This window comes from Zeus faber, assembly GCF_960531495.2.
Source record: "Zeus faber genome assembly, chromosome: 13".
NCBI lineage: Eukaryota > Metazoa > Chordata > Actinopteri > Zeiformes > Zeidae > Zeus > Zeus faber.
In genome coordinates this window covers 15,402,025-15,471,093 of record NC_137198.1, presented here as the reverse complement: position 1 = coordinate 15,471,093, position 69,069 = coordinate 15,402,025, and the positions used below count along the sequence as shown (strand labels likewise).

The 69,069-nt window shown below is 47.0% G+C and overlaps 3 protein-coding genes across 4 annotated transcripts; 2 read left to right on the top strand and 1 right to left on the bottom strand.

The window, feature by feature from the left end:
* Positions 1-19,085: 19,085 nt before the first annotated feature.
* slc35f4 (solute carrier family 35 member F4) lies at positions 19,086-40,781 on the top strand (the record flags this gene model as incomplete). 2 transcript variants are annotated; one of them, XM_080012277.1, is made up of 7 exons in its annotated part: positions 19,086-19,311; positions 36,815-37,115; positions 37,405-37,624; positions 37,730-37,855; positions 37,956-38,148; positions 38,341-38,430; positions 40,540-40,781. In XM_080012277.1, 7 exons carry the CDS (start codon positions 19,086-19,088, stop codon positions 40,779-40,781), a joined length of 1,398 nt encoding a protein of 465 aa, XP_079868403.1. The 2 variants fall into 2 exon arrangements, with proteins under 2 accessions (XP_079868403.1, XP_079868404.1); XM_080012278.1 differs by lacking the exon at positions 19,086-19,311 and adding an exon at positions 31,871-31,946.
* Positions 40,782-50,229: 9,448 nt separating this feature from the next.
* Positions 50,230-53,802, bottom strand: ap5m1 (adaptor related protein complex 5 subunit mu 1). The gene is made up of 8 exons (XM_080012848.1): positions 53,640-53,802; positions 52,603-53,263; positions 52,280-52,507; positions 52,036-52,175; positions 51,844-51,929; positions 51,593-51,705; positions 50,671-50,767; positions 50,230-50,577 (listed from the first exon to the last, which is right to left on the bottom strand). Exons 1-8 carry the CDS (start codon positions 53,705-53,707, stop codon positions 50,495-50,497), a joined length of 1,476 nt encoding a protein of 491 aa, XP_079868974.1. The 5' UTR covers positions 53,708-53,802; the 3' UTR covers positions 50,230-50,494.
* Positions 53,803-53,959: 157 nt separating this feature from the next.
* Positions 53,960-64,844, top strand: exoc5 (exocyst complex component 5). Its single transcript, XM_080011808.1, has 18 exons — positions 53,960-54,130; positions 54,638-54,732; positions 56,610-56,757; positions 56,859-57,053; positions 58,541-58,605; positions 58,803-58,831; positions 58,946-59,055; positions 59,226-59,270; positions 59,443-59,583; positions 59,771-59,853; positions 59,962-60,171; positions 60,503-60,650; positions 61,102-61,210; positions 61,333-61,453; positions 61,555-61,641; positions 61,753-61,861; positions 61,962-62,177; positions 63,567-64,844. Exons 1-18 carry the CDS (start codon positions 54,104-54,106, stop codon positions 63,753-63,755), a joined length of 2,127 nt encoding a protein of 708 aa, XP_079867934.1. The 5' UTR covers positions 53,960-54,103; the 3' UTR covers positions 63,756-64,844.
* The last annotated feature ends 4,225 nt before the right edge of the window (positions 64,845-69,069 follow it).

Sequence of the window (69,069 nt, the reverse complement as noted above, 5' to 3'; positions counted from 1 at the left end):
AATAAAAGAAACACGAGTCTTAGGCCCCCTGCTCAGCGGCTACCGGGCAGTGGCTCGCCGGGACGGTGGGTTTCATTACTCCGGACAATGTGTGTTTGTTATTCCATCCCCGCTGCCGAGCGTCTGCTCACGGAGCGTGGCAGCCAGCGAGATGGCAGGGACAAACCACTCCCAGATGGAGCCGTGCCCGGAGGGGACAGCGGGACCGGGACCACCGGGGGTGGAGCGAGCGGTGGGACGGCGACGCCGCGGCCACGGGACCGCGGCCGGGCACCGCCGCTGGGTGAGGCTGCTGAGGGAGGGGGGAAAGGAAAGGCCCCCCCGTGGAGGTCAGAGGCGCTCTGTGAAGGCAGCACGACTTTCCGTTTGTCTGGAACTTTTTCGATGACATTGGCTGATGTTTGATTTTCCATTCCATCTCAATAATAACAGAAAACAGCAAAACAAATAGATGTTCGGGGGTCCTAGACGGCGAGGCCGGGGGTTGTGAGAAAGGAGGAGCCAGGCCGCCCTGCAGCTCCGTCCCTGCCTCGGTGCGCGAGAGGAAACAGAATTAATCAGTGTTGGTATAAATAACCACGAATAACAATAAAGTCTCATGATAAATAACGGCATAAATGACGGGATCAATACTGATTTAGACAGCGGGTCCCTCTGATTTAAGCGTGAAAAGGAGATGCCAAGTCTAAATAGGAGCTGATCGCCCGCCTTATGTGGAATTACCGATTCTCCGCAGCTATTGTGTTACACCCTAAAACCTCCAAAACTCCCTTGTTACGTTTGCGGAGATTTCGGTAATCTCCCGTGCTGAGCTGAGGGCTCTATATCTCATCCAGGGAGACGGAGAACCAACTGTGAGGTCTCTCCAATATCAGCCCCATTACATTCCAATTTACAATCAACAGGTTGGCCCCTCACCCTAGAAATAGTATGGGATATTTTAAATGCCGATTCTCTTACCATAACCTCATACTATAGGGGGCCGGGCTTTTCTTCATTTTCTTTTTTTTTTTTTTTTACCAAAAAGTTAAGTTTTTAAGCATGACTTTCATTATATTATGACTATTTTCATTAACTGTTTTAGGTACACGGACCCACCTGACCAACCGTTGGGCAACAGGCTATACTGTACATTCAATCTAATGACCGCTCAAGCACCGTCTCCATGTAAGGGCCCGCAGGGCTTCTTTTTTTTTTCTCCTCTCAATGAGGTTCAAAGCTCATGAAAAATTAGGAAACATTCTGCAGCAAAGTGTTTGTTTGACAGTCTGAGCCGTTAGAGAAACAAGGCAGAACCCGGGTCTTATGGGCGTGTTGGGGAGCAGACATGGCACAGGGAGGGTCAGGGGTTAGGGGTGCCTCGATAAGTTCTACACCACAGGGGAAGGGGACAGTGTTGAATGAACCCAGACCACCTACACCCCCACACCCTGGAGTACACACACACACACACACACACACACACACACCCACGCACGCACGCACGCACACGCACGCACGCACACACACACAATTATGATCAGTGTGAGCATAAATGAAAATAACCAGTACCAATCAGGGACAAATAAACATGCGGCACCCCCGCGGGTAAGAAAAATAATTTGGGTAGAGGGAGAAAAAATTCATTGTGATCCATAGAGATCTGGAATACTACGTTGAGGTTGTAATCATATTGCAAATGTCACTATTAGTCAAGCAAACTGAACTGCATAACGAAAATAGAAACAGAGCAGAAAATAAGGCCAACTATTTGTTTGATTTAAAAATCACTGGTGGCTTATTATTGCGTTTCTTGCCTCGTGTCATGCGTGACCGCGGTCCAGACAGGTTCACCCACCCCGGGCTGAAAGGGGATCACTCTGAATTAGGGCTGATAAGGCCGCAGAGAGCCTGCGTAGGAGACGAGTGGTCAGCCTGGAAGGAGCCAGACTATTCCTTCGGAGGGACTCCGGTCTAATCTCCAGGATCGGGGGGAATTTTCCCATCGAGATGAGAAGCAGATGTCTCTCTTTCTCTGTCTCACTGTCCCACTGTTCCTGTCTCTCTCTCTCGCTCTCTCTCTCTCTCTCTCTCTCTCTCTCTCTCTCACTCTCTCTCTCTCCCTGTCCCTGCTCTATTGAGTCAAACCTGGCCCTCCGTCCTCCTGGGAGAGGGCAGGAACATGAGCACCATGGGAAGGGGAGCTGCAGTCCCCAGGCCCGGCCCTGTGACGGAGGAGTTTTCTGTGGGCGGCGCTGCCTCTAGGTGGCTGCGAGCACATGGGCCCGGTTCAAGGGCCTCCGACTTTCTCATGGAAGCTCAAATAAGACACTTTGTCGAAATAACGTCATGTTTCGCAGATTCCCACTCCGAACGGGTGCACTGTGCTTGTCTTGAGGTAGAGTTGAGCGCGCTCTGTCTGACATCAGCGTGGCCCGTTCTATTACTGTGTGACCCCCCCAGACCTCTGGCACGATGAGGACAGTGATTCTATACTCCGGTGTCCTGTGACTCACGGGGGTCTCTGACTCTGCCCACTGCACCTGCTGCTCCCGCAGGCTGTGTTCCCCGGGCTCCCTGGGGCCTGGTCCCGTGGCCCCCGGGCACTCCCCGGGGCCCCTGGTCCCGTGGTCCCCGTCATCCTGTGACACAGTGCTGACGCGCGATCTCTGGCCCGCAGCGTAAACAGACGGAGCAGGATTGTAAAGTCCTGTCTGGGCCGGTCACGGTTTGTAAACAGAGCAGCGAGGAAGGAGGAGGAGCGCTTCCCCGCGGAATACACACAAACTGGCCCCTGGGCCTCAGAGACGACTGGATGTGAGATTTATGTTAATTTCATCATGATCATCCACGATAATGATTTCAATGCTAGTTTCCACAGATTAATGGTCAGTGCAGTAAAATTATTGAAGTTACAAGTTATTCCTTTCTAATCATGTTATCATATATATATATTTTCAGGGTTTGCAACAAGGTTAAATTCTTTAGCAAGCGGTACACCAAACAGATAAGAAGGGGATTTGAGACAATAGCACCTCTTCAATATTTTCAAGAGAGCATCTGGGAACATCTTACAGTATATATCTGAATTAATCTATGGTAGCAATTACACTTTAGTGCATACAACACAAACAACTATTACATTTATTTTTTCTTGAGCATTAATTCAGTGATTAAATCCAGAGAACAAAACAGAGAATCAAACACATGCATCACCTGGTTGTTATTCCAGTATGCAATGTGAAATAGCTCAAGCAGTTTCAAAATTAGAATAAAAAAGGCAAGCCTCAAACCTGCAGAACGATATTGTCTGGGTGACTAAGCATCACATGCCTTGCCTTTATTGCAAGCAAAAGAAAAGTGAATCAAGGATTGCTATGAAGAAGAGTTGTGTTAATAGGACCGTGTTTACATTCTTCAGCCCTGTGTTTAACAAGAGTTGAAAGGCTGGGATTAAAGGAGCACGCACGCACGCACGCACACACACACACACACACACACACACACACACACACACACACACACACACACACACACACACAGGCACGCACGCACGCATGCACGCACACATGCACACACACACACACACACACACACACACACACACACACACACACACACACACACACACACACACACACACACACACACACACAGACACACACACGGATGTGTCATTGGTTTGCCAGAACAGAATGCCAGAACATCTTGCAAGAGGTTCTGCATGTTTTACTCATTATAATGTATAATTTACCCCCCCCCCGCCCCAAAAAAGAACCCCGACATACGCGTATAGCTCTAAAATAATCTGGGCAGTTTGTGTAGAAACAGAAAAAAAAATCTGATCAGCCAAAAAAATATCTCACTACCACAGCCGAATCTATGAAAAAAGCCAGAGCCTCAGATCTAGGAATACCAGTGTGAAGAGGCAAGAAATGAACTTCCCATGGTAATGTTAAAGCTCCTCCGGCAAGGATTCCCACTGTGCCAAATTGAAAAGCATTTACTAGATAAATTAGCTTTGAGAGAGAGCTTAAATGTATTATTTTAATTTTATTTCATAGCTCATGCAGACAGAGGAACAGAACGACACTGGATGCTTCCATTTTCAGGTCGGGACAGAACAGTCAGCGTTATGGGGAACGACCCATAGTTTGCCTGCGATGGCGATGATTCACCAGAGAAAAACTGTCGAATTAGTAACGTAAACAGAACTCCCAAACATGTGTTTGGATGTTGCGTGAAGGGTGGAATTGGAGAAAATCGAATAAAAAAAATGTTCAACTCGTTCCTGTATCCCTTTCAGACAAACGCAAACACTTGTTGCGGGAATAATCTATCATCCTGACATATTTTTGGGAGAGAACAATCGCCACACTTCTCTAGTTCTACACCGTCGGGCCTCGGGGATCCCGCAGCTACACCTGGCAGCAGAGCAACGCGGGCCCACGGGCACCTGTGTGGCCGGCGCGCCGCAGATGGGTGGAGAGATTAATCACGGAAGCAGATGAAAGGACGGTGATTTATGGGAAACAATGTCAGCGTGGTCATAACATTCTGACACATGTATGTGGGATGGCCCTGACACTAAATGGAGCAGAAGGAGGCTAAATAGGCCATTATTTAGTCGCTCTTCAGAAGTCTAAAGCTAAAGAAAATGGAGGGGAGGGCGTGAGTGTGTGTGTGTGTGTGTGTGTGTGTGTGTGTGTGGGTGTGTGGTGTGTGTGTGTGTGTGTGTGTGTGTGTGTGTGTGTGTGTGTGTGTGTGTGTGTGTGTGTGTGTGTGTGTGTGTGTGTGTGTTTGTGTCTGTTTGTTTTACTATACTTGTGAGGACCGGTTTTGACCATTTTTTGGTTCAGAAATGCACCAGGAACATGGGTCCTCACTTACAAGGTGTAATAACTCTGACCTCACTTTGATACCAGTACAAGAAAGTGTGTGTATGCATGCGTGCGTGCGTGTGTGTGTGTGTGTGTGCGTTCGTGCATGCGTGCGTGCGTGTTTGTTTTACTAGACTTGTGAGGACCGGTCTCCGAATTGACAATTTTTTGGTTCAGAGTGCACCAGGAACATGGGTCCTCACTTACCAGGTGTAATAACTCTGACCTCACTTTGATACCAGTACAAGAAATTGTGTGTATGCATGCGTGCGTGCGTGTGTGTGTGTGTGTGCCTGCGTTCGTGCATGCATGCGTGCGTGCGTGCGTGTTTGTTTTACTAGACTTGTGAGGACCGGTCTCTGAATTGACAATTTTTTGGTTCAGAGTGCACCAGGAACATGGGTCCTCACTTACCAGGTGTAATAACTCTGACCTCACTTTGATACCAGTACAAGAAAGTGTGTGTATGCATGCGTGCGTGCGTGTGTGTGTGTGTGTGTGTGCGTTCGTGCATGCGTGCGTGCGTGCGTGCGTGTGTGCGTGTGTGTGTGTGTGTGTGTGTGTGCGTGTGTTTGTGTTTGTTTTACTATACTTTTGAGGACCGGTCTCCTAATTGACTATTTTTGGCTCAGAAGTGCACCAGGAACATGAGTCCTCACTTACCAGGTGTATTTACTCCAGCCTCGCTTTGACACCAGTAGAAGAATGTGTGTGTGTGTGTGTGTGTGCGTGCGTGCGCGAGTATGCGTGCGCGCATGCGTCTGTGTGCGTGCATGTGTGAGCGTGTGTGGACTTGTAGACGTCCAGTTTCCTCATTCCGTATTTCTCCCTCTGTATCCCCCCCCCCCCCCCATGGCCCGAGGGTTCTGGGTCCCGTTCTCTCGTGACTGCGTCCACTTTCTCGACGGAGAGATATGCCGAAACTTCATGCTTCTGTCGGAGGCTAATGTGCCTGTGTGTGTGTGTGTGTGGGGGGGGGGGGGGGGGGGGGGAAGGGGGTAGCCAGCCCCAGGGACCTGCTGTCCCCGTTCCCATCTCTCATCTCTCATCGGTAGCTTTCCATCTATTAGATAAGCCGTGATAAATCGTGCGTCCGTTCGCCCACGTGACTTACTGTAATTCGCCAGTTGGGCCGGTGCTCCCCCCCCCTATCCGCCCCGACGCTCCCTGCGTCTCCCGGGACGACGCTTATCGATGCGGAGAAGTCGCAAGAGGAAATGCCATCTTAACCGGAGCAGCAGGCACAAGGCCGCTTGCCCGTCTCGTGTGCGCGGTGATTTCGTTTTTAGCGATGGAAGCGCCGCTGCGAGCGCCGTGCTGCGAGACCCGCGTCGCCCCGCGTTGTTTATTCGGGTCCGAGATCAGATGGCGGGCGCTGGGGGGGGGGGGGGGGGGGGGGGGGAGGGGAGAGCGGAGGACCCGGCTCAGCACGCAACCATGGGAAATGTGCGCAGGAATCGGCGGACCTTCTTTACCCGGCAGGAAACACACATCTGCAGATGTCGAACAGCTGTGAGACATCAAAAACTGCATCATGGGAAATAAGCGTGCATGCGGTCTGAGCTGCGGGGTGTTCCAACATTATTTTGTCGTTCAGCAAATTGGATGATATGGATTTCTCTGCGCCCATGTGTAAGATGTAAATTGAGAGATCTTTTACGTTCTCCTGTGAGTCAAATTGATAAACCGCTTTTTTACAATTGCCGCGGTGCGTTCTGCCATTAACGTTAGAAGGGATTTTTTTTTTTTTTTTAAAGCTTGGGAAAATGGAGGCAACAAGCGCGCTCCGCAGCAGTAACGATGGAAGGCGATAGCGTCGAGCATATTGCATTCATTGTCATGTCCCGAGCAGATGGTATCTGAAACTCTGCAATGCACGCCCGCCAAAACCGGCTCTCCTGAGAAATGGGAAGCAAGTGAAAAAAGTCAAATTAGGAAAGAGCGGTCATTCCCATGGACGGGCTGGAGGCGGGGGTGGGGCGGGGGGGGGGTGAGTGGGTTATGCAATTGAGTTCTGGTTTTGGTTTTGGTCATCTTTCTGACTGCAGCAAAACTCTTTATCCGAATGTTGATGACCACATATTAAAGTAAATTACAAACTTTGGAAAGGGAATTTGCATCTCAACTTGTGCGTTTGCTATTAAATTAAATTTTTATTCAGAGTGCAGCTCCGTAGGCGTAATTCCCCAGTAGATACACGTCTCAAAACCCCCACCCCTGGGATTAGGAGAGATGATTTTAAGGATTTAATTTGAATCATATTTGTTATAGTGTCCCTTTGTCGTCAAAAGCAGAAATGCAAATGGGCGACTGTCGTAATGATTTGTAGGATACAACGGCTTTTGGTGGATAAAAACTCAAATGTGCAGTGTTCTGATTGTGAGTGTGTGTGTTTGCCCGTGTGTGTGTGTGTGTGCGTGTGTGTGTGTGTGTACAAGTGCTTAAATGTATGTTTAACGAGTTTGAGCAAAAACGTTAATACCTCCTGAGAAATTAATTTGACAGGTTTGATTTGCTGTGTAAACAAATCTTCGAGCCCCCCGCGTCCGCAGTTTAGCAATCGGCGGAAAACGTCCCGAAGTGACGACATCGTCGTCTTTATTTACTAACTTTTATGACGAACTGAACATTAATGGAGAAATAGTAAAAAAAAAAAAAAAACAACAACTGTTGGTTTAAGTTTGAGGAAGCCAGGAAATTCTCCGTCTGACATACTTGAGAAATGACTTGGCACAAGGTCAGCGCTAAAACTGCAGCGTGACGGAGCGCGATATTCAACTTTGAATAACGACAGCTGTGCCCGCACAGCGAGCGTCGTGTCAGCAGATGTACGGAAGACTTTTGGGGAAAGGGCAAAATCATTTTAATTCAATTAACAATCAACAGGATTGTGAACCGCGTAAAGAACGCCATAATATACAGTGGGGTCTGTAATAACATTTTTTTTATATTGAAATATACATATTAATTTAAAATCCTGACACAAAAAAAAGAATAAAACAGAAGACACGTTCGTATGGCGTGCCCACGACAGCATTATTTTATTTTTACTTTTATATGAATTTACTGAATGCCAGAAATGAAAGAGCGAGTACAAAGTTTTAACGCGTGACTTTCCTCGTTCCTTTCTGTTGGGTTTCGGCATCCAAAGGTTGAAAGGCGTGTTGGACACCAGAGCATACGTCTTTGAGATAGATACATGAAATAATACATTTACAAGTTATGATGTCTGGCAGACACAGCTCATCTAAGTAGAAATACATCGCGGTGGAAGAGGGAACAGAATTTATGGACGGCCGGACCTTTTCCCGGGTAGACGGTGCATGTCTAACATCTTTATGAGGCTTCCTCCTTCCACGACGCTCCGTATGGATCATGAGCCACGGGACAAACTTCGGCGCTGTTTGGTGTAATCAGCCTGAGCCCTCCTTAGAGGGAGAAACGCTGAACATGATGGTGTGAAAAAGAGACGACGCGGTCATTTTACGATCCCAACATTTTACGTTCCCAACCTTTTTTTGTTCGGAGACCCTCTGAAATCAAACCGGATTCAAACTGAGACCCCCCCTTTATTTAAAATACACAACATGTTTATTTGGTTGATGGAAGTCAAGTCAAGTCAAGTCAAGTCAAGTCACACTTTATTTATAGAGTGCATTTCATACCAGGGCAACACAATGTGCTTTACAAAGAAATACAAAAAAGAAAGAGAGAACATAGTTGTCAGCTGGTCATCACAAAAGAATGCCCCTGAAACAACAGCAACAACAACAAAAACAGCAAAAAAAAGCAACTCCAACCACAAAAGCAACAACAGCAGCAGCAGCAGCAGCAGCAACAACAGCAGCAGCAACAGAAAACAACAACAACAACAGCAGCAACAGCAGCAGCAACGACAGCAGCAACAACAGCAGCCACAGGAACAACAACAGCAGCAACAACAGCAACAACAGCAGCCACAGGAACAACAACAGCAGCAACAACAGCAACAGCAGCAGCCACATAATTTCAGCATAGTATTTACAGTATTAGCGGTCCTTTTTTGTCTGAACCGATTCAATTTTCGTGGTGGAGAGAGAGCAAGCTTTTTAGGGCGTACACTACATTCTAACGTACACTCATGGATTGTGTTACAAATCATTTTTGAACCCATATTTGACATGTAGGACACGTAGTGCCTCAAATCGTCAAAGGCCTCGGGGGCTCGGGGGCCTAGGGACCGCCCCACCCCCCCCTCCTCGGGGTCTGGCACCCCACTTCCTCTGTACAATAATATAAAGAAATGTATCCCAAGGTTTCCCAATGCTTTGACAAACTGTTATTGGGTTACGTACGTGCGGCGGTGTTCACTGCGTGCACTGTTCCACTCTGTCACGACCAATAGAGATCACCGCGCAACTGTCACGTCGTGTGTGTGTGTGTGTGTGTGTGTGTGTGTGTGTGCACGCGCCCGCGCGCGTGTGTGTGTGAATTCATTTCAACGGTCGGCTCCACTCTCAGGGGCTCGCGCGCCGAGAGACCTGGCGCCGGTTGCGAGCTCTGAAATTGTCTTCTAATCTCAATTCCCGGGGAAGCGGTCGAGCAACGCTGTCCTATACCGCCGTTATAACGCGACGAGAAACACCCGGCTCATTCGGGCAGGAGGAGAAAAAAAAAGAGGTTGATTTTCTCACGGCGTCGTTTGTGTCGGAAAGTGCGAAGGAATGTGCATTAGTTGAAAGGGAACAAAGTCAACAATTCGAGTCACAGAAATCAAGTTTGCGGTTTCACCAACCTGTGGAAAAAGCAAAAATCCCCGCGTCTTCCCTCCGTGACACCAGTCGTTCGCCTCCTTCCGTCGGCGTCGAGGGCAGGGAGGCCCGAGGCAAACACACCTTCTCTAACTTTAAACATCATGATTTATGCATCAACTCTGCTTCTTTTTTTTTTCTCTCTCCTTTTCAAACTAGGGGTCCCGAATCGCATTTTTGGGGGTATCTCATTATCCTTATCAACGGATTTTTCTTTACTCGGTTAGAGTTGGATGGAACCGGTCCCTCGTGTCCCGGGAATCTTGTTACAGAAAGTAGGTGAGTTGTTTTGTTTCCTCTAAAGCTCAAAAAATAAAACAATCCCCTCCAATTTGTAAATATATGACTTATTTTGTTGCGCGGGAACAAGAGCGGGAACAATGATTGTTTATCTTGGCAGTTTCTGAAAAGGAATTAGTAGCATCCTTTTTTTTTTTTCCCTGCACAGCTCTTTGGCGACCCTGTAGAAATCAGCTGTGGCCCAGAAAACCGGAGCCACCTGGCTCAGTGACATAACGTTCTTAGGAACTCCAAGTGTTTGGTTTAGGTTTTTTGGTTCCGCCACACACTACTTGAGAATAAAGGCGCCTGGGCCCGCGTGAAACAGGCTCTTTGATACGACTGAGCGAAACATTGGATTGCGTCTCTTTAACCTTCCCGCGGAAAGTATCGAAAAAGGAAAACTGCATTTCATATTGTTTCCCGAAATGACACTAGAATAAATGCAAAATGTACATCCGGCCCCGTCCTTGATACCTAAGAACCTGGAGCACGGAGCAATGCGTAATTGATTAATAGAAGCACACATTTATCATGGATATTAAAGTGTAAATCCATAAGGTCGTCTGTGTTGCGTGGATTACTCTCCCATTTTCATTTTCATCCTATCAATCTGATTGATTGATTCGATTTCGGTGCGTTCTTGGAAATCTAATGTAAGCAGCACATAGAGAGAGGAGCACATGCACAAGGCAAATATATTGAATGGCCAAATAAAGTGTCGTATATGTGACATTCTAACAAAATAATTGTATGTATTATTTTACAATAAACATTGCCATCCCATTGATGTCTGTGTGCAGTTTATATATTAGTTGTGTCTGGTTGCATTTGGTCTTTTTACAAACGGCAATGTAAGTGAAAAGGTCAAAAGCTGCACATGCAAATGTCAGGGTTTCTGCCGCTCTGGAAAAATAACACTGTAAAACATCGAATATCTCCATAAACACAAACAGACACATTCTCCGAATTAACTATTTTTGGTTCAGAAGTGCATCAGGAACATGAGTCCTCACTTACCAGGTGTATTTACTCCAGCCTCGCTTTGACACCAGTAGAAGAATGTGTGTGTGTGTTTGTGCGTGTGTGTGTGTGTGCATGTGTGTGTGTGTGTGTGTGTGTGTGTGTGTGTGTGCATGTGTGTGTGTGTGCATGTCCTCCTCCACTGCAAGATAGAGAACTGTATCTTTAAACAGGAAACATGGTTATAGCTTGCACGCACACGCACACGCGCGCACACGCACGCACACGCACACACGCACACACGCACACGCACACACACACACACACACACACACACACACACACACACACACACACACACACACACACACACAAAGTAAAACATTCTGATGTGTATTGAAATATTATATTAGTTTCATTTTGGAAATGGACAGCTTGATTAAATACCTTCAAGCTTCTCCGTTTATTAATGTGTTAGGGGATAAAATCCAAAAGAACAGCAAGGAACAACTTCCACGGACAAGAATAATTATTATCATTATTATATAATTATTTCCTAGATTTTTAACTTCCTTGTTAAATTACACAGCAGAAGGGAAATTTGAATAAACTTGCACTGCAAAAAGTGTAGTATAGCAAATCCCAGAAGTCCCTCTAATATTCACAATTTGTGCTTGTTGTCTGTTTGTGAAATGTGTTTTTTTGCAGTTGTTTTTAATATCTCCTGTGACAGGGGGGACAGTTCAGGGAAGGGCTTTGGTTCTTCTCCTGCAATACGCATCTAGTCCGCAAGGTGACGCTCTAGTAACAACTGAGAAATGGAAGTAGAGCAACGTTGCAAAAATGCACCAGGGAGAACTACAGCACAGTGAGTCTTAGAATAAACCCCTGTAAGTATATGCAGAAGCTTCTTGGTTTAAAACACTAGAATACAAACCTATTTAATGTGAATAACGTTTTTTTATTCACACCAGCTCAACTCCAGGAACTTCCAGGATTCCGTCGCTATTCTATGGCCAGAAATGGTGATAATGTGCATGTTATACCATGTGTTTATGTGTATGTACAGAATGTATACATAGGTAGGTAAATCTGCCGCCATGGTCAACAAATTACACATACTGTATAAAAACAAAACAACAAAACACGAAAATAAAACAAAACATGAAGCACGTTGCCTGCATTTAACGATTCGGGCAGTTTGGGGGGGTTTTGGTCGCAGTGGATTTTGCATTTACTGCCACACAGCCAATGTTGGAGAAAGGCTTCTCAGAGCGCGCACGCGGGCAAAATAAAAGATCCATCAATAAGCTTATCAATAGCTCACATCGACGGCTGGGGCGGGGTTGTTTGCACGGCCACCAGGGTTATCTATCAGACGGAATGACTTCCAGCTCAGTTGTCCCTGGTGAGACGGTGGAGTCGGGAGAGCGCACGGCATGTCTGCGCTTTCACTGTCGCTCTGGACAAATTGGTTTAATTAAGCCAAACTTCTAAGGAGGACGGGGGCTGGATTTCGGATGACCCATTGAGACATTCATGTATAGTGCCTCCTATTATGAAGCATATAAAAACTGGTGGAGTAGTGGGTGGCGAGGGATTTCTGCTGAGAAATGAAAGCGGCATTGGCCGAAAGACCTCGAGGTATTCGGCAACGGAGCGATTCACGAGCCGTGACACGATTCCCTCGTCGAAAACCTTTCCTCGCGCATTTGGGTCGGGGCCCTCAATTCACCTGGACGGCTGAGTCGGCGTTTTTTTAACGGACAAGGAGAGCATAGTTTATGGGAGGGTCCCCGGAAAGTCCCTGTCCCAGCGAGACCCCTTGATCCAGCACTAGGTGAAAGACTCCCTGGCTTCATTTAGGTCACGCTGACTATTATACTAAACTATCAGATAAAAAGCACTTCAGCTTCCCCTTTAATGAGTGCAAATGTCATCCGCCGTCCGACGTGAATTGCTCTTCCCTCGTAATTGCACGGCAGCAAAATACCTGCAGCGTTAAGGAGACTGTTCATTAGGTGTTGGTTGTGACAGCGGTTGTTTATTTATTCGAGGGCTTTGCGGGAAACCATTACGGCGCCGGCGCCTAATTGGAGCACGGACACGGTCGAGCGGCCAGCAGCTGCGCGTTCAAAGGGGCTCTTTAAAGAGGCCGCGGTCCTGACCCGTCCCGGTCCTGCCTGTGATCCCGACCCCCTGGCCCCAGCCGCCGGCTGCGGGAGACGAAGTCTTCCTTTTTCAGCCGTGACAAATCCCCAAACTATTTCCTCATTAAATGACAAAAGAGAGGCCGGTGCGGAGACATTGTTATACATCACTCAATGGATCCCCCAGTCAATTGTTATCTCGACCCTGAAACGTGTCGGCGGTGTCTACGGCAGTGTGCTCCCTGGCCATCAGGGGGTTGAATGAGTTGGATTGACCCTCCAGAGTAATTTCCCTCCGCGCTGGATTGTTCCTAATGAGCTGTGGGAATAGGGGCTCCGGGCTCCAGCGTTCACAATTATTCCTCCACCAAAGATGGAGGAGAATAGCACCTGGAACCGGAAATAAAACTGAGGTAACGCTGCTGTTGCAGTATGTTAAAATACCAGTTGAGCATTTTTAAAAATTCTAATTGAGCCGAGGCCTCGGCACTCGTCGATTGTCAGCAGATTTCACTTTTCCTGGCTTCCAGCACAGAAATTATTAAACGATTGCACCCAAAACGACCTCAAATCTGAAACTTATAGCTTTCACCCCCAAATCAATAAATTATGGATGCTGGTTTTTTTCTTTTTTTTTTTTTTTTTACTTTTTACTTTACTTGGGAATATATACAATGGGTATTCTTTTTAATTCTTCTTCTGAGTAGCCTTTTAATAAATCTATATTCATTAAATATAATTTATTCTGTAGGTCAGTTCATATTATGATGAAAGGCCGTGCCCATACGTGATCAATAGATTCATTAGCGGTAGTGAAAAGTAATTTCTGAAGTGAAAAAAAAAGTCTGAGGGGAAGAGCATCCTGAAGAATTTTGGAATTCATTGTGGGAGAGGAGGTAGAGAAGACCTATAAGGCCACATCGTCCAGGGCATTACTCAGAATCCAGCCTACAAGTTGTCAGTGTCCCATTCCCACACACACAAACACACACACACACACACAGACACTGACACGCAAACACGCAAACACACACACACACGCACACACACACACACCCACACCCTGACTAGCAGCCTCATCCATCACGCTGACAGCGGGGAAGAGTGCCGGAACGTGCGGAGCAGCTTTACTGAGGGATTTTACTTTGTTACCTCCAGAGGCGGTAAATCTGCTGCCACTGCCACCGGAGTTGCCCAGGTTAGATCGAGTCAAACTCCACCTGCTGCAGCGGCTTGTGTCCAATCCCTTCAAATTAAAATCAAAGGCCCTGTAAAACCTTTAAAACACTGAGAGCGATAGAAATATCTTCACCTGTATAGGAATAGTGTCTCCTTCATCTTAATCATTTCTAAACTGGTGTATTTGTATCGGTAATATGCTTTAACCTCCAAATGCGCAATGCAAAGTGCGATTTTTGTCAAAAAAAACTTTAAAATACTTTTCCATTGCTTTCATGACAGTACTAATGTAACATCCTCTAATAATTGTATTAAATGTTGGTAGAATGGCTTGTTAACTGATGCAGAAGACTGGTATTATTATGGTATTTAATGTGTCCTATGTATCCTATGTGTGTGTCCTATCCTATGTTTTTTTATATACAGTATATATAATATGTTATATGATAGAAAACAAATAATATCTTATACAGCACTAGGAATATACACCTCATTATTATTCTCTATTTATAAAATAGCGAGCCTTGACTTAATGTCTATTATAAGCGGATGCTCTATAATCAGTCATTTAAGTTAAATCAGCAGGTGAGTGCATTCCCGTGTACACGTCAGATGAATGGGACACGGCGTCGTCTCCGTTTTACCCAACGGTGTCGGGCATACGCTGCCACCATCACTTTCCATCCCTGCCGAGAACCGTGTTTACACGATTTCTCAGCCTTCGGCTGCACACCGAGAGCTTGACCGTCACAGGAAATAGTTGGAGGAATATCAACCGATGAAATATGCATGAGCAACAAAACTCTCCTGGCTATGGCTTTGTTCTATGAATAAGTCGGTGGGACGGCGGGAGGAAGCAGCTCTGCGCGGCGCGCTGGAGCGAGGAAGCGACCCCAACACCGCACCACGGCAGATTTTGACATCCGCGTACATCTCTGTGGAGTGTGGGCGCCGTACGGGCTCAACCGTCCTCTCCTCGGAAAGGGCTTCCCAGGGCGGGGAAGCTAATGGGCTACCCCGACTCGCAGGCTGGGGGGAACCGAGCGCCGTCGGACCGTCTATTTCTAAAAAAAGACAGCCCGGTCACTATATATTTTATGTATACGCTCGGACTGGCATACTTACTAGCACACCCGTCCGCCAAATTCCTCCCAGAGACGAATGAAACAAGTTTGCCATTCAAAAGAAGAGATCCCACTCGATGATATCGATGTTGTCTTTACAGACTTTTTCAAATGCAGGATGATATAACGTCTGATTTACATTCTGTGTGGAGACAGGGCCGTATGAAGTAAACTGCTGAGATTTGTGAGGGATCTGGCTACTGTAAATGTAGAGATATTCTATTTCACAGATGATTTATACCACCGCTTGAACATTTCCTCAAGTACAAACTCACTATTTAGCAGCTGCATTTCCCCCTTGTTACATTTATTATTTATTTATTTTTTATCAACAATGTGTGATTACCCACACCGTGATTGTGCTGCTTTGCTCTGTTGGGCGGGGGGGAAGGGTCCCTATCGCTTTCCTTCTCTAATTAAAGGCGTACGTTGCCGCAGCGATCCGGCGATCAAAGCCATTAAATATTTACCATCTTTTCAAATCTGACCTTTGCGGGGCCTACGAGAGCCGCGCCGCTCAATCCCTTCGTTTTCGCAACAACCTCTTCCCTGTCTCTCCGCAGCGGGGGCCAGGTTATCTTTAGTGCACATTGAATATTTATACAGGGTGGGGGCTGGGGAGCGAGTCACTGATCTCTAAGGTGACTCGCCAAGCCTCCTCGGCAGGGGGGAGGGGGGTGGTGCCGGAGAGCAGGGATTGGCTTGGGATGAAGTCACGCGGGGCGGATCGTCTCCTCGACGTGTCCTTCTGTGCCGTTTAGACACAAGGGATTGAGTTTTTTTGGCGGTACCCGCAGCAATCTCCTCCGCCGCCGAGCCGAGAGAATGAGTCTGGAGCAATTCTGCGAAAGTGGACGTGGTCAATCTATCATTTGATAACCCGCGGGCATATCTGATTGCCGGCGAGATCCATCATCTTTGTAATTGTGGCGTCTGTAATGACTAATGTAATGGGCCGGAAGAATAAATCCCTCTGCTTATATTATTTTTAATGTGTATCCAACCTCCGATTGCACAGCATGGTAGTGCTTGGAATAATCACTTCTTGGGCGGGGCGGCTGTGAAATCATGACGCTCAGGGGAGTCACAGAGGTACAGCAGCGTTCTAATGACTTCAAACCGAGGGGGGGTTTCGTCGGGAAAACTTTACATCTTCGCGAAGTAGAAGGGCGCCGTACCGGGTGACGGCGCTGCGCGCGCCAGAGAAACCCCTCATTAAGTGACACTCCTTGCGGTGAGCGAAAGATTTCTTCCATTTCTGAAGTTGTCCTCCGCGATCCCTCACTAATCATAATGTGACGTGAGACCAAAACCAGGCTCAAGCTCATTATACCCTCGTCCTTTTTGTCTGTGTAGCCGCCAGGCATGATAAAGTGTCGGGTAGTCCGTCTCTAAAAGCTTCACGGGTGCAGTATATTGCTCAATTTCAATGATTTCTGATGGGTACATTGAGAAGGAGATTAAAAAAGCTATGATTGAGGGTAAGTTTTAAAGCCAGGACACACACTGTCACAACCTGCACGTAAAGTGATTTTTCACTGCAGCGGGTTTCATCTGCAGGGACGGTTAATCAGCCCAGCGCTATTAAAGGACAATCAACTCTCCCCTTGAGCTAAATTCTCTTTTCGTGCCTGCACATTTGAATCTTGGAACACGAGCTGCATGGGAAATAAAATGCCACAACATACTGTATATGTGATTGTTTACATTTTTTCCTATGGCATGAAACACATTTTAATGCATTTTTTCAATGCCTATATAGCGGAACACAGCAGTAAAGTGGGTGATAAAAAAAAAAAAAAAAAAGAACTTTTGAATAAAGTGGTAAAAGCGTGTCTCCCGGGAGTACAATGCAGCCAACAAGAAAATAGCGAGTCAAAAAGGCTTGGGCAAACTTTCTGGGCATTGGAGTTTCATTGTTGCAGCCACAAAAGCCGTTCCCCCCGAATTGAATGCAAGAGAAGATAACTCCTCTGGAGCAAAAACAAACCGCAACAAAAGAACACGAGGTGGAGATTGGTTTAGCGAGTACGGGCGGGGGGAGGAAACACTTCTGGCGTCCAAGGGCATCATAAAAGCCGGCATGTGTCTGCACAACAATGCCAACAGGGGTGCAAATTCGCCACACACTGGAAATCAATTTCACACAGTGTGCCGAGGACTTGGACAGAGGCGTATCGGGGAGACACCAAAATACTGCATCTTGTGTTATTGGATTTGGAGCCCAGCAGTTAGCATTTTTTTTGGGCAGCATCTGCAAGCTGGGGGATCTAGTTAAATGAACTTCCTCAAGCCAGCCCTAGAACCTCTGGCCAGCTGTGGAAAAGAGATTGTTCTGGGGGTTTACTTTAGATCTACTGCATTTGATGTCACAACATTTCTTTTGACAAACACAACAGAAAAAACAGTATTTGGTTTGGTGTCTTGCAACAATACTGGTTGCCAAAGGGTAAAATAGCATTGCATATAAATAGGGGCCAACGTTTACCGGAAAGTAAAGTCAAAAACTGTGAATAAGCTTTGAATACCCCTAAGTTTGCGTGAGGCTTGTGCCAAAGTTCCATGGTCCATGCAATTAGGGACAGAAGTAGACAGGCGTCGCCTACAACACAGGTTTACCAAACTTTTGCATGGCAAGGCCCCTTTGGCAGTCTAATCTCCCCAGCAAAATAATAACAAAAAAAACTCCCTTCCATGTGCTTTGAAATTTAACTGAGGCACTGTGAACAAAAACTGTAAATCTCAATACAATCAAACAATTCCCCACCAGAATTGGTGAGGTCGAGTATAACAAAAAACAAACAAACAAAAAAAAAGGACAAAAAAATGCGTGACAAAAAGAAAATATAAAAACGAAATAAACATTTCCTGCGGACCCCTGCAATCCGTTCAAGGACCCCTTGTGGGCCGCGGACCGCTGTTTGGGGAACCCCTGACCTACAACTATTCTCGGTTTTAATGGTTATAAAGCAGGTCCAAACTGGTCTCCGACGCAGTAAAACGCAGTGTCGGATTGAATAATTGCTGGTGCTGGTCGACCAAACGAAATAAACGAAATAAACGAAGCGGGCTGAACGGCGTCGGTGGATTTTGGCGCACCGAGTTTGCCGAATGCAGCTTTTATTTTGAAACCCAGGGACTGAATCGCAAATCAGCGTTTACATCAGATCGTATGAGGTTCAAAAGGAAACATTAATGAAGGCTCATAAGTGCATTGCATTTAAAGCATTTATAGGTTTAAAAATAAGTTTACCATTTGCATATTTAATTACTAAATAATACAATAGTAGTACAAAACAGTCATCAATTAACAATTTCATGAAATAATTGAATTGTATTGTGTAATTTCACAATTATGAAAATCATTAAAACAATAACTACAATATAATATCAAATAATGATTTAATTCCAAGATTATACAATACGCACCCTTTGTTGATCCCCACATTTACTTACGCATTTTCCTTTTAGTATTCTTACAGTGTTGTGGTTTAAGTGTGACGGAATTAATGGTTTGAAAAAACACACACAAACACACAAAGTTAACCATCCCCATCCAACATAATTACGTCGTTCCCCCCCTCCATTACAATAGTAACGAAACGCCCCCAAGTGTCCGATCCGGGAACCGCACCCGGAGGTTCAGTCATTCCCCCCGCGTCCGCAAGCACCAGCACCGATGATGGGATGTGGATGCAAGTGTTGATGCTGCTCGCATGTCACTGACCGTCCGCGCCCACGATGATCAGCACGGAGAGTGTCGCGGAGATCGGGGAGCAGCCGTGCATTCGGCTGGAGCCCCTGAAGAGCGGCCAGCCACCGGACAAGGCAGCGTCCGGCAGCACCCAGTCCCTGTTCGGGGACAGCAGCCCCAAAGTGACAGCCAACGGCGTGCATGACATTGAGGACCGGATCCTGAGGATCACCGGCTACTACGGCTATTACCCTGGATACTCCAGCCACAGAAGTAAGTTGAACACACCCCCCCCCCCCCAAAAAAAAGGTAGCCTGGGGGAAAAAAAAAACATTTTTTGCTAGATGGTCATCAGCATCCTCTGTCCACAGTTGTGCTCAACCTCTGGCCCGGGGACCCCGCCAGGGGTCTTTCTAGAGGTCCAAGGGGGTCCCCAGCAAAATGATTGATAGTTAAACGTACGACTTTCTCTCTCAAGATCATCTCTCTCACTATACTATAAACAGGTATGTGATTTTGTACTAAATCACATCCGTCAATACAAATCCTCTCAAATCAGGGTCCCATGGAGTCCCCCGTGGGTCTGATGTGTATCAAATTGAGGATCCTTCGATTGGAAAAGGCTTGAGAATCACTGCTCCGAGCTCCAGTGTGTTATAACGCTGTGTATTGATCTTGCATCTGCATTCGTCTCAGTCTGTTTTATATAACAGTCAGTCACAACCTTCTAGCGCTGTAAACAGATACTATTATATATTTAAGCACATTCATGCAGCTTTTCATTGTCTTGTCAATCCATCCATCCATCGCTGACTCAGTTGTTATGCCGTAGGTGTGAATTATTGATAGTCACTACATTGTCAACCTTGCTGCCTCGTTTAGGATGGATGGCATGTTTCCACATCCATTTGTCAGGTGTGCTAAGAGAGAGAGGGAGAGGGAGAGAGAGAGGGAGGGAGAGAGAGAGAGAGCGGATGAGGGAGAGAGAGAGAGAGAGAGAGAGAGAGAGAGAGAGGGAGCGGATGAGGGAGAGGGAGGCGAGAGAGAGGGGAGCGCAAAATAGGAGAGAGGAGAGGGGGAGAGAGAGAGTGAGAGAGAGGGGGGGGGTGAGAGTGTGAGGGGGGGAGAGGGGAGAGAGAGAGAGAGGGACAGAGGGGGGGTGAGAGTGTGGGGGGGTGGGAGAGGGAGGAGAGAGAGGGGAGGGAGAGATGGGGTGGGGGAGAGGGAGTGAGAGTGAGAGAGAGGGGGACGGGGGGGAGAACGAGAGAGAGAGGGAAGAGCAACGGGGGAATAAAGAGGGGAGAGCGAGGGGGGAGGGAGAAAGAGGGGGAGAGAGAGAGCAAGAGGGGGGGCAGAGAGGGGGGGAGGGGGAGAGAGAGAGAGAGGGGAGAGCAAGGGGGGAGAGAGAGGGGAGAGAGAGGGGGAGAGGGAGAGCGATGGGGGAGAGAGAGCGATCGAGGGGGGAGGGCGGAGGGAGGGGGGAGAGGGGGAGGGAGAGAGAGAGAGAGAGAGAGAAGGGAGAGCAAGGGGGGAGAGAGATAGGGGAGAGTGAGAGAGAGAGAGAGAGAGAGAGAGAGAGAGATGGGGGAGAGAGGGGGGGTGAGAGAGGGAGAGCAGTAGAAAGAAAAAGAACGAGTGAGGACGAGAGAGAGACCAGGCGCAACGTCCAAACCGAGGCAGCGTGTGTGGCATCGTCTGCAAGGTGTGAAACCAGTTGATTCCACGTGTTTGAGCTGCCGTCTCATGTTGTTGACATCACACACTCTGCGCTGGTTCAGACGTCACGCCCACCGCACCTCCGCCCGGCATCCCTTCATAGTGCACGTTTGCGCCCGGTTCCCACGACCGATTTCCCCCAATGCCAAACGCGGCCGCCCTCCCTGTGACGGATGCACAGCCAGTGTTTCAAGGGGTTTATTCGTCGCATACATATACATACTTTCATGCATATATGCGGTGAAATGTCAAGCATCTCCCAGCGGCCACGCACGCATCTTTCCCCGTTGTCATGTGGCTGTGACGAGCGGAGCCAGGGTTCTGCTGACACCGGGGATCGCAACTGGGATCCAGTACCAGAGTGCTGACCCAACACTCTGCCCGGGGGGCCTTCTCCACATCCTACCTCCTTTTCTGTCCAGACACGGAGCACAAAAGCACCAATCTAATAATAATATTCACAATATTATTAATAATAATAATAATAATAATAATAATAATAATAATGATAATAATATTCACAATATTCATAATATTCAGAATAATAATAATATTCACAATAATATTCATACTAATATTCATAATAATAATAATAACATTCATACTAATATTCATCATTATAATAATTATAGTAGTAGCACTTTGTTGTAGTGATGCTCCGAGGCCCTCACCTGGTGTCTCGTGTGTGTGTGTGTGTGTGTGTGTGTGTGTGTGTGCGTGTGTTATGTAATCTCATCTTCGTCGCAGCGTGTCCTCATAAGGCACGCGCAGCGCTGAAATAAAATAAACCTCCCTGACCCCTCTCCTCGCTCAAACCCCAAATGAAAGCGACTCGTTGTCACGCAGTCCCGCAGGTACCTCGTTTCGGCTGTTACGTAAACCCCTCCCCCCCGCCCCCGCCCCCTGCCCGCCGCCCGCCCGCACTACGACAGAGATGCACAAAGAATTTTTACAACCGCATCATGCGGCTGCAATAACCTCTTCTGGAGCGTCTCAGATAACAGGCGCTTGGGAAGGCAGGGTCCCTGTGTAGATAGATTTTCCAGGATCGGGAATTTGAAAGGAAATGATCTGGTCTCTCATGGAGGCGCTGCTGCTACAGTCATCAATAGTGTCGATGCGATCATCCCTGCTGGGCTTGACAATTAACCCCTTGCCAAATCAAAATCGACCCAAATGGATCTTTGGGGGTTAAAGCCGAAGATTTGGCAACAGGATGAATAGTTTCTACCCGTGAATCCCGAGCAAAAGGGAAACGCTGTTTGGTTTGCGCTTGGGGGTTCGGTCTCCGACGCAGAGATCAACAGTTGGGGAGAGAAAAAAAACAAAAAACGTCCAATTTGCGGCCAAGCAAACACATTTCACGACGACGCCTCGCACTTGAGAAAGGGACGGCGCGCCGAGCAGCCAGACCATTACGAAATTGATGTTCCTAAAAGCCATGGACATGCAATTTAATGAAATGTCTCATCAAATGTGAAACGTGTGTTGGAGCTGTTTATCGGGGGCGGTGAGGGTTTTTCGTTCTTAAAAAAGCCTAAATAGCGTGAGAAAAAGAAACCACAAATAACCACCCCTTTTTTTAAGAAGCAGTAAATCCGTCCAAGTTTGCTTGAAATGTGACATTTTTTTTGCCTGAAGCTACAGAATGATGAATCCGAATGTTGTTTTTTTTTAAATATTTTTCTCAGCTTCCACCGTTCACCACGACAGACGCCGTCGTGCTTCGCGAAAAAAAAGGCTCCCGACAATCACGGGCGTGCTTTTGTCTTTTTTTTTTTTCTTTCTGACATCCCGCCGTCGTCCTGAACCAAAAGACTTGCTAATTTGGTCCCACACGACTCCCCGCCGCCGGTTTGTCTGTTCGTGCTTTGCGGCCTTTCCTCGCGCCGAAGCCTCTTGCGCTCTTCATATCCGCAGCAGGATCTATGAGAGCAGGTTTTGCCAGATGCTGAGCCGGTGTTTTCCCTTTTGACCCCGAAGGGAGTGACCTTTAAATACCGTTTATCAGACGCAAAACGCCTCTTTGGGGTTTCCATCCGCGCTTTTCTGTCTTCGACTCGCAAACGCTCCTTCAAATACCTTCATGACCGCTTGACCGTCGCATCCCGAATATCCGATTTGACGGGTGACTGAGCTAAAGCCGTCGCTGATAAGAGCTGCGATTGTGCGTCAGAGTGTGTCGGCCATTTTCCTCGAAACACCCCAGGCAATTACTTTTCAATACACACAATACCCATGTACTGTATATCTGTTCGATTCCGGATTCACTTCTAGATTTGGGAACCCGACCTGTGTTCTCGCAGGAATTTTGTGTTCATATAATTCACAAGGGATACGACTTCATCCTCAGTTATTCGTGTTTATTTGAAGGTCTCGTGTTCTAATGTCCGACCGCTACATCTGTCGGAGCCAATAAGAGTGGAAATTAAAAGGAGGGACGTCATTCGAGGTGTAAGGAGCAGGCGTGGAGGATAATAAGAGCCACAACCATCTTAGCCAAAGGCAGTATGATTTTAAGCCTCGCATAGGGAGAGAGGGAGAGAGAGAGAGAGAGAGAGAGAGAGAGAGCGAGAGAGAGAGAGAGAGAGAGAGAGAGAGGCTATTTCATATTAGGGGACCCTCTGATGAAAATACGCCGTACCGCGCTGTCTGCTGTGTCAGCTCAGCCGCCAGATCCCTGCAGCTCACCAAGAAGGGGAACAGAAGGCAGCGTCTGTACCTGTCACAATCACGCTCGTACTCGACTGTCACAACATGATTGCGGCCGCTCCGTCGCCGGGAGGCAACGTATGAAAACATCGCCGACGGGACCTCTCGCCGCAAAAGACAACGCGGCGGCTGGCACGTGGCGCGCCGACCAAAAGAGGAGCTCGCTTCAGCCCTCCGCTCGCAAGCGCCTCGGATCCCTGCGTCAGCTGCACCTCGGCTCTGTTTGTGCCACGATAAACTTTGAGCAGAGGATTAGAAGTCCCTGTTGAGCTGCTGCGTATCATGTTCCACAAAGTACACGGTGGGATGACAAACAATTGCATGTAAATAGAGCGCCGAGGATTGTGCCAAGCCTATGGGGTAATGATATATTTAGTAAGGATCTATTGCCAATTTCTTATTATTGCCACTTGCCATCTGCGTTGAATTAGAAGATGCCTCCGAGGGGGGACCGTGGACTACATTTGGTGACAGGGTCTAGGTTGTAATAATTATGGTCGTATTAAAAAACATATTATAGCCATTTTTTAACCATATTATAACCATATTATAACCATATTATAGCCATATCATAACCATATTAGAACCATATTATAGCTGTATTATAACCATATTATAACCATATCATAACCACATTATAACCATATTATAGCTGTATTATAACCATATTATAGCCATATCATAACCATATTATAACCATATTATAGCTGTATTATAACCATTATTATAACCATATCAGCCATACCATAATCATATTATAAGCATAAATGTATCGCAGCACTTGACCCTGGTTGTGGATGAGAAATAAGCGGGAGTGCTCGGCCTCAGTTGTAATTTCTGCCCCCCCCCCCCCCCCAGTTCTAGTATTATGTATTCCATAGAAGAGGTTCAAGGTTCAAGGTTCAAAATAGCAAAAACAACAAAAAATATTTGCCGAGACACAAGTGCCATAGAGACGACAGCAATGAAACACTACTGAGAAAAGGTAAGAGGGAATTTGACTGTGTTTTGTCTCTGCTGGTTTGGCATGTCGGAGACGGATAGGGTAAGGCCATAGGACCGTGCGGTGCTGTCCGCGGTGCTGAATGGAGCGGAGGCGAGAGAGACACAACACATCACTTCAGCTCAGCCTTGCTGGCTTTTAGTGGTTGTAAATAGAACTTTCAGCCCGAATTCTAGGAGGGAGAGAGCGAGAGAGAGAGAGAGAGAGGGAGAGAGAGAGAGAGAGAGAGGGATGGAGCCAGAGAGAGGGAGAGAGCGAGAGAGAGAGAGAGAGAGAGGGGGAGAGAGAGAGAGAGGGATGGAGCCAGAGCGAGGGAGGGAGAGAGCCAAAAGAGAGAGAGGAAGTCAGAGAGGGAGCGAGAGAGAGAGAAGGGGGGGGGGAGAGATAGGGAGAGAGAGAGAGAGAGGGTGGGAGAGAGGGAGAGAGAGAGGCAGAGAGCCCGAGAGAGGGAGAGGGGGGGAGAGGGATGGAGCCAGGAGAGAGAGAGGGAGCGAGAGAGAGGGAGGAAGAGAAGGGGAGAGAGAGAGAGAGAGAGAGAGAGAGAGAGAGTGAAGAGAGCCAGAGAGAGGAGAGGGAGGTGGGGGGGGGGAGAGAGGGCAGGAGAGAGGGAGAGTGAGAGAGCTGCATGGCACGAGCAGAAAGACAGTCAAAACGATCTGATCATCTGTTTCTTTTTTCACTTAATGACCTTGACACCGTTGGTTGTAATATTGTCGATGGCAGGCACCTCACAGTGGTTTGGAATCGTTCTTAAAATTCAGTCCATTTGGCGTCTTGTGGACCTCTGTTCCCGAGCGCTCCCATTTCCGAAAGGACACTCTGGTTTAATACCGGCTTCACCACCGCTGCGAAATAAATATATTATTTGATTTTGAAACAGTAGTCGTGTGTTGTTCTTTTGCCTCTCAGGCAAACTGCATGGTTAAATCAATGAATTTCATTAAACCACCACCCGACCAATTTTAGGTGGTGACCTGGCAGTCATCTCCAAATAATTCCTATTTCATATTATGGCCATGACCCACAATCACATGGAAAAGGTAAGGTAGGGAATTGTTTGCATCTGGTTAAAACACCACTGTATTGCCACCTGTAGGGTGGGGGAAAAAAAATCAGAAATAGGTATAGCAGGATGATAACCTACTGTTTTACTCTACAAAAAGATTTGCCCCCCTCGCCATTTTTCACCTGCCCCCTCAGTCTGAAGTGACTGAGGGGGCAATTAAGAAAAATGGCGAGGGGGGCAAATCCTTCTCCCGGTGCCGGTGCTGCTCGGCCTTCCAGCAGCCAGTCGGCACCGCGCCCAACGACAGTGACAGTGACGGTAAATGCCTCCTCGGCGCTTCTCCAGAGACGATTAGAATAATTCGCGGCGCGTCATGTTTGTGAGCGGCGTGTCTGGAGACGTCTAGACGGCGCTCTGCCCCCGCGGGGGGGGGGTTGGGGGGCCGCTCCCCGCTGGGCGAAGCGCTCCGGCGGAGGGGGACGTGACAGATACTCATACTGGCAGCCCCCACGCAGCGGGCGGGTACCTGAGCCGAGCACCGCCGACACCCAAGGGCTCGGAGAGGAACGAAGAAACTTGAACAGGCACTTTTTTTTTTTTTTTTCGGGAACGCAACCGTGTGTGATCGTTAACCCCCCCCCCCCACACACACACTTTTCTTTGGGCTGGAAACCGACTAATCGGTGCGTGCTTAAATCGCCGGCACTCTCTCTCTTTTTCCCCACCGAAGTTATTTCAAACCTTCTGTATGTTCTGCGCCTATTTTGTCCCGATCTACTCCCCGGCCGGCTCCCTCTGTGCTATTTATAACCGGCACCACCTCGAATAGGAGATGAGCCTTTGCCTGAGCTGCTGCAGGAGCGCTCTCAGCCCGGCGATAAGAAAGCGGCCGAGCTTAACTCGCTGACAAATTCCCACTCGCTCACTCGCGGGGAGCGACGTCTCTCCCCCCAAAAGACCGAAAGCACTGCGCGCCAGCATGCCTCCACGCCGAGGAGACGTCCGTGAAAACGAACATGTGGCCTCCTGCAAGGTGATATAGGCATTCCATAAACAGAGATGGTATTGTTTCGTGGGTGATGTGGATTTTAGGTAGCAGACAATATCCAGCCCACAGTAAATAGACTCCGAAAACTCGTTTGTATTAATAGTATGTATATAACTATATAAAAATACCTATATAAATATATTTATAAATATGGAAATTCGACCTCCTTATGTAAAATATATGTATAGGTTATATAAGCAGGTATAATTTTCATCATTACCACAGTATTACTGTATCGCCGCTCCTCGAACGCTAGTCCTGTCAGTGGCCCCGCAGCGCGCTCGTGTGGCCTGTGAATTGAACCGCATGTGTCCTCCAGTGTAGTGAGAGTGTCAGCACTGGACATGTCCATTTGTGACTACATGCATCATGCTCATATACTTAGCCTTATTACTACCTCCATGTGTAAATCAAAAGAGAGAGAGAGAGAGAGAGAGAGAGAGATATGGAGACTTGCTCACTGCCACCCATCATTACTGCCCTGACCCCACACACACACACACACACACACCAACACACACAGGGGCCAAAGTGAGCACGGGATTCCGGGAAGAAGCATATTACGTGTCCCCTGCTGTTGATCTGAATGTTATTTATAGCGCTGTGACCCACTCCACGTGACAGAATGATTGAAAGCAGCTAATTAAATTGCATCCTCAGATGTCAGGTGCAAAAACTCCCGCTTTGGCCGGTCGAGCCAAAAGCTCACAAATTCCATTCACTCAGAATGCAACCCATCGTAGGTTCCACTAGATGTCCTCATACCCTCGTCTTCCCGACTGGACAGATAAGCTCACTGACCACTAACACCTGTGACATCCAGAGTACCACTACTACTACTATTGTTCAATCCAACTTACGTGTTTTCTCTCTCTCTCTCTCTCTCTCTCTCTCTCTCTCTAACTCTCTCTTTACATTTCACTGCATATATGTATGAAAGTATGTATATGTATGTGACGAATAAACCTCTGGAATCTCTCTCTCTCTCTCTCTCTCTCTCTCTCTCTCCCTCTCTCGCTCTCCCCCTTTCTGGCGCTCCGTGATGATTACCATAGGGATGTATAAAGACAAAGGTCCACGCTACGGGCTGAGGAATATTGGATGATCTGAATGACAAAGGGCCTGAATGGGGTGGTTGCGTCATGCAGCGGGAGAACCAACCACCGTTGCTATGGAGGTGTATAGCGAGAGGTGACGTTTCACTATTTCGTTCAGTGTCGTGAGATGAGAAAGCGCCATTGCACCCCCTTGGCGGCGGGGAAGAAATTGGCGGTGGTGGTGGTGGTGGTGGGCTGAATGGAGGTGTTGTTCAAGGTGGAGGGACAACAAAATGAGTCCTCACCTGGCTCTTTGGGGCAAACCGATCAGCAACGTACGCATGAAACGTGGAAGAACCGTGGCAATAACATTATTACCCCGTTTATACCCAATGTATGCGGCTCATATCTGTGTGTGCACGAGCACTGTGCGGAGGGATCTCGCTCTCTCTCTCTCTCTGTGTCACAGCGTTTGTGCTGCTCTTGCAATCTTTCGATCTTCAGGTTGAACCGCGGCCTCCCGCGCTCCGCTGTGTCTGTCTCGTAAACCGACACCAATAAGCATCTTGGCCGCAGATCTGCTGACCGGCCCTGTTTGGTCTGCACTTTTTGGCTCCGCTCATCAGCAGGGCTATTTCTGCGTCCGTTCCCACCGGGTCTCGGGGGGGTGGGGGGGGTCCACACCTCCCAAATTACTTTGCCGCTACACTTTAGCCACGCTTGCAAGACAGCTTATTACGTGAGTGTTTCAGATGGGCTCGTACCCACAACAACAATGCGGTGCTCGGCGACTCGTGCTCAAGGACCAGAGTAATCAAGTGCGCCTGCGCGGTGGCATGAATGTTTAAACTCTGCGGTGACAAGTGGTAACGGCGACTTCACGGCGAGTCTTCTCCGCAACGGTCTCCTGCTCGAGTGTCTTTGGGCAGCATCCGACCCTTAATTCAAAGTAATGAATAACCGCACTTTACGACAGAGGGGACGTAGCCGGGTCTTTCTCCAATTTAATGATCACTCCAAAAGGACAGGCGGTGATATTTTCTCCAACTCGAGGCCGAGGAGTAGAGTCAGATGCAATCAGATCCGCCCCGAGCTGACCTGCTGCCGGTAGACGAGCACCAATTCAACGAATCATCACCGGGAAGTGAATGACAACCTTTAGCGAATAGAGACAAAGAGGCAGGTCATGCGACGCAGACGCGTGTTTGTAAAAAGACAACCCTACTGTAGTCAACGCACTACTGTTCCTCTTGCTTTGTTTACTTGAGCGTTTTTCCAAATCTGACCTCAAAGGAAAACTCTGATCCGGTATTGAGGGAACGGCTTCAAAATACCACAATTTCCTTTAAATTGGAAACTGGAAACAGCGCACAAACGGCAACACTTGGGCCCGGCTGTTTAGGTATTGATTTTAATGGGGAGTAAGTTAAGCAGAGCGGGGGCTATATTGAGCTTGTGTTACAGGGCACAAAGCCTCGTGTGTCTCCTACCGCATGCGGCAGGTAATGATACAGCATCGGCTTTTATGCCGCAGCAATTATTATTTTTGTAAACCTGTGCTGTCAGCATGCTGGGCGTACAACACAGAGTATTTGCGTGCCATTGCATCTGGGACAGAGTTAATCTGCAAGTGGAGTTCAACTTCTCAACCTGCAATGCCACTCTTTATTCACTGTTCAATCATCAAGAACTGCTGCAACGACTCTGTCCTGTGGACGACCTGTAGGATGACAACAGCACAGCTTTTTGTTACACAGGCCCGACGCCAATCCCATTACCATGTTTTGGTCTGTAAACAGCTAATCATCAGTGGTGTGGGGGTGGTGTGGTTTAAGCAGCCACACCTTTCTTGAATCTAGGTAATTGGGCCCTGATCAGGGGTGGCTGTACGACTGTTGCACGTCAGAGAAATTAACGAGCAACAGGTAAATCACCCATCCCCACACACGCACACACAGGGAGAGCCCCTGTCATGACATGTGTCCATCTGCTCCTGGCTTGTTTCATCTTGCCCACTCTCTACAATAATCTGGTGTGTTTGCAACATCTCTGCCTGTGTCTCTGTGTCAGAGGGTCCTGAAAATGCCACTCGGGCGTGTGGCAGGCGGAACTGCCACAATCATTACTTCTCCAAGAGGGGGAGAATCACCGCAGGTGGGAAAAATAAATATAGAAGCAACAATATACCTCGAAAAACATAGAAACATCAGGACGACAACATGTCGACAAAACATAATTAATTCAGTCCAGGAAAATTGGAACAGCAATTTGGCAAGTGGCCTCTTCCTGTGGTAGCTATGGCAGTAAAGGAGGGAGCAAAGGTGAAGGGTGTTATCCGGAGGGTGTTTGGGTGTGTTCGAAGCAGGTGTTGGTGGTGTGTGTGTGTGCCTGTCCGCCTGTATGTATGTGTGTGTGTGCTGTGTGAGTACACAGTACTCGTCTCAACGAGTTCTGGTCTATGAGGTCGGAATTATATCCGAGCGCCTCCAAGCAGCGGAAAAGGTCCCGCAGCCACCCCTGAGACCTGCAGTTGTATAGACAGTCCACAACCGCAGGGAAAGCTCCAAGCACCCTTCCCTGCAGCCACAGAAGACCCCTCCCCCCGGACCCAGAGAAGCGGGGAGCCCACGTAGCAACACCCACGCACAGCCCCGAGGAGCATTAGCCTGTCCCAAAGAGCGCGGGGAAACCCAGCACCCCTGAAGCGCACTCATACTGTACAACCCGGCCCCCACGTGCAGGCATAAGACGCACTGCAGAATCCGGACCGCTGGCTGCAGGCACGAACCACTGGCCCGGAGCCAGGCCCCATGCCAACAGACCGACACCCCACCCAACCAGCTAGATGCCCCACCCGGCCAGAAGCCCCGAGCGCCCACCGACATAGCCGAGTGCGTATGGGACACCTCGAAGGCCGCAGCGATCTCAAAGTCCATTAATTGTTTGAGGTCAAATTAAACCGCAGATAGTTATGTAGTTATCCTTGAGATGGAAACTCCTGACCACAGCCACAAGGCACGTCCAGCCCATAATGGCCGCCTCTAAGGAGGTGTTTGTTTTTACATGGAAAAATAAGGTGAGGAAGGGAGAGTGCGTTATTAGGATAGGAAGGAATTTGCGCAACCCTGTCTGAAGTTATAATGGACAAACTTGGGGATTGAAAGCATGAGGAGCCATTTTGAGATATGGGGGGAAGTGGACTTTATCCAACGTGCAATGCAACGACTTTTTGTGAATATTGATCTATTTTACAATCACAAATATTCAGCACGATTTTTCTTTTTTATTATCTACATTACTTGGATCTACGTACTGTATGGCTCTGAATTTACAGCAAGCGAGTAAGCCTGTATACAAGTTTGCGCCTACGTACATGCTGTATGGAACTGAGCACCAGTGTGTGGAAACCCTCACGTCCTAATGTGCAGTGTGGGCACGGGGGGCCGTTTGAAGTCTGCCCTTCACATTAACCCATTCATATGTGTGCAGGCGACGTCCACAAATAATGCGAGTCTCAAGAAGGGTGGAAGTGGATGAGACGTTCCAATGAGAGAGAACTGAGAGTGATTACAGGGGCGGTGACAGGACATAGTGAGAGAGGAAGAGAGAGAGAGAGAGAGGGAGAGAGAGAGAGAGAGAAATAAGAGGTGGACACAGCATAATTAGCCCGGGCTGCTTGGTTACCTTCCAAACAAAGCTGCTGATTTGTGGAGCAGGAGAAGAGGAGGGGAGAAGCAAGTGGGACAGAGAGAGGGAGAGAGAGAGAGAGAGAGAGAGAGAGAGAGAGAGAGAGAGAGAGAGAGAAAGGTGGAGGATGAGGAGGAGGAGGAGGGTATAGAAAGAGATGAGAGGAGTGATTGCACGGTACCACACACTTGAAGCTCAGTCTCCCTTGGAGACGGTGGCAGCGGTGGATCATGGCATGACAGTGCGCCAGTAGGGTCTCCACTCAGCTGTGGAAATATCTAAAAGAGCGGGAGCTCGGAGGTCGGGGTCGCTGCTCCAGGTGGAAGACAGGGGAGTTCACAGAGAGGAGGAAGAGGAGGAGGAGGAGGAGGAGGAGGAGGGGGTAATGAAATACGTGGAGGAGCAGCGGAGCAGCTTGACGTCCCGAGGATGCAGAGACCAAGAATGAGAAGGTGCTGAGCTTGCAGCAGCCGAGGCACACGGGCAACACACACACGCACGCAAACATACACACACATATACACACTCACCCACCCACTCACTCGCAGACAGACACATACACACACACAGACACACAGGCACCCTTCCCAGGACAGGACGCTGGGTTGTTCCTCAGGTGGAGGATGAAGAAGCACTCAGCCCGAGTGGCTCCTCTCAGCTCCTACAGTACTCAGGTCCTAACCTGCCCCATCCCAGAAGGTAAACCAGGACAACACTGACCAAAGACTGTGAGACCGTGTGTGTGTGTGTGTGTGTGTGTGTGTGTGTGTGTGTGTGTGTGTGTGTCTGCGTGCCCCCGCGTGCGTGTGAGAGAAAGGGAGAGAGAGAAACAGAGAGCGAGAGGGAGAGTAAGAAATAGTTTCATGGCTGGCTCTAGCTCTTCACCTTATAACCCTGAGGGAATGTGTCCGTTGCTGTTGCAGTAAATGTTGCCTCGTCACGCCACGGCGCCAAGATGCCACCGCTGTTTTTAACCTCTGTTCGCTCCTTGTTATTGCACCATGCGCCGTTTCGCTTGAGGGAATAAGTCTGCTGAAGTAAGTTCATCCTAGTTTTCCTTGTGAAAGTGGCGGTGACAATTTGCGCGCAGAAGGCTACACATTCCACAGAACATCACCACGAGAACCATCTGATGAGATCCATTTAAAGTTTAATGCCCTTCCTGCCGGGAGAGGGGTTGGGGGGGTTTGTGTGTGGAAGCGTAGTAACTCAGGCAGATGTTGGGCTGTTTCAAGCAGCGCCGTGTGGCCCATCGCCGATGTCAACAAAAAAATCAAATAGGTCCAAGTCATCTGCCTCGGTCAGTTTCATTTCTACTGTCGTGGTCTGCACTTCTGCCCATTACGTATAAGCTTTGCGTCATATAATATACGGGATATGTGAAAATTCTACCTCTGGTGCGGTTTGTGTTTTTTAGTGCGTTCACGGAGATACCCGTTTCACCTGTACCCAGCGCACTAATTTGGAGATTGATCTGATTGCTCTGAGCTGCAGTAAGACCGAGTGCGCTGAACTTGGCGTGGGCCTCCATCCATCCATCACTGTCACCGGCGCACAGCCTCGGGAGCAGGGATAAAACGGGATGGATTGAAATGTGAGTTTACAGCAGAAGCCTGCGTCACGCCCGGTCCTTAACGGAAATGCCAATAGGCACGAGCTGCGCGGCAGTTCGCCTCCAGCTGGGGGAAATATGGCGCAGAAACCCTGTAGATATTAAAGCTGAGGTAAATGTCAATATTTGTTGATATATAGAATGTTTGCCTTCATGAAGGCAGTATGGAATTATATGGTGCAGGGATCTGAGATGCCCAGTCATTAATAATGGAAATGGAAGATCAGACTCATCTGAGAATAACGTGACCTTTTATCAGACTCTTTTAATTTCCGTTCAAGTTTATTATGATTGATCAGTGGGGGTTTTTTTTATTGTTAAGAAGGAAATTTTGGCGATTTCCTCATTCACTCATCATTTTTGATTGTTTTTTGTCCTTTTTTCCTCCTTTCAAGGATTTGAGAGGACTTTAAATGCAGAAGCACTACTTATAATTGAGAGTAATATTTCACTTGTCTTTCAACCTCTGTGTTTTCATGTATTTGGCCATGTTTATTTTAGTCTCCTCTGCCACACCAGGGAATGTGTTGAGCAACAATTTCCAGTAATAACAGTAACAACAATAACAGTCTTTTGAGACTTAAGATACTACCATGAACGCTGCACTAATGAAGAAAGGGAATGAATGTTTAATATCTCTGAAATTTGAGTTTTTGTAGAAATTTCAAACGTGTTGTGTACCTCGGCCATGAGGTCATTCACTTTATTAAAATTGTTGTGTGATAATCTGATTCGAGCAAATCCCTTGATGAGCTTGGTTGACAACATAGCCCTAATAGCTCTGGACTTTAAGCCAGATCTGATTTCAACTACAATATACAGGAAAATATATTTCGGTTATTTTGATGTGGTACTTACAGTACCCCAATACTGAAAAGTAATTTAGAACCTTGTTTGGAAAATAGTAGGGATATAGCCCTACTACTAAGACTTGCAAGGGCTATACTGTATGCCCTATTTCTCTCATGTCAAAAAAAGGCATTAACGTTTCCTGAGATAAATACACATCCACATATAGGAGCTGCAAATGGCATTTTGACTTCACAGTGTCTTGAGGGCTAATTCCCAATGCAGTTTTGGGGTTCTGAGAGCCACTGTGTAATTTTTGCCCACTCAGTAAATGCCAGTGTGTAGTGTTCTGCAGTGTGGAGTGACTCAAGGCCAATGCAACACTGGCTTCATTTCCCCTCATGTGACTTTCAGCTGCCAATGTTAATGATCTCATGTTGAATGCCAAATGGCATCTGGTGCAGTAACACCCAAAGACAACAAAATACTAACAACATTTTAACATATAATAGCAAATAATAATAATAACAAAATTGTCTCACGGTGATTTTCGATCGCTGTATAACTGATGATTCAGATTATGCGTCCATCAACTATACAATATGATACGCAGAAGTGAAACTGCTGATTTGTTTCCTGGAAATGTTAATGGAACCTGCTCCGGAGACTTGATCAAAGATGCTGCATGCCGCAACATTGATATTATGTTATTCATACATAATATTAACTCTTTGCAGATGATGAAGAGCACCTTAATGTGGAACACTATTTGAGTCTATATTAAATTGATAAATAAATAAATATGCCTATGAAATAAATATGTCTATGAAATATATATATATCATATATATAATATATAAATGTTGTACGTAAATTAGCAAATATAGTTAAACAAAGAAACAAAAATATTTCTATTTAAAAAGGGCTTTTTCAAAAGAATGTTTTTCTTTATTGCTGGGGACTTTAATTTCATAATTACACATTTATTTATTTCAGGGCACTTTTCAAAATGCCACATTTCCATCTGTTATATGCAAATTAATGGGCATGGTTCTCTCACAGATTCAGAGCCTGCGTAGAGAGGGGGAACACCGGCGCTGCCGTTGGCGCTCTCCTATGCAGTGGTTGCTCGAAGCTGCTCCTCGGCTCCCGATACCCCCTCGGTTGGAGCCAGGGGGGCCGTCAGGGAGCGAGCTGGTCACTGTGGAGGGCCACCGCCCGGTTTCACTTGACCGGCCGCGCCCTGTACACCATGTCCAACAGCTGTTCCAGCACAGTGCAAGGGCCAGCCCACTGGCTCGACTGGCTTGGGGGAGAGGCCCTTCTTTCTCTCTTTTCTCCCTTTCACCCTACTTACTTACCGGCCCCTGGCTCCAACCGAGGAGGTATCGGGAGCCGAGGACCAGTTCCAAGCAACCACTCCTACCACTGGAGCCGAAGTTGCCGTTGGCGCTCTTCAACGAAACTCACGGCGGGCCAATTTCGTTACACGATACACATTGCAGGACAGCGTCTGCCTTCAAGGGAGATTCACATAAAAAGTGAACAGTGAATAAAATGTTAAAATTGCTGTGGGTACACTCACATTTCGTTGGGTGTTCCTGCACCAGATCACTTTTGGCATTCAACATGAGATCATTAACATTGGCAGCTGAAAGTCACATGAGGGGAAATGAAGACAGTGTTGCATTGGCCTTGAGTCCATCCACACTGCAGGACTACACACTGGGATATAGTGAGTGGGCAAAAATTACAGTGGCTCTCAGAACCCTAAAACTGCATCTTGAATTAGAGCTCAAGAGACTGTGAAGTCAAAATGTCATTTGCAGCTCCCATATGTGGATGTGCATTTATCTCTGGGAATGTTAATGCCTTTTTTGTGACATGAGAGACATAGGGCATATAGCCCTTGCTTATGGGGCTACATCCCTACTATTTTCCAAGCAAAGTTAAAATACAAATTAAATTTAAAAAATCAACTGTTTATTTATTTAACTATATTTACTTATTTATGTATTTGCTCATTTACATTTATGTTTATATCTATTGCCTCATTTATTTATCTCAGGATTTATTTCACAGGCTCTAGTCCAGGGGGAGTGCAGCAGTGGCCACTGCCATGGTGGAAATGCCAGAGCTTCTGGTGCTGAGGCTGCAAACACCCGGCACATGTCAGCTTTTATTCCTGCCTGAGTGTAAATTGATCACACTGTTTAGAGCCATAGCACAGAACTGAAGAATCTCTCCGGATATGCCTCCCTCCCTCCAAATGATGCTCTCACACACAAACGCAAGCACGCACGCACGCACACACAAAGTCCAAAAGCCATTGAATCCCGCATTCCATTAGCGTGGCAAGACATTTGCTCTGCTCCGATGGCACAAGGAATAATTAAAAATAAATTATATTTTCCTTCCTGTTTGTCGTTGCAGAACATTAGTTTGATATGTGGGCTGGTGGTAAAGTTGCCGGGGCCTCTGTGTAAACAGCACACTCGTACAAGAGTTTTACCTCGAATATTGAAATGTGGGATAGGTGATACTGTGGAAAACAGTCAACAATTTGTATTTATCATTTGCATTATATACCTAATCTAGACTTTTTCTCTTTCTCTCACATGGGTGCCTCATTTATTTATTTTTATGAACACAGTCATGCGGTAACTGTAAAGTCAAGCAAAGCAAATGGTTTCGGGAGAGGGTTGATCTGCCTGGTGATAAGCCATGTGGCCAGGCTGACTCTGACTTTTCCGGCGTCCAGCAGGTTTCTGTGCGTGTGAATGTACTGGGCATATACTGTATGTGCACGCTACATTATGACCCCATGAGGCTATTTAAGACATAGACAACCACATACTGAGCCACTGCCTTTTAAACAAAGCCTTTCCCTTTGCCTTACCGTAGCTGCCTTAACAGCAGGGTAATGAAAAGTGTCGGCGGGCTCACTAAGGGCAGCCGATCAATAAGTGCTTAGCCACTGGATCGCAGGAAGGGGGGCAGCGACTGCATCCTAGAGCAGATAACATAGCTTGACCTACATAACGGTTGGATTTCCATTCTAGTGTACGTTTCCTATGTTAATAGAGGAACACTGAAATGTAACAACCTGTGATATTTGGAACAGGTTGGAAGTTAAATGCTTCTCTCGTTTTCCTTCCCCGGCCAGGAGAGGAAGGTTCCGAGTCCCACGCGGAAACCCCCGGCAGCGAGGCCAGCGGAGAGAGCCCGTCCTACCGGACGTGTGCCAGCTCTGTCCTGAAGGTGCTGGGGGGCCTGCTGGTGGTGCTATGCGTCTCCTCGTCCTGGGTGGGCACCACGCAGGTCGTCAAGCTGACCTTCCAGTCCTTCTCCTGCCCCTTTTTCATCTCCTGGTTCAGCAGCAACTGGAACATCCTCTTCTTCCCCATCTACTACTCGGGCCACGTGGTTACCACGCGGGAGAAGCAGACACCCATCCAGAGATTTAGGTGGATTGTGTGTGGAATGGTTTTGCCCCTGCCCTTGTGACAAAACATCAGACATTCTGAAGTTGAAGCATAACTTTAGCTTTAACTTTTTTTTTTACCTAAACCCTTTTTATACTAACCACAGTATTGGAGCTTTTCTCTCAATATTGGATCAATTTAAAAAGACGCTGATGTCAATGACTCGGGTTGACTCCCACTGATCGTAAATGAAGGTTTAAGTAAATAAATAGTGTAGTTTTCCCTGTAACAAAAATGTTAATATCATTTTTTTTTTTTGGTGTTTCGACAGGGAGTGCAGCAAGCTGTTTGGGGAGGACGGGATGACGCTGAAGCTGTTCCTAAAAAGAACGGCACCCTTCTCCATCCTGTGGACCCTGACGAATTACCTGTACCTGCTCGCCCTCAGGAAGCTGACTGCCACTGATGTTTCTGCCCTCTACTGCTGCCACAAGGCCTTTGTCTTTCTCCTCTCCTGGATCGTCCTCAAGGACCGCTTCATGGGCGTCCGGGTCAGTGCCAAAACGCAGGGCATTTGGACTGAGCATGAATGTTTGGGTATTCTTTTCGAGCAACACCCTGTCCGTATTCATCACGCATGTCACCTCTACCTGCAGATTGTTGCTGCCATAATGGCCATCACAGGCATTGTCATGATGGCCTATGCTGACGGTTTCCATGGTGATTCCTTTGTGGGAGTGGCTTTGGCTGTGGGATCTGCCTCCACATCGGCCCTCTACAAGGTTATTGTCAACTATACTCAAATATGCGAGGCACTTTAGAGCTACATGACGTTTAAAACAGGAGGGAGGGTCTTTTTAACGCTGCTTCCTTGCTCTGCAGGTGCTGTTCAAGATGTTCCTGGGCAGCGCCAACCTGGGAGAGGTGGCTCACTTCCTCTCCACCATGGGCTTCTTCAACCTCATCTTCATTTCCTGCGTGCCCCTCATCCTCTACTTCACCAAGGTGGAGCACTGGGGCTCGCTCTCCTCGCTGCCCTGGGGGTACCTCTGCGGACTAGCCGGGCTGTGGCTGGGTGAGAGCACGCACACACACACACACACACACACACACACAGACACACACACACACACACACACACACACACACACACAAAAACACACCACACACACACACAAACCAAGTCCTTCACTAACGTAACAAGAAACATCACTGCCTTCAGTTCATAACACTGTTAACATGTCCTGTCTCTCTGCGTCTCTCACAGTTTTCAATATGTTGGTTCATGTTGGAGTGGTGCTCACCTACCCAATTCTCATTTCCATTGGGACGTTGCTCAGTGTGCCGGGCAACGCAGGTGGGTCGACTGAATTTGCATCGAGTGCTTTTTTTTATACCATAGTAATCATAAACATGATTATCGTTATGGGGATTGTGTATGGAGATAAAATAACAAAACCCTTCAAGCATGTAGAAATATATTTACAAATCTTTGGTTATATTTGATAAGTAGAAATATTCTGAAACTGACTTTTGCCATTTTTTTTATTATATTACAACTTATTTAGCGTTGCACATACACTGATCAGCCACAACATTAAAACCAGCTGCCTAATATTGTGTAGGTCCCCCTCGTGCCGCCAAAACAGCTCTGACCCGTGGAGGCATGGACTCCACAAGACCTCTGAAGGTGTCCTGTGGTATCTGGCACCAAGACGTTAGCACCAGATCCTTTAAGTCCTGTAAGTTGCGAGGTGGGGGCCCCCGTGGATCGAGCTTGTTGTTCCAGCACATCCCACTTTGATGTGGGAATTTGGAGGCCAAGTCAACACCTTGGACTCTTTGTCATGTTCCTCAAACCATTCCTGAAGAGTATTTGCAGTGTGGCAGGGTGCATTTTCCTGCTGAAAAAGGCCACTGTCATCAGGGAATACCGTTGTCATGACGGGGTGTACTTGGTCTGCATCAATGTTTAGGAAGGTGGAACGTGTCAAAGTAACATCGACATTAATACCAGGACACAAGGTTTCCCAGTAGAACATTTCCCAGAGCATCACACTGCCTCCGGCGGCTTGCCTTCTCCCCATAATGCATCCTGGTGCCATCTCTTCCCAGGGTAAAGACCCACACGCACCCAGCCATCCACATGATGTAAAAGAAAACGTAATTCATCAGACCAGGTCACCTTCTTTCATTGCTCCATGTCCAGTTCTAACACTCACGTGCCCATTGTAGGTGCTTTCGACGGTGAACAGGGGTCAGCATGGACACTCTGACTGGTCTGCAGCTATGCAGCCCCATACTGTCATGCACTGTGTGTTCTGACACCTTTCTATCACAGCCCAAATTAACCTTCTCAGCAATTTGTACAGTAGCTCTTCTGTGGGATCAGACCAAACTGGCTAGACTTCGCTCCCCTCGCACATCAATGAGCCCATGGGCGCCCATGACCCTATTGCCTATATTGTCCTTCCTTGGACCACTTGCGTGGTAGGTACTAACCATTGCATACTGGGAACAGCCCCCAAGACCTGTCGTTTTGGAGATGCTCTGACCCAGTCGTCTCACTGTGACAATTTGGCCCTTGTCAAAGTGGCTCAGATCCCTACGCTTGCCCATTTTTCTGCTTCCAACACATCAACTTCAAGAACTGACTGTTCACTTGCTGCCTAATATATCCCACCCCTTGACAGGTGCCATTGCAACGAGATGAGCAATGTTATTCACTTCACCTGTCAGTGGTTTAATGTGGTGGCTGATCGGTGTACGTTTTGCAATTTAAAACACACAACAACCCTGGTAAAAGCCAGGCTGCTGTAACTTTAGATACAATACAGAAATTATGTTTTCAGATTTGAACATTTGACTCATCATTTTCATATTCATTCAGAACCCAGACAACTACCAAGTGTAATTGGTGTTAATGGCTTTTGCAGAAGGTAACTTCACATTTTTAAAGAGTATCGAGACGATCCTACATTCCTAAATGGGTTCATGCTCATCCTTGTAGAAATTAGAGTAAATGGACACTTCATATCATGCATTCATTCTGCGGTATTCTATTAAGGGGGTCAGCACTTAAGGCCATTGTAGCAAAGGGATTACGCAGCCCTCTCTCACCCCGGAAACCAAATCATCAATGTGCCTCGACAGACGCTGCAACTATCCTCTCGCCAAGGGAGGATCGGGTTGCTAAGGCGACACTAAATGCCTGCAGACAGGTTCTTTTTGTAATGGACTGCATGAAGGTCAGTGGGCTACAGCAACTTGGTAGAGATCTCCTGGCCACAGAGACACAGAGGGCAGAGCAGCCTAGCTGTGCTTATTGTAATCCACACGCTAAGCTATGCTCATCCCTCTACATCCCTGAAGTCCTGTGGTTTATCTCACTTCATGTAATTAATCTCAATTTGTTTTTGTTTCCCCCTCCCTCCCACACCTCCCCCCCCCCCCCTCCTCGCTGTAGCCGTAGATGTGTTGAAACACGAGGTGATCTTCAGCATGGTGCGTCTGGCGGCCACCTGCATCATCTGCCTGGGCTTCCTGCTGCTGCTGCTGCCCGAGGAGTGGGACTCGGTCACCCTGCGCTTCCTGGCCAGCATCGCTGACAAGAAGTCGGAGGAACACGGCGAGGAGCTCACCGAGTCCAGCGTCCACACCCGCAGCCGCAGCCGGGCCAACGGCACCGTCTCCATCCCCCTGGCGTGACAGGGCTCTACCTCTTGGGGCCGCCGCTGTAACGGCTGTCCAATCCTGAAAGTCCTGCCAGGTTTCTCCATCGTCCACAGAGGACGCCGTATCAGGATGACCGCTCATCGTGGAAGACAGAAAGTATTACCTTCAACTGTGACGGTTAAAGGAAGAAAAAAAAACAAAAACAAAAAAAACCACTTTGGAGATGCATCTCTATCTCCCCAAAAAAAGGACATTGAGGGATTTTGCTACCTGAAACGGTGGAAAGTGTTATTTACTTTCTCAAACTTCTTGTCACGCCCGGTCCGACCCCTCGCACGCTCCTAGAGCACACAGAACTGACTGGCATCTTGTTGCTTCTCAGACTGTATTCTGTGAATATAAATATTTGCAGGGCCACTTTGGCTCAACTGTATCTGTATTTATTGAATTGATTTAGTGCTGTATCAATAAGAGTATTTAAATTTTACGTCTTGAATTAAACAGTATTATAAAAAAGAATGGAAACTCTACATTGCTGAATGTAAAGAAGGCTTTTTGTTTTCTTATAAAAGACTTAAGACCCAGATTCATATCTAGGTACAGTGGAAACCGCTTATAATGATCACGGTTACAGTGATCAACCGCTTATATGGATCAAAAAGCGTGGGACAGAATCATTCCGATACAAATGCTTTTTAAATAATTTGCTTATAGTAATCAAGTATTCCGCTTACAGTGTTAATTTTGGGTCTTTTCATACATGAAACAAAAATTTACGGTAATCCTATTTTGTTTTACCTTACTCCCATAATACTTTGCCTCGCTGTAACCCGTCTGCAGTGGCGGCGCTATGATGGGGCTTGCCGGTGCTATAGCCCCGTCAGAATTTTTCATAGCACCGGTGCATTTCCTTACAATTTTACATTTTCATTAAACACTTTAAATCCTGTCCGACAAATATTTTAAGTTTTAAAATTGGATAATTCTTAAAACAGGCAGGTGTAGAGCAGTGGCGTAAATGCGTAATAGAGAGGGAGCGATCTCTACTCTGCTGCTTGTCCTAGTTTCCCGTTTCTCCAATAAAAACAAACAAAAACAGTGTGTTTTTTATTTTATTTTAGATGTTTTTATTTTCCTTGGTTTCCTAATTGAACGACACGAAAATAAAAAAAACCCTGTGCGTCCCAGGTAAGGCTCCGCAGAGCCACTCATCATCATCCGCTTATAGTGATCAATTTGACCCATACAGACGTGATCACTATAAGAGGTTTCCACTGTATCACTAAATCAGCTATTTATACCATATTTTGGGGATGGCTATTCAATAGTCCTTTCATAAGATAGACTAGCAATAATCGAGAAACAATCATTTGTAATATTGATATCATAACCAAGCGTGTGGAAGTGTCAGCTAGAACAGTCTATGAGGTTCAGAAAGATGCATTCATTTACTGTAATCATTTACTGTAAACCTCAAACCTTAAAGACAACACTTAACTATATTGTGATATTATGATAACCAAAATCCTCCTGTCTCATATGACTGTATCGATATTATATCAATATCACCCAGCCCTATTTTGAAGTTGCTAATGGATTCAAGTAATAAATAAATATTAACATGGTTCCACACACAAACACAAGCACGCACGCACACACACACGCACACACAAAATACAAAATAAAACACAGAGGATCAAGACAAAGAGAACAGGCTCCCCTCTACCTTAATGCAAACATGCCAAATTAACTTTTTAAGATTTTGTGTTACTCAAATAATACTATATTGAATGCTAGGAAACATTTTAATTCAGCGATAAAGGAAAACATTTAAAATCACTGACTATTAATTAATTCCTCTCGCTCGTATGTATGAATCAGCTTCCTGATGACGATGGCTCCGCAGAGCGGCCTCACACGTCACCGTTCGGGGGTTTAACAGCCCTTGAGGGTCAATTTCTCCTTTTCTGGGAGCGTCCTTGAGCAATTCACTAAACTATTTCCTTCGCTGAAGAGAACCCCTTGAAAATGCACAGCATCCACAGCCCGACAACCGTTGTTTGAGTCACTGGGCTCTCATACAAAAAGACCCGCAGCTCGGGAATGTCCATGATGGCGCTTCCTGGCTCGCTTTCAAGGCTCTTTGGCAGACCTGACTACTGTGATTCATCCAATCTAGGTAATTTGTAGAGGGATTTAACAGGTATGACTTTGCAGAACTTGAATATCCTATGTCAGTAGTGGTCGCACGCACGCACGCACGCACACATGCACGCATGCACACACAACAAAGTGAAGATGAGCATAATTATTTCTCCCGTAATTTCACAGTCATACAGTCAATATATTTAAAATGCATGCCTGTCTGTCTGGCATTTGTGAATCCTACAGATGTTTTAGCCCGCAGAACACACCACTGTGACAGACACTCGTCAAAACGACAAGCAGGCACAGCAGCAGAATCAAAATTGAGCAGCATTTAAAATTGTCTCAGTGAGGAGACAATACTGACAGAAAAAAAAAAAAAAAGACTCCCCGGGTCTTTTCATTCCTGCACGGATGCGTGTACGCACACTCAGCCGTGCTTTTTGACACACGCATTCCCAAGTGTCCTGAAACAGTGCAGTGCTCTGGTCCCTGCAGAGCCTCCAGGGACCTCTAATAAAGCATTTTGCTGAGGTGACAATTTCAGCTCAATCATTCCGGCTGCTGTTTTGAAACAAGGGGGAAAAAAATTGCAGAGAGGCGGTGTAATACTGAAACCCTCAGTGCACAATGGTTTTCAACCCGTAGCTGATCACAGTGATAAAGGACTTAAATGTGCGGGCTTTAACTACAATAACACAAAAATGTCTACTTCTGCAATACCGAACAGTACATTTTTCCAGGAATGTTCCTGTACATAATGTTCCTGTCTCACTCTTTTACCCCTGTCTGGGCATTCTTAGTGGGGGAAGGGACACAAATGAAATAACAGGGTCTTTCAAGCATTAACTTATGAGTTTCGGAGTAACCTGTGGGGACAGTTGCCATAGAAACTTAGCTCATTATAATGAGAAAGACAAGTATGAAGGAAAGGGGATGGGGCACCCACCTAAAAAACTGTCAGAGGCACAGTCAAGTGTCTCCTGCATTTGTCCACGGGACACGGGAGGCTTCAGGACTAAAACTTGGACGGTCCAGTTCGGGAGATCTGAGGACAGTTTGATCTGTGAAAATTAGAGCGGGGGCACATGGAACGATGCCAGGAGTTCACAGGGTGAGATACTTTCTCATTGATGATGAAAAGATCCAGGAGGCTGAAGGGCCTCTCTGAATTTAGAGTCGGCAAAGGTACGCGTGATTTACATAGAGGCGCTAATATTAATGTGGCTAAAGAGAAGACTTTTGGCTGGAGTTTGTGAGAAAAGCGACAAACTGGAAGAAAATTATTTAGGAGCTGATCTACCCACAGAGCACAGGGGGGATTCATTGGGAAAAAAAGAGTAACTGCCGGACATCCATCTCAGCCTTTCAGACAAGTCGTGCGATAATGGGGTCCGTGGGCTCCAGGCAGAGGTCGAGTCAGGTGACGCCCTGTCACAACCACCGAGAGGATTCAGACCAGCAGCGCAGGCATCCCAAACCCAAATGGACCCTCCCTGCTCTGGCTGTCGCTGCGGATCAGCAGTCAGAGCCCCTCCGTGAGACGAGGACAACGCTGCCCTTGAAGCGGGAGATAACCCCACCCACTCTCTCGGGTCAGTGACAGGCTTTTGCATCACTTACATACACTTGTCGCGTGCACTTTTGTCGCGTTTGCTCCATGGTTGATGGCTCGCTGAGTTTGTGTTTAGATAGTATACACCGAGAGAGAAACCTCCCGGCGACTTAAAGCAGCGATCTGAGCATCATTCACTCTGATCCAACGTCAATCCAGTTCAAGTGTGGCCACGTGAAGCCCTCTGAGACTGCACTGTGCTTAAGGGCTGTATAAATAAGATTGATTTGACTGAACTATGTTGTATATTTTTGATTGATTTCTCTTGGCTTCGGTAATTTATTCGATTTTCACTGCCGTGTCTTCAGACTTGGATGTATGTTGTTTGTGAAGTAACATTAAATTAGCCCAAGCCTCAGATCATCCGAGACCAGTCCATCCGACTGGCCACACAAACACCAAGTCAGACCGATTGCTATGGTTAAAAAAAAAAAAAGGAAAATACATTACGGTCATCATCATTATCGTTTCCTGACTGTCTCGTCATATCCATCCCAAGAAGGAGTGTACTGAAATGAAACTAAAATGATCATAAGGTTGTTTCTGCTTGGTCGTAGGACAAGAACAACAGAGGTGGGGCTGTCCGGCAATTTTCTACGGACATGCAGGGAGGGCGGGATGGGACCTACACACTGACGCAGGTACAGCGGAGGAGCTTGCTCTGTTCGATCAGTGATGCCGTAAATGCTTTAAAAATTAAAGCAGGAATATTCTTGGGAGTGAGCAGGAGAAATTGAAAAGCATACGTAGAGAGAAAGACAGCTGGTGAAGTATGAATCTGGGCCCCTTCTGTCCCAGCGGGTCTGATTAAAGTGCCGGTGGAGTGGAAAGTGGGGTGGGATGCAGCCATGGCTGGCCCTCAGTGGTGTCCACTTTTGGGGTACAGAGAACAGGAAAGCCCCTGCTGTTAGCTACACACTCACATAGACACAAGCACAAAAAAAAGCACATTCTGCATGTTCTATGGCTAGGAATATAATTTGTGTAAAATGCACTTCATTAGCCTGGTATCTAAACAAGAATAATGCAGATTAGATATACTGTAGAATGCAGTCCTAGAGGAACAATGCACAGTTAATCAGTACGAGGTGTTTTTCACGGCAGTGTGGGATTCTGGGAGCTTTTCCCAGGAGCTCAGGGAGCTCTCTCTCAACAGGCTTATCTACAATGTCGAATCCATCAACGAGCCTGAGAGCAGAGAAGACAGATGGTCTACACGTGTGATGGTAAGACTGGTGATGCTTTAATGAAAAGTTGGCCAAAATTATACTGTCAAAATGTTGTCCCTTCAGGTTTCCACACACACACATACACGTGTATATATATATATATATATATATATATATATATAAACACACACACACACACACACACAGAATATGCTATACTGTATATTGACTTACAGGGCACTGTCTTCAGTTGAACCACTGAGGGGATCCAGAGGGGAACATTGATGAGTCTGAAAGAGAGGGCCCAGATCTCAGCTTTATCCAATAACCAGGTCGTTTGTCTGCCTTGGGAAAAGAGAAACAGGACAACCTGAATAACACACAGCTCCCAACCAAAGTGGGAGTTAAGTCCTGGTGAATCAAAACCCAATTGGCCAAAGTTTCCAGAGACAAACAGGAAATGTTTGCAAAACAAACTGAAAACAGAACCCTAACCCCCTAACCCATAATACAATAGAAACAAGGTCACCAAACACGACCAATGCAAAATAGAAAAAATCAATAAAGACCAAAAAAATAAATGTGAATTTATATGGAAAAAAAATAACTAAACAAAATGAAAACCCATATGAATCATGGAAAACAATGAAAGGGAATGTTGTAATTTATAAACCTGTGCTGTCAGCATGCTGGGCATACAACACAGAGTATTGGTGCCATCACATCGAGGACAGAGTTAATCTGCAAGTGGAGTTCAAGTTCTCCACCTGCAATGCCAGTCTTTATTCGTTCTTTAATCATCAAGAACTGCTCCAACAACTCTGTCCTCTGAACAACCTGTAGGATGACTAGAGCACATCTTTTTTTGTTGCTCAAGACTGCCACCAATCTCCCTCTTAGGGGAACCATCTCACCATGTTTTGGTCGTTAAACTACTAATCATCATTACTACTCCACGAGGGGGCAATCACCATGGGCTAGACAAATTAACATAGACCCAACCAACAACATGTTCATGGAAAAACATAAACATAGAAACGTTAGATGACAACATATATTGACAAATATTTTGTGTGTGTGTGTGTGTGTGTGTGTGTGTGTGTGTGTGTGTGTGTGTGTGTGTGTGTGTGTGTGATGTGTCTACCGCTGAGTGCAATTACTTTTGATGTTTGAGATAGGAATAATATCCTAGCTCCTCCAAGCAGCGGAAAAGGCCCCGAATCCGCCCCCGAGTCCCACAGCCGTGTACACTCCACGCCCCAAGAAAACCATGCCCTGCAGCCACAAAAAAAACACCAGCCCCCAAAGAAGCCGGAAGCCTGCGGAGCAACACCCACGCACGGCCCTGAGGAGTATAAACCAGTCCCAGAGAGGGCGAGGAGACCCTGCACCCATGAAGCGCACACATACAACCCACCCCCCACGTGCAGGCGTAAGACGCAGCCACAGACACAGAACACAGGTCGCGAAGCCAGGTCCGTCGCTGACAGACCGACACCCCGACCAAACCGCCCGCCCCAAGTGGGAGCAAGGCCAACAGCCGCCTCGCGCACCCCGACCCACACCCAGGATGGCGAGCAGCCTCCAAGTGGCCCTGGAAAGCACCTGCCGGCCTTCTCCGCAGCCCCGCCGGGTCACTGCAGGCCAGAAACCACCTGGCAACAGCTGCCAGGACCCCGACCCAGCAGGCAGGAGGTCCACCCGGTCAGCCCCCGACCAACCACACCCCCACACCAATCCACCAGCGCCCCTCCACCCCAGAAACCCCAACGCTCAATGTGTGCTGTTGGCAATTGCGGTTAAAATTGGGGGCGTGGGGGTCCGAATCGTGCAAGCATGTCAAAATGAATGTCTGAACTAAATGTCGAAATGAATGTTCTAATTTAAAGTGTCTTGACAAATTCAGAAAGAAAGAAAATACATTTAATATTGATATCATGAAAATCCATAACATATCTATGGCCTTTGATGGAATATTTGTACTAAATCTAAAACCAGTTCGGAATCTAAAATTGCAGCTTGGACACAATCCACTCTCCTCATAATAAACAATAGGAGAGGTAAAACACATAAGATTATAGTGGATGTGAGCCTGTGACAGGTAGGTAGAGAAAGTGGGTATAAAAGGTGTACATTGTTGGGAAAGAGGGATTTGGGACCCTGATCTGAAGTAAATACAGTAATCTGGATTAGAAAGGCTCTGAAATCTGAGGTAAGTTAAAAACAAAATTAATTAGCAAATCTCCATTTACCAGTAATGTATTTTTGTTACGACCATTGTCAAAATTATGTGCAACTTTTCCATACTAATTAGAAAAACCGAACTAGCCTCTGTGGAAATATGGTTTATAAACACTTCGAATGTGGAATTATAAAAATTTTAATAATTTGAGAGGAGGAGCTTATGATGCCATCTAGTGGTGACAGCAGTGCAGGAAGGTCAGGACAAAATCTACACAGTTGCCAAGTGCAAGTGACACATTTTCAAAAATAAAAAACGTAAAAAGAAAGTACCACAATAGAAGATGGACATCATCCAAAGTAGCTATAAAGCTTTTATACTTTGCGGGGCAGGAACAGATATACAGATATTTAAGTCAGCCTACACAAGATCATCATCATTTGGATAGATTTGGCTCTTGAAGATAGATCTGTCTGCAAAAAAATTGTTAATTACTAAATCCTTTCAAAGTGCTGTCATCGAGTCGGGCTCTGAGCAGACCTGAAGAGAATGAGAGAAGAATTGGAAATTTCCACCAAACACCTGAGGCCCCAGTGGCCAACAACGACCTCCTCAGGCAACAGTGTACATGATGTCCCCCATGAAATAGTTCCAGCCTGTAAAGGATCTATAAATGATATGTAAACATAGTCTAAACAGTGAGATAGGAAACAATTAGTTAAGAGTAAGAGTATCAGTCATCGCTCATTTTAAACAGTAATGAATAACTCCATCTCTACCACTGGGTGTCATGATTGGGCTGAATGACTTGTAAAACTTGCATTGCATTGAATCATGGATTAACCAAGCATATCCTGTATTAACTGTCAATATTGGTTGATTGCTCTAAATGAAATTGTTAGAAATATTTTTTGTTGACTAAAAAAAAATGTATAACAATATAATGACTATAATATTTACAGCCATATAAGTTAAGGTGTAATTTATATAGTTATACATGTATTGACGCGCTCCCTAATCTGGAGGTGCAGGAAACATGTTTCTACCGACGTATTAGTAAACTGAGCAGATGAATGAATGACTGAATTAAGTGTCACAAAGTTGGGCGTGAGGCGATGAATCCGAGAAGCACATTAAAACACACCCGGCTACTTAGTAAATCATTCAATCAACAAAGCAAAGTCTGTGGCCCCAGTAAGGGGCCAGTGACTGCAGACTTTCGGAGCCAGACTGACCACGGACCGGGACACTGAGGAGATTTAGAGGAGCCTGACTCTCAAAAAAAAAAAAAAAAAAAGTTCTCTTTTTCCAGTTCACTAGCCATATACACTAGGTCTTAAAGCCAAATCAATGTGGAGAGGGGGAGAACTGAGAGGTCCTGGTGTCTGCCTCCCCATACAACTACATAAAAGAAGGTGAAAGATGCCGTGTGAGCAATTGGTTCCAATTGATAGAGGATTGGTCATGGTCAGCTTTCTGAGTGGAAATCCACGTGAGAATGTGGCACTCGGACCAGCAAGGGGGCACAAGAGGCCAACAGCAGACAATGGGGCACTCAAAGGAGTCTGGCTGCAGTTGAGGAGCAGAGCGCAAGTGCATTTGATTTAACCCTTCATCAACCAGTCCTCAACAAAGATGGGAACTCAAATGCAGCGGGGCTTGCATTTGTAGAACCGAATCCAACTTTATGAACTTCCAACCAATTTGATGGGAAAATTTGCCCCAACTACAACGTTGCGAACAATAAAGAGCAGACACACTTATGCTGTAGATCAATTAAGGGTTGTTTCAGAACTGACAGAGCACCCAGGCTACCTCGAGAGGTTCCCCTACTACCACTGTATTTGGAAGTATTTTGCCAATTAGGCTGGTATGGCTCGGACAGGCTACTTTAATGTCTTTGAGGGCCTGGGGGTCAGTGCTCCGTCTGGCTGGAGAAGTCGTGTGTTTGAACAAGTCACTGAGTGAGTGGCGGGGAGGGGCCAAAAGCGTGGTTCGGGGTGGAGGGCTGCTGTTGGGGACATGGCCTCCTGCCAGTTATCGAGAGGAGCCCTTTGTAGCCAAGACAGCGGCGAGTCCGGCCTGGCCCTTCACAGCCGAGGCCCCTGTCCCCTCCAGGGCTGCAACAGCTGATGACAAGGCCCCAGCTGCTAATTATCCGGGTGATGGAGAGCCACTGAAGTGGGACTGTCAGAGCAGAGGGTGGCCCTTCTGTCTGGAAGCGTTGTGTTAAGGGATAAAAGAAGTTGACCTAAAGGGGCAGGTAGTCCCAAAATTTGTTTGTTGCTTTATAAATTGTGTTATGAGTTAACATATTCAAAAATATATGATCTATTACAATTATTTTGAAAGTTATACAATTTTCCCCGAGTGAAAACACATCCACTTCTTCGGTCCTTTTTAGGAGCAAAGGCAAAATTTGCATCTTACCACTGATATTAAACCATTGCACATCTACTATAACCCTGAGTGATAGTAGAGCCATTTCATACATTTCTCTATTAAAGTAGCCATCAATAAAATCAAATGTCTGTAATGTGTTCACATTTCCATCCCAGTTAAAAGGAATGCTTGAGGAACGACACTTCCAGTAGTGACGGTAGAAACTCCTCGAGCTGCATCGCGTACGTAGACCCTACAGCATCATGCGTCCAGAGGACACCGGAGCAGGACCCGTCGAGTTCCAAATGAAATAATCCTTGGATTGAAGTTCCCGGGCTGCGAAATCAAGGTTCATGTTAAAATCCACACAAATCTTGATTTATAGATATAAGCAACAATTGTCATTTCCAAAAGTGCCGTGCCACTTACACGTGACGATCCGAGGCTTGGTTGACGAATACACCTGCACTGAATGCTGGTCCACGTAGCACCCCGACAGTGTCAGGTCAGGCACTTTGAAATACATCTGGAGAGAGAGCACGAAGCAAGGTCACATTGAGATAACCGGCCTATGAAGAAGAGTAGGAAACCTGTCCGCAGGAAACCTATTACCACTGCTCTGACAGTCGCAATTAAATGCCGCATAATAATTGCATTCAGGGATTCGTTAACTGCCAGGAAATTGCACGCCAGGCACTACCTTCGGGAAATCAGACCTTGCAGAGTGAAACAAATAACGTTCCCATTAGCGTCAAAGCAGCTTCCTGTTATGAGCCAATCAGCTTTATTGATATAGTCTGTCAGAAGTTACGTCACACGCTTGACTGATCATCTAACCTCAATACTAATTTTTACTGGGCCAGCGTACCACACCCACGACAGGTACTTGAAATAATTCCCATACTACTAAGAGTTTAAAGCCATAATTGTGGTAAGGATTAGTCTAATTTATGACCTTGCCTGTCAGAATCATGGCATTTGAGTTGACGATGAATTGCCATCCAAATAATTATGTTTAACAAGTTCAATGTCTTTTTTGGTTCATTTTATGCCACTATCACAGTACAACCCTATGTATTTTAAAATACAACTTATAAAGAAGAATGGCTCTCTACATTTTTTTTTTTTTTTTTTTTTAATAGATAGTTTACTGTAAATAGTCCAGGGGTGAAAAGGACAACTGCAACACATCCAGCAGAGGCTCAAGGTCTTGCAAATGTCAGGTCACACAATGCAGCCACTGGTGTTGTCCACAAAGTTTTAATGTTTAATGGGACAAACAAAGTTGTTTGTTTGTTTGTCTATAACAAACATTGTACACCATTAATTATCAAGACACAAATGTACGTACTTTAATGTAGGCTGTGAGTTCTGTGCAGAGGGGATCTGTGGGACCTGGCTGCTGACCCGCAAAGCGGATGCTCCCTTCCATGGTGACCTCATGAGATTTTGGAAACTTTTGACCTATGGGGGAAGGGAGAGGGAGAGAGAGAGAGGGAGAGAGAGAGAGGATGGTTAAGTTAATGAGATTCGGTTTCAAATGCACAGTTGCAATCAAGACAAATCTCAACTTCTATGGACGCTGTACAGCACAATGCCTACCAAGGACCCAGACCAACAGGTTCTTCTCCTTGGAGACGTCCAGCTGACCGGAGCTCACCTTCACCTCCACAAAGCTGATCTGATCCCTGCACAGCCCAACAGAGAACAAACAGGGGTCTGGAGATTGACTTTTAAATGAAAGACAAAAATTGAATCGGGAGAGGTTTCAGCATTTACGGTTGCCACGGATACCTGTTAAAGAAGGGGAGATGTGCTTCGCAGTACTCAAAGCTGTTCTTCACACTTTCATGAAGTTTGAGGGTTACCGACACACGGAGCTGGTTCTCTTCTTCCTTCAGATGATAGGAACCCAGGATAGGTGGAACGGGGACCTGAATAAAGATTGGAATTCAAATTATAGTCATATTTAAATCACATTGTAGTCTTTTTTTTTTTTATAACGTGTGGGATTTAATATTGTTTTGTTTTTTTTTACCTGAGACGTATAGCTACAGAGCCTGAATGGCTCTAACGGAGGAGAGAAGGGGAACTTATAGGGGCCAGAGAAAGCTGAACCGTCATAGTCATCCACACTGCAAGCACTTAGAATACTGGAGTCCAATGATGTTACACATGGATGGACCAGGATATCTTGTAGGGGTGAACCATTCGGCGGCAGCATGAGAGTCACCATCACATTGGGGAGCACCCCTTCCACTTCACACTAATGACAGAATGAGGAAGAGCAGCATTAAGGAAAAGTAAACGGGAGAAGAGGCACTCGCCACATTTATTGTACCTTTACATGCTTGAACTCACTTTGCATGTTACAGTCCCATAGACATCCCATGGGTCTTGTCTGTCTGGGTTTCCATACTGCATGGAGCGCACCAGTTCCATAACCGCTACATTCACGACGGCCCGACCGCGGTGCTGCCCCGTTCTCCAGGCCGGCTGTTTCTGGGTCCCGGCAGGAGTGGGCACCGCTGACGCAGCAGGCATAGCCAGTTGGGGGACATCCAGGGGTGTGCCAAGTGGACAAACCTGCAGCAGGACTGTAGGCATCATTGTCAGGCGAGAGGCAACTCCCTCAGTGTCAGTCTTAGTGCCAGAGCCACAAAGAAAGGTCTGTAAGCCCTCCAGCAACGTTAGGCCTTGAGAGACCGATAGCAAGCTGGTCAAAGGCGGCCGTGGTTCGGGCGGAGCATCCACCAGAGGCAGGCAAGCTAGAATCAGTGGCCCCTGCGAGATGGCCAGCGCTGGCCACAGGATTCCCTTCGCAGGGCTGTCCACGTGCAGCTCCAGGGCTGGTGATCTCTGCTGGTGAAGACAGTCATCTCTTACAGTGATGTATGCTTTGTCGGGGTCCACCAGCCCTAGTTGGGTGAGCAGGAGTTGGAGCACAGCGTTGTCCTCTGGCACTGCCACATACAAGGAGCCGGCCAGGCTCTTTGCACGGTGCTCAACGGTCGGAAACCTCCTGCAGAAGAGCAGAGCAACACAACATGGAGGCTCATGCACAATCGGATAGACAAGATGAGCAGCACAATGGAAAATTCTAAGGAAAGACCATCCTTTTGTGGTCTTTCCTTAGAATTAGAACACACACCTGAATACCTACCAGCATTATTAGACATTTGGATCATCAGGACACAGTGTAGTGTCACGTGTAATCTGAAAGGCTTTAATGCTGTGTTAAAATCTAAATGTTTAATATGGATCTTGTGATTTAGTCTCGTGATTGAAAAGTAAAAAAAATCCTAGTGCCGTTTTCTACATAATCGCACTAATCGTGAACCATAAAGCGCCTACAAGCCTCGGCGTGCGTGCGTGCGTGCGTGTTGGTGGTTACAAACCTTGAAAAACGTACTGAAGCGTTTTCTCCCTTCTCGTGCGAAATAATCCATAATGCACGCAAACTCATTTGGTCGGCAACGCTGAAGGCTTCAGCTGTACCTTCCACCACCAAATAAGAACGTTGCCAAAAATGTATTCATTCGCTCGTTTGTATTTACGCCGTGATGGGTTAAGAGCCGACGCGCAGTAAAGGCAACGCCACTTCCTCATTTTCCAGTCACGTGACAATCGCGGGACTCACGTGACGCGCCACGTACGCCTGCGCGCTGGCGAGCAACCCCCCCCCCCCCCCACCCCTTGTTCCTCCCATACCGGAAGCTGCAGCCCCCGTTCTCTGGCTGTCAACAAAGGGCAAAACTGTCAAAGGCGCACACGTCCACCCGGGATCCACCCGGCAGCGTGGCCGACTACGAGTCCCTCGCTCTGAACCCCGCATCCCCGCGCCGCCGAGGCAGCTCCGATCATGGCGACGACGGCGCAGCTGTTCGAGGTGAGGTGACAAGCTAGCCAGGGGGCTAGCATTAGCCCCAGTCTTGTCCCGCTGTGCGACAGAGAGGGGGAAACACCTCCGCCGTGTAGCGGTTTTAGCCTTGGATTTAACGCGTTTTTTTAAAACGAAAAACAAACAAACAAACAACAAAAACAAAAACACTGTCACGACCAACGTCAACATTTGTCGACGGTTCCCAGTCACACCAGCCAGCCCTGTGTTGTTCTCATCGCACCTTCACTGTTGTCTCCCTGACTATATTATAGACAGGTTTGGACGTGTGGACTCGGATCATATTTAACAATAAAGACCTTTTCGAATCGGGGTCTATGAGGCGACATCTAAATGACACATGGACCCTATGGCCTGGTGCATATCCAATGGAGGCTCCTAGGTGTGAAAAGCGGTTGAGAATCGTTGATGTAGTGTGTGGGGGGAAAACCAGTCGAAATGTGTCTCTCTCAAAACAGATAAAACCTCCCGTCCCTTTGCGTTTCCCCCCCGCAGGAGCCGTTCGACGCAGACGAGTATATAGAGAGGCTGGCTTGGAGAACGCCCGGGGGTGGGTCCAAAGGAGGAGCCGAGGCTTTCGATCCCAAAAGGTACAGTGGTGGGCTTCTGTTGTTCTAACTTAAAAGGGACACTGGTTTTGCAAAAAAAAGTCCCCAAAGTTGTACATAGCTGTGAATGGTGTATGGGTGTGTCTGTTTAGTGAACCTGTGATTAACTTGCGTCCCATATGGCATTTTGCTTTCCTTAAGCCCCCTTCTGTCCACCGTTCATGATGGTGCTCATCACATGATCAGCAAGCCAGCAACCAACAACCCCTCTATAAATCATTTATGCAAGCTGCTCTTGTGTGATCTTCTGTACTAACAACACTTAAGTAGGGCTGGACGATGACTCTTTTGAGCGGTGTAATATTTTGTTGAAATTACATTTTTGCTGTTCGACCTAACAATAGTGAGAAGATGTAAAAATAAATTAGGTCTACATTTTCTTTGTCTTGATGAGAGACTTTGTGCGGTAGTATTCTTTATCGTACAGTTCAGTGCAATGAACCTCAGCTGAATATTCCATGAGGTTTTGAATATGAGTCAATATCATGATGTTTACTGAGGTCGACGAATTCCCTATAATTATTGTGATAAATTTTTATTTATTATTTTTATCACTGAGCCCTATGATAAAGGGTTTTGAGTAATCCAAAACAATGTGATTTTGGAACAAAACAATTAAACAAACAAGCAAACAAAATGCGCAGTTCTTTGAAACAGTCATGCACATCAATTGCCGTGTTTAGGTTGTGCAGGTTCAACTCGGGTCATCCATCAATGTGGTACTGTTGACCCGAAGCATGAAGACTAACAGCGTCCTGGAGCTGCATCGTTACGTGCGTTCCCTTTAGATGATAGTGAATCACTGAGATGTTAAAGAATAGAATCAAGCGATGTGACAAAGCCATGAGCCTGCCATCTTGTGCACAAGCCCATTCTTGCAACTCCCAACACGAATTGGCTTTTATTGATCAGTGTGTGTGCTTCTTGCCAACCCTAGGTGGGGTGAGAGAGCAAAGATACCTGCACTTCTGTTTTAGTGTCAGATTTTATCTTTTCTTTGAACATGTGTATTTTTAAATGTTAACTTTTTAATTTATTTCCAGCTGTCAGTTTGGCAAAAGTTCAGTCATTATAGAAGAAAATTGAACGATTCTTTAACTCAAAACTCCAAGCAGTGGAAGGCCTGTTTTGTCCTAGAGGGACATGGCTGCTTTTTTAAAATGGTATTTTCACAATATTGCTCTGGCTTTTGTTTGCATTCCTGGACCCACTTATTCCTGTAAAGCACAAATGCTGTATAGTCGCTGCAGTAAGAATCCTAACTATACCATGGATCCATCCAACCTTATCTACTTCCCCCCACAAAACTGTTGCTGCAACCTCCTTGGAAGCTCCCTTTAAACCTCAGTGAGGAATCGGGAGACAACGTATCTTTGGAGGCCACCATACTGTGTGAGTCACCAGCCCAGGGAATGGGTGTGTATTGGGAAGGGATGCAAGATGTCTTTTAAAGCTCTAGCCACTGCTGAGGGAATTAGTCAAGAGATTATATACTCATCATTTTGGGATGTTTCCTAGTCTGTGAAATGCTGGTGCTGACTTAGAACATTTGCTCTGCAGCCCTGATGGCACTTAAAATGCAGCTGACGAAGCTCCTAGTTTTTCAGAGCTTCTTAAGTCTGGGGACCCAGGAATTAAGAACCCAACACTATTCTGCAACTAATAACTCCATGTGTTAGGTCAGTGGGACAGATTTAACCCCGTATTTCCAAATTACTTTTTCTAGAAATCTTTTTTTTTTTTTTTTTTTTTTTTAAATATATATATATTTTTACGTGTTGTTTGTTACGCTTCCCCATGGCGGTTTTCAATCAAGGCAAAGTTTCGGGTCTTCAAGTATTTTCTCCTCTCTCCGATAGGCTACTGGAGGAGTTTGAGAACCACATCGAGGAGCTGAAGCAGCTGGACGAGAAGATCCAGCGTCGCGTGGAGAAGCTCGAGCATCAGTGTCATCGCGAGGCCAAGGAATTTGCGCACAAAGTACAACATTTGCAGAGGAGCAACCAGGTGAGCTGTGGGGGTTGAACACCACCCACCACCGCCCCCAGGAGAATGTTATGGCTTTAGGCTAGTATAAACAACAACCTCTCTGTTCTATATCCACTCAGGTGGCCTTTCAGCATTTCCAGGAGCTCGATGAGCACATCAGCTACGTGGCCACCAAGGTGTGTCATCTGGGCGACCAGCTGGAAGGGGTGAACACGCCCCGGCAGAGAGCCGTGGAGGCACAGCGCCTCATGACCTACTTCAACGAGTTCTTAGACGGCGAGCTACGCAGCGACGTCTTCAATAACCCAGACAAGGTTTATATGCCGTTAATGTGTATTCCACCCAATACTGTGGCGGCATGTACGATCAATGGCCACTAACAACCACACCCCCCCCTTCTCAATAATGCCGGAGGTGAGGTGCGAATGAGCAAGATTATGAGGTAAACCATGCACACTAATTTGGCAGGTTTATCCCTTTAGTTGAATCCCTCGGCTAATTTGGATTAATAAAGTGTCATATGCTTTCTCACAATAAAGCCACTGATTGATGAGCATGGGTGTCAACATGCTCATGTCAAGCATAATTGCTTTAATTTAAGGGTGTCTGAGGAAGTTGTTGTTGTTGTTGTTGTTGTTGTTGGTTCTCTGTTTGTTTTTTTTGGGGGGTTTTTTTTTGTCACATTCCAGCAGGAGGCTTGTGGGGTGATATGACAAATAACAAAGGTGTAAAATGACAAATTTTCAATTCTTTCTGGCTTTTGCTATCGGCCAAGTGGACGCTGGACACGTGACCTAGCTACTGACCCTCTCAAAGTTTGATCGTGCAGCCTAAGCAGCGGCAGGGGATAGATCGGGACGCCCCAGATTAGTTTCCCGTTCGTAGGAACATCATCAGCGGATGCGGCAGCGGGGAGTCTGAGGGGGGTCAATCCCAGAGACGCGAGCTGGAGATGGGACTAGGTTTGTGGAGGGGCTAGCCGGAATATCTGGCCAGATTCCTTTTCCTGAGCATACTTCCAGACGGAGGGGAAAGAGGAAAGCTGCAAGTGAATAGCTGAAGGGGGATGGCTCTGCTAATCCTTCTGAAAGGGAGGGCTGGGCCGCCAGCGTGGAGACAAGTGCTGCTAAACCCTGACTGCAGGGAGACGGCTACATTACTTACATGGGATTTAGCTAATCTTAGCTGGGGGACAGATACTTAGAAAACCTTCGCCGAGCAGAAAGGCTGGATCCTCCTCACGGGAGCAGGGTAATGATGTTAGCTGAGGCAGGCATCTGCGGGAACAGAGGAGTTGCGGACGGCGGGCCTTTCGTAGGTCTGGGGCTTTCTCAGCCGGCGTGTATGTCAGGGGAGGAGGGGCGGGGGGCTCTCGACAGGGCCCACTCTCTTTTTTTTTTTTTTTTTTTTTTTTTTTTTTTTTTCCTTTTTCTTTTTTTTTTTTTCCTTTCTTTTTTTGTTAGACAGATATCCCTGGCCGGACAGATTATTGAAGGCGATTTAGACTCCTGTGGGATTACAGCCCATTCAGAAAAGCCTTGCCAATAGAGTTGGATGTGCTGCTGCTGCTGCCGCCGCCCAGGTGAGCGGCACCTGCTTGTTATCAGCCCCGTGGCCACACGGGAAGGTGGAGGAGGCTGCTCCTAAGATGATGATTCCTCAAGTGGAGACGCTGCGGGCGGCACGCCTGCTCTCTGTGTTAATGTCCACCTCTTACCGTCCTCGCTCACTTTTTTTTTTTTTTTTTTTTTTTCTTTTTTCCGTCTTTCCACACCCTGCCCCCCCTCCTCTCCCTCCTCAGATTAAGGAGGCTGCTGATATTATTCAGAAGCTTCATCTTATTGCCCAGGAGCTACCATTTGACAGGTGAGTCAGGCGGTCCTGTGGGCAGCTTTAGAAGAACAAGGGAAAGGTGATGTAGAAGGGGCGTGCCCATTCCTCACAATGCATTCCTTATCATTACATTACATATCAGGACAAAGGGAAATTGTGCTTAAAATTTAACGTGAATAATCCGTCAAGGCTTCAAAAGGTGATTGCGTGTTGATGTTCTTCTCAAACAGATTTGCGGATGTCAAGGCAAAGATTGCAAGTGAGTTTATGACCTTGACACCGGGCCTTAGTCCACATTTAGTATTCCATATAAGAAAGCCTCCAAAGAGTTAGCAGCATAATAGAAAATAATGTTTTTTTTGTTTTTTTTCAGGTAAGTACCATGACCTAGAGCGACAGCTGATCCAGGAATTCACCGCTGCCCAGCGCAGGGGGGAGATTGGACGTATGCGGGAGGTGGCGGCGGTCCTGTTGCATTTCAAGGTGAAACATTGACACAGAGCCACTTCAGTCATTTAAAACTTTTGAAGTGACAGTATGAGTTGATTCTATCACCAAATTCTGACAGGAATTGCTGCCAGCTAGCTGTTTTTGGATGTTGTTTTGTATCAGAAAGTTGAATAGAAGTGTAACTCCTGCCTCTCTCTGAACAGGGATACGCACACTGCGTGGACGTCTACATCAAGCAGTGTCAGGAAGTAAGTGTGTGTGTGTGTGTGTGTGTGTGTGTGTGTGTGTGTGTGTGTGTGTGTGTGTGTGTGTGTGTGTGTGTCGCGTTTCACTCATTTCGCGGACAATCCGTTACTTAACTCCTCCTGGGCCGGCCGCGCCCTTCAACCGAAGGACTGAAGCCTAACTTCCTTTCCCCAGGGGGCCTACTTGAGGAACGATGTGTTCGAGGACACGGCGGTCCTGTGTCAGAGAGTCAACAAGCAGGTGGGGGAGGTCTTCAGCAGCCCAGAGGCTGTTATGGCCAAACTCATCCAGAGCATCTTTGAAAACAAATTGCAGGTACCTCACTGTGTTTAAAAATAAATAAATAAATACATTAAAAAAAAATAATAATAATAAGAAAATAATAATAATAATATATATATATATATATATAATTTTTTTATTTTGTTTTATTGATCCAATCTTATCCGAAACACCCCCTTATCTGCTGTTATCCCCAAACTCATCGTTTTAATATTTCTAGGCCCACGTGAGAGAGAAACTCGATGAGACCAAACACTCTGACGTGGAGCAGTATCTTAAGAACCTCTTTGACCTTTACACCAGGTAATTATCACGCGTTCTTTGCCTTTTTTATTTTCCCCCTAGGTTTCTCCCCCCGGAACACGGCCCTTATTTTATTCACTGCGTTTAACTGTGCGCGCCCTCCTCCAGGACTACCGCGCTGAACGCCAAGTTGACGGAGTTCAACCTGGGCTCGGACAAACACACGTTCCTGTCGAAGCTGAGCAAGAACATCTTCTCCTCCTACCTGGAGAGCTACATTGACATGGAGAGGGAGTACCTCCACAATCGCAGCACCACCATCCTGCAGCGCTACTACGACTCCAAGAACCACCAGAAGCGCCCGGTCGGCACCGGCAGGTCGGATTAAAAGTTCTCGGTTCCTCCCCAGTTTGACCATTACTGCCCGTTCTACAACAGCACTTACGGTTTTGGATCTGGTGTGAGGTGCTCGATGAGGTAGCCAGGAAGGTTTCTCTTTTTTAGCTGTAAGTTTCAGCAAGCTACTCGGGGCCCTTTTGAGAAGATGGTTCATGAACCCTCCGGCCAGCCCAAAAGATCTCGCTTCCAGAATGTGCTACCACTTGCATGCTGCATAAGGACACTGCATATTAAGCAGGTTTCCATGGAGGCTGGATTCCCCGCCCTTTATACTTTGCAACACTCTTTCCATTTCCTTCCCCCTATGCAGTATTCAGGAGCTGAAGGAGAGGATTAGACAGCGCACCAACCTGACCCTGGGCCCCAGCATCGACACCCACGGCGAGACCTTCCTCTCCCAAGAGGTGGTGGTCAACCTGCTGCAGGAGACCCGCCACGCCTTTGAGAGATGCCACAAGGTGAGGCTCCCTCGCGCGGCCTCGTATCACGGCTACGGTCTCGCGCGGTCTTTACAGGCGTATATTCAGAGGGCGGTTCAGTGGCACCCTCTAATCCTAAGCCCCTCGAAAAAACGTTTCCGAAAAGCCCTGCAGGGGAAGCGAGACGCCTTAAAGGGACATGTCCAGGCGGGTACCCCCCCCCCCCCCCTTCTGGGATGGCAAGCAAGAGGGCGAAGGGATCGGGCGTACTGTCGAGATGAGATAGAGAAACTGCCAGTCATCCAAAATAATGTACGAGTGTTCGAGTGACATTAATAATTAATGCTTATGTGTAATGCTAATTAATGCTTTCTATGCAAATATATTTCTTCAGGAAACGGGAGGCAGACACAGCAAGTAAAGTAGTTGCCTTAAGACAGAATTCAATCACAGCCCTTTGTTTTTCCCTCTCCTGATCTTGTTGTGACAGCTGTCGGACCCCTCCGACCTTCCCAAGAACGCCTTCTCCATCTTCTTGCTCCTGGTGGAGCATCTCTGCGTGGACCACATTGACTACGCGCTGGAGATCGGCCTCTCGGGTACGTCCCCTGCTCCTCTCATCCTGGAACGTTCTGCATCCTTATGTCGGGCGGAGGATTTTTTTCTTTTCTTTTCTTTTGTGTGTTCTATTCATTTACAAATATCCTTCTCTCTTTTGCAGCGATCCCCTCAGCGGACGCTAAGAATGCAAACCTGTACTTCCTGGATGTGGTCCTGCAAGCCAACACCATCTTCTACCTGTTTGACAAGCAGTTCAACGACCACCTCATGCCTCTCATAAGGTCAGTAAGGGACAGTGTTGGATTTATACAGTACAGTACGTCTCTTACGTATCATTTTGCTCCATAATGACCGCACGCTATTTGAAATATTATGCCTCCAGCTCCTCTCCAAAGTTGACGGAGTGCCTGCATAAGAAGAAAGAGGTGATTGAACAAATGGAAGTGAAACTCGACACGGGAATTGACAGGTCAGAAAGTGCAACCTCAATGTAAAACAGAACAACAGCGGCCGTTCACAATGTCTTCCGAGGCTGATTTTAAAAGTTGTTTCACCCCACCCATCCCCACCCCTCACCCAGAACACTGAGCTGCATGGTGGGCCAGATGAAGCACGTTCTGGCCACGGAGCAGAAGAAGACGGACTTCAGGCCCGAGGACGAAAACAACGTCATGATCCAGTACACCACAGTAAGATGCCGTGAAAGAGGCTGTGCGGCTTATATTTTCGGACTCAATTCTGATTCAGTTTTTTTTTTTTTCCCCTTCTTTCTTCCCTGTGTGCCAGCAGGCCTGCTCCAAGGTTTGCACCTACGTAAGTCGGCAGGTGGAGCGCGTGCGGAAGTCCATGGATGGGAAGAACGTGGACACGGTGCTGACGGAGCTGGGCGTGCGCTTCCACCGGCTCATCCACGAGCACCTGCAGCAGTACAGCTACAGCTCCATGGGAGGCATGCTGGCCATCTGCGACGTGGCCGAGTACCGACGCTGCGCCAAGGACTTCAGGGTAAGAGGGGGCGACGCCCTGGTGCGCGCTGGTGAAAGCTGCTTCTCACTGTCTAACAACTTTTTATTTATTTATTTTTATTTTTTGCCCCCAATAGATTCAAGCGAAAGCTCAGACCTCTTCAATTGATTTTTGTTGTGCTATCTAAATCCCGCCGTTCATGTCCGTAAGGGCATGGCTAAATGCAACGTGTTGATTTGGTTCTTGAGTAAGGCTGGGTAAGACTGAAATAACCCAATACCAAGTAGTATCGAAACTTCTCTCCAGTCGAAAGATGCCTACATTCGATCCTTTTTGTGCCCAGATCTAGAAAAAAAAAAATGACCAGTGTTTCCCATACATTGATTTATTTGTGTTTATTTTGTCTCTCCACCTCCCACACCACCTCCCACCTCCACTGTAAAATGACTGCTCTCACCACGGACCCCATGCAGAACCTCCCGCCCTCCTTCACGCACCTTTCACTGATCTCTCTCTCTCTCTCTCTCTCGCTCTCTCTCTCTCTCTCTCTCACGAAAGAAAAAAAGGATAACCGTGCATAAAGCATAACGTGCGTAACAGGGAAACTCTCTCAGTCACTCTCGTACCCCCCGGTCAGCTACCACCACAAATAGAATCTAATTTTGTGGGAAACACTGATGACTAATTGTATGGTTTTGCTCGCAGCCAATCACCACAAGTGTTCTTGAATTTAACGTGACGTGTGATTGGCTCACGACGGCAGCAGCAGCTACAACAGTCTGTTAAATGATAGGTTCACAATTTTTCAAGTCTCTCTTAAAACAACAGTCAGGCGTCCATATGAACAGTGAAATAGGTTTTCCTCACTGTAATCATTCTCCTGTACTGGCTATTTGTTAAAAATGACACTGCCCAAATACTTCATTATACAGCTTTGTACAGTTATTTTAGAAATAATTCAATAATTTGAACACCTTCAAAATGTATTTGTGTAAAAATCATTTGGATGGGGAGGAGTGGTGGCACTTAACGCAACAGGATGCTTCCATTCACATGATGGGTACAGTAGAAAGGGTTGAAATGATTGAATGAAGAATTCTGTTGGTATTGATCTCACTTTAAGGGTACTGGTGTCGTCATTTTTTTAAACAATAACCAGCCCAAATTGTGAGGGACATTTTCACTGAGCAACCGAGGCATGACTTTCAGGCATTCAATAGAAGAATGGTTTTCATGTTTAGAAGGGCACATGCAAGTCACATATAAGACCCTTAACTCTGCAGATGTAACTTACTCGTATTATTATTATTATTATTATTATTATTATTATTGCCTTGGATAAAAGTTTCTAATAATGAGACGACAAATCACTTGAGAGACTTGTGACGGTGAGCCGGTGACTGACGCTCTTGCTGGTCTGTCCGCCAGGTCCCTCTGGTGCTGCAGCTCTTCGACACGCTCCACGCCCTGTGCAACCTCCTGGTGGTCGCCCCCGACAACCTGAAGCAGGTGTGCTCCGGGGAGCAGCTGACCAACCTGGACCGCAACCTCCTGCACGCCTTCGTCCAGCTCCGGGTGGACTACCGCTCGACGCGCCTCGGCCGGCACTTCAGTTAGTGAGCGAGCCCCACAAAAAAAAAAAGAAAAAAGAAAACGCGCAACCCTCCGTCCGACCACGCCCCCACGCATCCCTCAAGCGTTCAGACCGCACACAAGTCCCTCTTTCAGATGACGTATCCGTGACAACAGAATGTGTGATGGAATATCCCAGGAGCTCCTTTGTCCGTGGCAAAGAGGAAGACGTACAGTATTTCGTTGTTAATCTGGAATATGTACATTTTTACCATAATGATTTTTTTTTTTTCTTTTTTGTCTTTTTGATATTTTGCCCCCGCATCTAAATAATTTCAAACGTACTTTGACTGACTTTTTTTTTTTGTTTGTTTTGTTTTTAGATACTAATTCCATTGATAACAAAACGGAGACATTATTTTTGTTTTGTTTTGATTGTGCCAAATATATATAAAAATAGATAGATTCTGTGGCGCCGATCATGTATGAGACACAAGACTGTGCTGCTGCCGTCATGGGAAGGTTTGAGCATCGACAGTAGCGCTGCGCGTCGGGAACAAACGCCGGAGGAGGGACACCTCGGCCGAGCACGAGACGGAGGCGCGTCTGGACCCCCCCCCCCCCACGAGAGACACATGACCGCCTCTCTGACCCTTCACCTCCGACCTCCGAGCAGGAGGTGAGGGGTCGTCGCGGAAAAGTTTGATCTGTGCCCTAAGTGGGGTCTGAGAACCTCCCCGGGAGGCGTGGGTGGTCCGACATGACGGCCTTGTTGGGTCAATGAGTTTGTGTCACTGTAATTGCACAGATCAACACCTGCCCGTCCAGCGGCGTGGCGCTCCCGCTCCTCTGGTCTCTGTTTTTTTTTTTTTTTTTTTTTTTTTTTTGACGGGATCAGCAGCGATTCTGGGTCACGGCACAGCGGAGCGCCGGCCTTTTGCTTATTAGGGAAACAATGTTAAGTGGACGTCTTCGCACAGGGCTTATTGGAGGTTCATTGTCACCGTTGTTCTACACCAAGCGGAGGGAGCAATTGTGTCCTTGACGCCTGGAGAAAAAAAAATTGTCTGCTATGCTATATCGCTGTTTACCTTAATAACTTTAAGTGACTCATTAAAAAGATGTTGCATTTTATCACCATTTCTCTCAACAATGTTTTTTTTAATTTATTATTTTTCTCTCTCAAAGCCTTTAAAGCTGCACAGTTTCCCCCCCGTTCAGTGTTACTCTCAAAGGAGGACAGCGGCTCCTTCTCTCCGGGAAAGTCACGGAGAACTCATGGGAATTGCCGCCACCAGAGTAAAGTTCTTTCTCAGACTTCAGGAAGCGAGCGGAGTCGGGGGGGATTAGATATCTGTGGCTTGATGAAATGTGTGCAGTAGTCATGGATTGGGGGGCGAGCCGGAGAGATAGAGGCGGCTCAGAGCTCAGTTCCAGCTCCGGCTGGTTAGTGTTGTGTAGAAGGTACACACGCTGCTGTGCAAAGTCAAACAACATAATTAATTAGGCTAATATTAATATTATCAATGCCACATAAATTCAATTCTCCCGGCCCTAATCACAACTGGATAGCTTGTAAAAATTATTTTGTTAGGCCCTGATGCAAACAGTCGGTCCATTCCAAACATTTGAGAACTATTTGTTTTTGCGGCGATTAATGTGTGTGGCGCGGGAAGAGGCCGGGGGAGCAGGGCCCGGACGGGGACGATAACTGCTGCGGAGGCAGAGGCAGGGGCCCGGCCGGGCCCCAGGGACTCCCGGCCCGGGCAGATGGAGGAGAGGGAGGGATGTGGCGTTCGGGGGGGGTGTTTGAGCAGGTGGAGGGGATTAGCAATACTGTCAACACTGGAGAGCTGGATAAGACTGTCCCCTCTTACGCGTCGGTTTGAGCAGCACTTGCATACGTGCGTCCAGACGCACGCGGTTAGACCCGGCGCGCGTGTACGAGCGCAGGTGTGCGGACAGGAGAGCGGGGAACGTAAGCTAGTTGTTGAGACCATCAGCTTCCCTCCAGTGGCGTCGCTTCTGGAGGCAGATGTGCGGACGTCCAATGAAGCAGCTCAGGTGGAAGAAAATGTTCCTAACTTTTAGGCTGACTTGCTCTCCAATGTGATTTGTCTTGAATAAGTTCTGTTTCAGGTCACAAAAGTGGGATTCATTTTTTATATATATAAATTCGCATTGAGGAAATACTTTCTATACCAGCCGTACTGAAGGTGGCGTCCAGGGATCCCCGGGGGTCCTTCAAGAGGTTCCTATCTCTGTGACTAGACAGACAGATATGGAGGTTTAGAATAAATCATAACCAACAATAAAAAAAATTCAGATTAGGGTCCCAGAGATTAAAGATTTTCAAATGGGGTATTAAATGCTTATAAAATTGAGGATCTTCGATATGAAAAAGGTTGAGAATCACTCTTATATACTGTAAGTGGTGTAATGTTGTGATAGACAATGTTAACTCTTGAGGTCACGATGAAGGTTATTCATCAAAATAGTTTCATAGTTGTCACCGCTAAAAATGGATCCTTGAGGGCGCGAGAGCACCTCGTGATCATCACATCAGAATCGGACGCCGAGGACATACTTTTAATTCCGCTTCCGACTCAATTAAACATCCCACAGACGGCCGTGGCGTCCTCTCCCGAGTCTAAAAGTACAGCAAATAATGCGTCTTGACCCTCTCAGCCGCTAAACCTTGAAGTCACTTCTCCGCACACTTTTCCCCTCTCTCGACCGGCCTTCCTCTGATCCACCAGATTACCGAGCCTCATTTCCTGTTTGTCCACTCACTACACACCCTGCTAGTCCTCCAACATCCCACAAATCCCTGCTTTCGGCACATCACTCCTCCGACTAGACCGTCCCTCCCTCTGCCTCCTGGAGCACTGACAATAAAGCATTACAGCAGTCAATCCATGTCAACAACAGCTTTGCTTAATTCCTGCTAAACACGTTTAAGCTAAATCTTCACCTAATGATGCATAATGATTAGCACTTCCTCTTCAGGCGGCCGGCGGGCTGCATCTATTTCAGGAGTTTTCACTCGCCATCGGAAATATGACTCAGGTAAAGCTGGGGCCCCACCTCCATTCAAACGCTCAAGGCTAAAATCCGTCCCGTGCAGACCAGAGAGAATGGCCATGGTTAACGCCTAATGAGGGTAAATGCCTTCACCGTGTATGATTTTTCAAAATGTTTGGTGATTTATTCAACTATTTATCAGCAAATTGAATCATAATCTAACACTGTAGTTTAAATGGAGAAGACGGCGGGGAGATCCGACCGGGTTGTGAAGGGGTAGACAGGCACATAACATCCACAGGAAGCACCCGTGGCCTCTTTCGCCGAGCTATTCTCTGGGTTTTCACTCTACGGGAAAGGCTTTGTGGGAGTTAAGGGTTGGGACCGCCGCCAGGCCGACTGATGCGATGCAGATGTTGCCCCGGCCTTGACCTCCTGCCCATACGACGCCTGGGCCAAAATGGCACAGGTGCCGCGCCACCTTCGGTCTTGGGCAGCCGGGACCAGCGCTGAGCAGGATGCGAACACTGCCAACTCCCCTTCTCCTTCACTCGCTTCTCCCGACGCGAAGGTCTGGTCTGCCGGGGCTAAACGCAGCCCTCCCCGCGTTCCCTATAATCATCCACGAGCAGCCTTTTGATGATGCTAAATCAATGTGCGGCTCTTTGTTCCTCCCCCATCCCCTTCTCGCCCATAAAAACTCTATTAATAATCTGCCATTGTAGAGCGCTTTCTGATGCCGTTTCCTGGCTCGGCGCCTGTGCCGCGCTCACTCTTGGCTGGGATGTGTGTTTGACTGCTCCACAGGAACAGACTGGCACTCTAGCTGAGGGCTCCGGGGTCTGCACACACAATCCACTAAACACGTCTCTGTGTGAGGAAAGCGTATTGCTTTCCCCCCCCCCAAAAAAAAAAAAAAAAAAAAAAGGTAGCCTCTTTGGTGCACAAACAACAATATTTCATCAACTGGAATTGTGCAACTGTCAACGTTTCGAATACTTTTCATATACCGTGTCACCCACGGGAGGCACGGATAGACATGCATTCTCTGCATATCACAACAACCATTTTGAAGGAGACAACGTAGCAGGTAACGGGGAGCAACAGATTCAAACGGTTTCCGAACACGTGCACTCACAGGGGCAAACAAACATCTGTTACATCTGTGGGGCCCATGGCCCTCCTAACCCACTGATGTCGAACCAAGCCCGCACACTCGTCAGAGAGAAACAAATGAGGTCTCTCTCCCCTCCACTGAAGATGAAACACTGTATCACCAAAGCGTGTGCATTTGTCTAATCAAGCTTTTGCCTCAGGGCACACTGAATGGAAATGGAAAAGCTGGAGTGTGCCAGCCTCTATTTCTGCTCGGCCTCGGCTGGCTGCTCCCGGTGATGACACCGTGCAGGGAGCAGGGCGGACGACTAGGGGGCACTGGTGCTCCAGTGATGCTCTCCTCCCCCGTGGAGGCCTCTCCTCCTCACAGCTCCTCACAATGGGGATCTGCCTGAGGGGGGAAATGTTGCTTTTTTAGGTCTGTGAGCCCATATCCCTTAATCCCCAGCCATGATTGACAATCATGATTTGGGGTATATGGTGTCCCATTCTAATCCACGAGCAATGATTTCATTTGCATACCTTCCATGCGTGGCCTCATTTTGGAAGAAACGGCTGCCTTTGTAAGTGATACAGAAAGAGAGAGAGAGAGAGAGATAGAGAGAGAGAGAGAGAGAGAAAGCTGAAGAGAGCGAGAGCAAGATAGGGGAATAAGGAGCAGAGGCAGAATGGATGAGGGAATGTTTGTGTTGTTGTTTTTTGCCAGAAGGAAGATGATAGCAGTTTCCATGCCTAACCAAACCTTCCTTATGTGCCTGTCCTCCTCAGCACTTTCCCCCTGACACAGGGATTCACAAACAGATGTGAACACACGCACACGCGCATGTGCACGCACGCGCACACGCACGCACGCACGCACACGCACCTGCATACAGCATATAAAAACATACTCTCAGAGGCACAAAAACTCAGAGTCTGGAGGAAATGCAAAAAAACTGCGGACTGCTGTATGATGAGACGTATGGAGACAAGGGGGGAAGGAACAACACAGAGACGCTCCCTCACACGTTGCAAAACTAAATTGGCATTTGCTCATTTCATAACCAAGTCGGGCTTAATTATAATCATGGGAGTTTGGGAGTTACCGTATAATCTCTAGAAGGTATTAAGAATTACCCAGAGTGCACCACAGTAAAAAAAGAAACAAACACAAATACGTACAATTATTTCCCAGTCATAACACCCAAGGGACCCTTGAATGAAACAATGTTCGGCGGTG

Coding starts and splice junctions, on each gene's coding strand:
- ap5m1 (XM_080012848.1), bottom strand. CDS start 53,707: ATGAGTTTGCGTGCATTATGGATTATTTCGCACGAGAAGGGAGAAAAC. Junction 52,176..52,279: donor TCTGTAGCTATACGTCTCAG/GTAAAAAAAAAC, acceptor ATCTTTATTCAG/GTCCCCGTTCCACCTATCCT. Junction 50,768..51,592: donor AACTCACAGCCTACATTAAA/GTACGTACATTT, acceptor CTCTCTCTCCAG/ATGTATTTCAAAGTGCCTGA.
- exoc5 (XM_080011808.1), top strand. CDS start 54,104: ATGGCGACGACGGCGCAGCTGTTCGAG. Junction 57,054..58,540: donor TCTTCAATAACCCAGACAAG/GTTTATATGCCG, acceptor CTCCCTCCTCAG/ATTAAGGAGGCTGCTGATAT. Junction 62,178..63,566: donor GCTGCGCCAAGGACTTCAGG/GTAAGAGGGGGC, acceptor TCTGTCCGCCAG/GTCCCTCTGGTGCTGCAGCT.